Source organism: Zingiber officinale, chromosome 2B (genome assembly GCF_018446385.1).
Source record: "Zingiber officinale cultivar Zhangliang chromosome 2B, Zo_v1.1, whole genome shotgun sequence".
Taxonomy (NCBI): Eukaryota; Viridiplantae; Streptophyta; class Magnoliopsida; order Zingiberales; family Zingiberaceae; genus Zingiber; species Zingiber officinale.
Window position 1 is genome coordinate 19779700 of NC_055989.1, and position 69793 is coordinate 19849492.

Here is a 69793-nt window from a genome sequence, read left to right on the forward strand (position 1 = left end):
GACATTTCATTGTTTGATTCCTTGTATCCTAACCTCTCTTTTTTGAAACTTGCTCTTTGGCTCCTTATGATTATGTTTAAGGTACTGGAGTCAATCATGAATTTCTCAAGGGCCTTACTAAGGTATTCTACCTTTTACTTTAGAAGACATGGATTCTAATTTTTTCTCTAGAAAGCTAATATCATTTTTTGAAAGATTTATTTTTTCCTTTTAACTTTAAACAAATGTCTACTTAAACTTGAAATTATATATACCTTACTTACCAAAAAATCTGAATCGGAAGATTGTCTTCCCCCTTCACTTGAGCTCTTCTCTTCTTCGCTTGGGCTTCTTTCTTCTTCATTTTCGGATGAGGTAGAGGCAAGGTCCTCAATTTCCATTAGAGCAAAATAGGATACAAGGTGTTCTTCTTCTTTCGATGATGATGGATCATCTCATGTTGCTTTTAAGTTTTAGATCTTCTTCCCTTTTTTCTTTGTCTTCTTTTTTTCTTCCTTCTTCTTTAAGAGAGGATATTGATCCCTCATGTGCCCTTGTTCTTGGCAATTATAGCATATGATCTTCCTTGTTCTACTCTTGAACTTCTCCTAGCATGTGATTTGCTAGATTTAAAATTTTTAAATACTTTTTTTCATCTTTCTTATCATATATGCCTCTTGATCACTATCCATTGAAGTATTTAACTCCTTGGAATCAGATGATGGTGGAGATAGTGACTTATTCTTTCCCTTCTCATTGTTAGCCACAAGTGCTACTCCCCTTGATCTATGAGCTTCTACATTTAACCCTTCAACACGAGTTTAGTGAATTTCTATAATTGAAAAGAATTCATCTAAGGCACATACCTCTACATTCTTTAAAATGTAGAAAGAATCTACTATTGACATCCATGTGGAGGCTTTTGGGAAGACATTGATGGCTTTTATCATCACATACCGATTTGAAAGTGTCTTACCTGCACTTGATAGTCCATCGATGAACTCTTTAATTCTAGAATATATCATGGACACCTTTTCTCCCTTTTCAAGCTTGATGTTGTTGAGTTGAGATTGGAGATCTCTTCTTGCCAATTTTGCTTCTGACGCCCCTTCGTGAAACTCAACCAATTTTTTCCACATGTTCTTGGCACTTGAGTAATCTCCAATCCGATTGACTTCTTGTCGAGAAGGCACATTTAGGAGATGATACTTTGCTCTTGAGCTTGCTAAGTGTTTTTCTTTTTGCTTCTTAGTCCATCTTGATTTTTTGATTATTGCATTATTTTCATATCTAGGCATCTCAAAATTATTTTCCATGATTAGCATTATTTCAAAGTTGATTTTAAAAAATATCTCCATTTTCTTCTTCCACCAAGAGAAATCTCCTTCGAACTTCGGTAGTTAAATACTTGGACCGACCATTGTGTTGATAGTGCTCTTCTCGGGGGCTAGTCCAGTGAAGGATTAACCTTGCTCTGATACCACTTGTTATAGATCATGGTCCAATTAAAAGAGGGGTTGAAAAGACCACCACTCAATCTCTTCTCTTCCTACAACTTATTAGTATGTAGCGGAATAATGAAAATAAACAAAGTAAGACAACAAACTCAAACAAATGTGTTTAACGTGGTTCGGAGATAAAGTTCATACTCCATGACTTGTTCTTGAGTGGACGATCTCTCAATCTGTTAGTGGATTAGTCCCCAGCAATCCCCGACTAATGCGTACTCCTTCTCGGTGGAGCAAATCTCGCACAAAGCACTCTTCTTCTTTATAAGATTGAGAATGAGGTTCAGGAAGAGAAGTATTAGACTTGAAGCTTGAGAGTAAACACTTAAGAGTATACAATAGCAATTAGTACCCTTCTTCATGCTCCAAACTTCCTTTAAATAAAGTGGAAAGAGTTGATCCCGAGTCAACTGATTTCCTATGCATTAGTCGACTGGCAACAACATCAGTCGACTAATGCTACCGTTGGACACAGCTAACAATACTCCACATAATCCGGGATTGCCAATGGCTCTCTAACAGTCGATTGACCTTCACAACCGTCGGGCATAGAAACTTTTGTGCCCTCGCGATCTTGCCTCAGTTGACTGGCAACATCATCAATCGACTGGTCTCTGTTGGAACTCCAAGGTTATTTTGGTGTGATCAACAAGTTAAGTTAGGTCATGTGTTTTTCTAACCTTGTGTCTAAGTGTGCAGGAGCTTAGGAGCACAGGTAGTCGAGTGGAAGACGCAGCTAGCGAGAAGGACGGCACGCGGTGCGTCCGAGGGACGAGGCACTGCGGAAGAGTACACCGGCGGATGAGAATGAAGCGTGCGGTGGTTCCGAGGGACGAGAAGCCGGAGCGGAAGACTGCTCGAGGAGCAAGAGACGCAGCTAGCAAGAAGGTCGGCATGGGGTGCGACCGAGGGACGAAGACTGCGGATGAGTACGCTGGCGGACGAGAAGGCATCACGCGGCGATTTCGAGGGACGAGAAGCCGGAGCGGAAGCCTGCTCGAGAAGACTAGAAGTTGGGTTCGGGTGAGCCCTTTTCCGGATGGCAGAGATCACCCAAGCAAGTGGATCCAGAATAGAAGACCCGGACTGAAGCGAGCAGAGCCGGAGCAGAGGACCCGAACTGAAAAAGTCAACCAGAGTTGACTTCGGGGGTCCGGGGCACCTGGAACAGTCCGGGGCGCCCGGACCTGCCTAGGGCGCCCAGAACCCTTCCAAGCGCCCGGACCTGAAAAGTTGACCAGATCACGATTGACGTGATCTTAACGTTGGGGGATAAAGTTTTATCCCCCTAGGGCGCCCGGAACCCTCAGGGCGCCCCGACCAAGGCTATAAATATAGCCTTGGTCCAGAAGCTTTTCAACAATTCAGAACTCAAGCATTCTTTCTACACTTGTGAGCTTTTTCTGTAGTTTAGCTTCTGTTGTGCGCTTCATTGCTGTAAAAGGCTTCTTCGCCTGAAGGAGATACTAGTACTACACTTTTCTTGGATTAACAACCTCCTCGGTTGTAACCAAGTAAATCTCGGTGTGCCTTTTACTTTTCTGAGTTATTTTCTGTTTATCTATTTATGCAAGTGTTAGCTTAAGAGTTCGAGAAGGGTTGGTTTTTGTTTTTGTGTTTACAAGGTTATCCAACCCCCCTTCTAGCCGGCCGCAATGGTCCTACAAGAGGTATCAGAGTCAAGGCACTTCAGGAGGACTAATCGCCAATCGAAGCAAAGATAATGGCTGGACCAAGCATCCACCTGCCGAAATACGAAGGGGATTTCGCTACCTGGAAAAAACTGATGCAGGTATTTTTCACAATAGATTTTGAATTAATTTTAACAATGGAACTTGGCTTTGTAGCTCCAGAGGTCAAGGGAAAATATCAATGGACAAAAAAGGAGCAGGTTGAATGCGTGGTGAACGACAAAGTAGAATACCATCTGTTAAGCGTTCTTCCACCACAAGAAGTCAATCGAATCGGCAACTACAACTCCGCGAAGGAACTTTGGGAGAAGTTCCTCGAGCTGCACGAAGGAACTTCTGAAGCCAAACTCGCTAGACGAGATCTGCTTCGCAATCAGCTCACCAGCCTGCGACTTGGGGAAGACAAGACAGTCGCGCATCTGCACTCGAGAATAAAAGAAATCATTACCGGACTTTCGAATCTCGGAGAAAAGGTAAGTAACCGAGATTCGCTCAGGTACATACTGAATTCTTTTCCTAGAAATTCAAAATGGGCATCACTAGTAGATGCCTTTTACATTTCGAAAGATTTAGAAAAAATTTCATTAGAAGAATTCTTTTCAACATTTGAAGTGCATGAGTCAAGATGTGCAGGAATGAAGGAGCCCAAGAACAATGTCGCCCTCAAAGCTTCGAGAGATGAACCTGAGTCGGAATCTTCTCTCGACGATGAGGAAATGGTAATGATGGTAAGAAGATTCAAGAAACTTTGTAAATCTAGATCTACTAACCATCCATAGGGGAAAAAGAAAAGAACGATCCGTTGCTACCACTGCGTCGAAGAAGAGCACGTCAAGGACAACTACCCCAAGCTGAAGAACAAGGACAAGGAGAAGGGTAAGAAGTCTATCCAAAAGCAAAAGGCCCTAAAGGCGACGTGGGACGATACGTCGTCGGAGTCAGAAGTCGAGGCATTCTCCAGACTTGTTCTAATGGCAAGTCATAAAGACGACGGCTGCGAGTCAAGCTCTTCCGAAATGAGCATCGAGAGCATCGATGAAGGGGGAGCCACGTCGGAAGAAAGTAGCAGTTCAGGGGGAGAAACGGACAACGAGATCGACAAGGTAAGTCATGTACGATCTCTTCCTCCCAACAAAATGTTTAAGTTCGTCAAACTTTTAACAAAAGATTGCTGCAAATTAGAAAATGAAAATAAAAATTTAAAAGTAATTCTAGCTAAGTCCTGCCCCTTAGAAGAATTAGACAAATCAAAATTAGAAAATGAGAAATTGAAATCAGAAAATAAAGATTTGAAAATTCAAGTAGATAATTTGAAAAACCATGCATGCTCATCTAATTTTAGAAAATTTAAAAATTTGAATTGGTATTATAGATATCACCAGTGACAAATTAGGAATATCTCTAGAAAATATGTCCCTAAGAAATTTTTAATCAATCTAGTAGGTTGGAACCTATATTAGGTTCCTAAGTCCTGTTTAAATTAAACTATTGATTAGACTTAGAGCTTTTCAGCGAGAAAATTAAACATTAAAATTCTTTATGAGGCTTTGTCTAAGGAAGTGGTTGTTGCTCCAATAACCAAGAAGGCCTAGTGCCTCGCCACGACTTGGAAGCCAAAATATTGAAATAAAAATATTTAATTAACTTTCTGATAAAAGCATTAAGGTGGAAATTTAATAATGCTTTAAAAAGTCTTTTAAACATTTTTCCTTCAAATTTTTTTAATTAGAACTTCTTTTAGAAAATTTTCTTACTTAAATTTTTTTTAAGTTAGAAAATTCTATTTCAAAAAATATCTTTATACTTAGAAAAAAATTTCGTGCATAAAATTTTTTTGGAAAATTCAAAATTTAAGTTAGAATTTTTTTTGCAAATTTTCTAACTTAGAATTTATTTAGAAATTGTTTTAACCCTTAGATTTTTCGGAACCCCATTTTTTATGTGATCAAAGAGGGAGAAGAAAAAGTACAAATCTAGGGGGAGGTAGACAAAAATTAATTTATTTAGTACAAGTTCTATTTTTTTCACTTAATTGCAAATTTAGTTAGTCTTATTCTATGTCTATTTTACCCTAGCTTAACTTGGGTTGCTCACATCAAAAAGGGGGAGATTGTTGGAACCCCAAAGTTGTTTTGGTGTGATCAACAAGTTAAGTTAGGTCCTGTATTTTTCTAACCTTGTGTCTAAGTGTGCAGGAGCTTAGGAGCACAGGTAGTCGACCGGAAGACGCAGCTAGCGAGAAGGACGACACGCGGTGCGTCCGAGGGGCGAGGCGCTGGGAAGAGTACACTGGCGGACGAGAAGGAAGCGTGCGGTGGTTCTGAGGGACGAGAAGCCGGAGCAGAAGACTGCTCAAGGAGCAAGAGACGCAGCTAGCGAGAAGGTCGGCACGGGGTGCGACCGAGGGATGAAGACTGTGGATGAGTACGCTGGCGGACGAGAAGGAACCATGTGGTGATTCTGAGGGACGAGAAGCCGGAGTGGAAGTCTGCTCGAGAAGACAGGAAGCTGGGTTCAGGTGAGCCCTTTTCCGGATGGCAGAGATCACCCAAGTGAGCAGATCCGGAGTAGAAGACCTGGACTGAGGCGAGTAGAGCCGGAGCAGAGGATCCAGACTGAAAAAGTTAACCAGAGTTGACTTCGGAGTCCAGGGCGCTCGGAATAGTCTGGAGTGCCCAGACTTGCCCGGGGCGCCCGGAACCCTTCCTGGCGCTCAGACTTGAAAAGTTGACCAGATTGCGGTTGACGCGATCTGAACGTTGGGGGATAAAATTTTATCCTCCCGGGGCGCCCGGAACCCTCAGGGCGCCCTGAATAAGGTTATAAATATAGCCTTGGTCCAGAAGCTTTTCAACAATTTAGAACTCAAGCATTCTTTCTACACTTGTGAGCTTTTTCTGTAGTTTAGCTTCTGTTGTGCGCTTCATTGCTGTAAAAGGCTTCTCCGCTTGAAGGAGGTACTAGTACTACGCTTTCCTTGGATTAACAACCTCCACGGTTGTAACCAAGTAAATCTCGGTGTACCTTTTACTTTTCTGAGTTATTTTCTGTTTATTTATTTATGCAAGTGTTAGCTTAAGAGTTCAAGAAGGGTTGATTTTTGTTTTTGTATTTATAGGGCTATCCAACCCTCCTTCTAGCTGACCGCAATGGTCCTATAGTCTCAACTCTCATCCTCTTCAGAGTTGCCCTTGAAGCCCTCTTCCTCAACCTTCGTTCCTCAAATGCACTTGAACTCGCAACTCTTCTCTGTGTTAACGTTCACGTTGCTTTGAAATCTGCTTCCTTCGGCTCCACTCCATTGTTACTTGTCCGACGGTGCCTCGGATATCTTCCACACCATCCTTCACAGATCTCAAGAACCCAAGTCATCGGATGAACTTATCAAGTTTGGTTGCACCAAGTTTCTCATATGTGGTTCACTAAGTCTTGTATGACTCAAACACATATCAAATATAAATGATACCTAACTTAAATTCTTTGACACACACATCAAAATCATGATTATACCTAATCAAACCTAAGTTCATTGCACTCTCATATTGTTCTTTTAGTATTTTGTATTTGGAGATATATGTCAAGCATTAAAATTGACCTATTATGATTAGTTGTCAAAGTGTTTTAGGGGTTGAAGGATGAGGGAATTCGCTAGTGCGGTGGAGGAAGAGGTGACGATGGAGCTCAAGGAGGGGGCCTAATGCCGAGGAAAGCAGCGTTTTGTATATTTTTGGGTGGACAAGAAAATGAATTAAATTTGATCGCAGATGAATTTAAAATATGTTCGTCTATATTCTTTTGTATCATGCATAATCAATCCTTTCTATCATCTGTACTCCAGATAGAGCATAAGTCATCAGGGAGCCAAAAAAAAATCGAAAGGAGAAAATGCTATAGAATATAGTAGAAAATAGATCAAAACATGAGATAGTCAAGATATAAGATAATCGCTCTCCCTTTGAGCATCCTCTTCCCTTACCTTATACTGTTATACAGGGGAGAGAAGTTCAAAGGTGCACCTCATTAATAACATCATCTTAACTGTCATGTCCTTCCATGTTGATAACAATAAAAAAATATATATATAAACGGGTCGATTGGAGAACAAGAAATCAAGAGGGAGGAGTCGATGAGAATATATGGCAAATGATAGTAAATCTTTACAATTTTTTAGAAATAAATTATTTTTAAATATAATTTAACAGAAAATAAATAATTACACGTATTCTTTTAGAACTATATTAATCTTGAGGATAATTTGGGTTTAATTTAAGCAATTATATTACATTTTGAATGATTTTAGTTCGATTACACATCACATATTAGATTATTAAATTCTCTACTATGTTAATTGAATTAAACAGGTTTTGTATCATTGATTTAGTGGTGAGTCTGATGTTGCTGTAGTATAACTAAGTTTTATATCATTGAATTAAATAAGTTTTATAAAAATTTACAAACCAACAATAATAACATTTACTTACATGATATAATAGTAAACACACATTAATATTCATCGATTAACTTGTAAGTGTGCATAAATTGTATTTATTCGATATGCAAATTTAGGAGTTATATCTCCCGGATTAATAGAGTGAAGCCCAAGCAGCAAGAGAGTATGAATTTACAATTTGTATAAATTTGATCTTGTTGTTGCTTCGTCGTTCCCTAGGTGTTGTTGATTCGGAACGAGCATCCACACAATCCTAAACACAATTTCTCTCGAGAACTCATATATCCGATCGAATAGAATTAGCTGAACAGCTCCTGACCAGATCAGTTCTAGCCAATGAATCACCAATTGTCAACACTAACTTCAACTAACGAAACAATGAATTCCCAAAAATCTAAAAAGGGAAAAACGAAACAAAACAACTGGGTACTGTTCAAAACCTAGAGCTCTGCTATAAGTTAAACCTCAGTACGAAGTGACCTTAGAGCGAGGCCCCGCACATTATAATAATTTTAGGTTACATTTGCTACGATGGAATCATCTTATAATATAATCAAGATTATATTATAAAATTAATTATTTTATTTAGTACAATTTTAAAATTATAATATAATGTAATTTAAATTACAAAAAATAATAAAATTTTGTAATATGAATCACAAAGTAAACATCATATAATCCTATTACATTATGAAGTCATCGTTTAACTAAAATTTAAATGTCAAATATACTTTTAGTTCATTTTCGGCATCAACCAATCATTGACGGTCGCTTCCACCGCCGTCGGTTGCCGCCGCCGCCGACCACCGCCTCTGGTAGAGGTACGGTGGTGACCTCCGGTAGAGATCGTAGAATATTTTTATTATTTTATAATAATATAAATTATATTTCTTATAAAAAATATTGGACATCAAATAAAAAAATATAATCATACTTGTAATAAAAAATTATATATATTACATTACTAAACATAATAATATAATAATATAATCAAGATTACATTACATTATAAAATTTAGAAGAAAGTTCACTACACATACTTTTCAAATCATTCACAATGCAATTTTTTTTAATGTAAATTACTTTTCCCCTATCTCCCTTTTTAAATTACGTTTTTACCCTTTCTTTAAAATAAGAAGTTATTTTATTCTAACTCCTTAACTTCTAATTTTTTCTTTAGTTTTATTTTTTAATCAATTTTTTTATCTTTTATAATTTTTATTTTGATGTATAATTTTTAGACTTTTAAAATTTTTACAAATAATAATTCCTAAAATCTACTATTAAAAAAAATTAAAGATTATAAGAGATCGAATCCTCTATCCCTAATATCATCTACCCATGTGTCTCACTCGTTGCTCTAGCCCACCCCAGCGACCTTCGATCGTCATCTCGATCAAAACTATATCCTAGGAGGAAAGTGAACGCAGCGGATCACCATCAATGCGATCGGTGCCAAAATTTGACCGGATCTGAGCAGATTTTCCTTTGCCATCGATCTGAGTCCTTGTTCAGATTCAATCGAATTCCGACGCTAATTGCGTCGGTGGCGACCCCCTGAGTTCACCTTCATCCTAGGATATAGTTATGATTAGGATGGCGACCGTAGACCATTAGTGATGGACTGGAGGCGACGAGTGGGACACGGAGACAGAAAAAATTAAAGACAAAGGATCCAACTTAATTGCTTCTCCCCTTGCCTGCAGTACCCCTTCTTTCAAATGACCTTTATACATTTTTTTTTTAAATTTATTTTTTAAAAAACAATTTTATTTATATTTTTTCATCAAATTTTTATATATATAATTTTTAATTTTTATTTTAGATTTAATCAATTTTGTTTTTATTTTGATTTAATTTTAAATTTTATATTATTTTTATTAATTTCATATATATAATCTACTATTAAAAAATACAAATATATAATAAAAAATATTAAAAAATAAAATTGATAAAAAAATAATCTTTTGTTTTTTTAAAAAAATTTAAGGCTAACGGATAAAAAAATAAAACTGATAAAAGGACATAAGAATAATTTTTAAGGTGGGACCGGAAAGGGAAAAAGTGTCAGAGAGTGGGAAAAGCAGGTCTCTTTTTTTATCCAAACTAACAAAACGGTCCAAACTTTAAAGACTCTAGAAAATTGTTAACGAGACTGAGATATCTAGATATTACATCGCAAAACAAAACCTGAAGCATGAATAGATGGTTGGTCATCTGCTAAACTAACTCACCATGACAATTTTCATCTGTCTCATTATTTGAGAAAAAGGGAAGATTGAAGGGCATATGGGATCCTGCTAAAATCTTTCGATGGAGCTTTGGTCTACTCGTTCAGTTCTTGGGTTGGGTGACACCAACTTCAGCAGGACGAATTACTCGATCATGCAGCGTATAACCCGACTGATCCACAATTGAAATGTATAAATTCAATGAAACTAGAGAGTCGAGTTAAACTATGGAAAACTGTTTGTGGAGCTTTCTATTTTCAAAAGAAGTCTACAGCAGAGGATGAGATTGGTTACCTTCAAGACAGCAGCGACAGTGCCAGGTGGTCTTGTCGAATCTGGTACTTGGAAAATTGATGAATGCCTGTGTGGCTCAAATTGCTCATTGATCGGATCAAATTTTGCAACTCCGAACTTACTAAATACCTGGATGAGAAAGTGTCATGAGCACAATGGACAAACAAATGGAAGATCAGTAGCAGTCTTGAAAAGGCAGGCAACCGAACTTGCCTCAGAAAGCTGTTTATCTGTCAGTTCGACACCCAGGAGTAAAGTTTTAAGAAGTGGCACAACTTCAGTGGAGCATTTGGATGTGTCTAGTTTGGTGAAGCTCTCCTTGACGACGGACGAAGCCCTTGTCAGATTGTCGGCCACGTCCAAGAGGCTCATAACAAAGCTCTTCATTTGAATGGTGAAACCAGAGTCAGAAGTCTATTAGAACTAAAAATACATAAATCAACAAAGGGTGACTGCATGTGAATAATAAAATGAATCAGGACATACCTGAATCGAAAACTTCCTGGAGTTCTCAGCTTCGCGCTTTTTTCTTTCTATGATATTCTCGATTTCAGCATGGCAGCGTAAAACTTTATCCTGCACCTCTTCGAGTTCTTTGACCTTCAACTGATTTAATTTTTCCTTTTCAACTATTAACTTAACTAATTCATCCCTGGAAAGTTCAGGATCTCCATTGAAAAAAAAAAAATGTATCTTGTTCAGTATTCTTCCTCCTCATTGCAACAGCATAAGATGTGGAATCTTGAGATTCCAAACTTTAAACAGTTTGGATGTTTTAAAAAGAAAACTCACCAGGAGATATTTCGATATCACTACTGTTTCCAAATTCTAATGTATCATATAGGTTTGTTTCATCAATCGGCTGAGGATATGCAGCTGATGAGAAACCAAATCTTTGTAATGTAGTTGTGGCAATTGATCTACTCAACCATAAGTTTGAGTGCAAAGGAGCAGACTGCAACAGGGAAAAACATACGAGAAATATATATTTAGAATTTTACTACCAAATTAAGCAATAAACATGAGGCACCAACATGTTCTACACAATAACCATTAACATGCTCGATCCAATAATCAATATCATGATTGTAAGAAAGAACTTTGACTTTGGAACTAGAATAATGCCAAAAAAAAAAAAATAGTAGTTTCATTGTGCTTCTCTTTATATAATATATAAAGATTACCATGAACTAAACATTTGTATATTTCATTGCAAAATTCATCAAACAATACGTATTCATATGAAATAGTTATTATATATTCATAAGCAATAGTTAATTATTCTATCAAAGAATCAGAGTCCCATATCTATTTCTTATTGGCGCAGTTGAACACCAGAAGTCCATTAAACTAATCATGACCGAACAAACTATTCAAAGCAATTTTCGGATCACCAAGTGAGCAGAAGCAGTAAATGATAAGCCACAAAGCATTAGAAGAGAAAATTAAATAAACAGAACAGTAGATCAATAAATTAATCTCAGATGATATTCACAATCTGTCACCCGGCCAGAAATCACAATATGCGTACATCAAGCATTCACCAACACAAAAGCAACGATTTGAAAAGTAAAGCCGGAACCAAGCAACAATCCCTCACCTTGTTCAAGGGAAGAATGGCGGAACCTGCAGCGGGTTCCCTTGAAAGCCGTCGAAGCACGACTCCATCAAGGAGGCGGTAACGGAAGGAGCCCCTCACAGACCGAGAGAAAACCCTTGAAGCCATGGATCATCCGACGAACCGAGATTGATAAAGAGTGCGATCGATCCATTATATAGTAGAAATCAAGAATGCGGGTCGGCTTGGGGAAGAAGAAACTCATAAATCGCTATGCACTTAAGCCCAATAACTATCTGAAATCACATTTTGACTCGGAAATTTGATTATAAAAATTATGTTCATAAAAAAACTTGGGCATGACCCATGATGCAAGATCAAACTTATGCCAATTTAAGTGGTTAGAAATATTTCTAATAGTAAAAAACAAAATTATGATTAAAATATAATATTGTAGATAAATTTTATTTTAGAATCATAAAATTAATTTAATTTTTTTAAAAAAATATTAATGTTTTTTTTAATTCTGATTTTTTTTTAAAATTTTAGTTTTTTAAAAGTTCTTATATATTTTTAATAAATATTTAATAAATTTTAAAATATTTTGCATCAAGTATTAATCGGGCTCATGCAGGGGCAGACATACTGGGAGGCTGAGGGAGGCTTCAGCCTCCTCTAACTTGATTGTCGTCCACTAGTAAAAATTGTGGGACTACTTTTATAGCCCTCCACAGACAACAGGTGCTAGCACCGACCCATGCCTAGCCCACGACATTGACGGCACGGGCCACAGCATACCTCATTCTCTGGCAAAGGCTGTTGGTATCGGAGAAGAAGGTTGTCTTTTTTTTTTCCTATGTGTGTCTTTTTTTGATAATTTTTTTCACATAGACCAGACAACACATCTGGCCAAATGGTCCAAGTCAAATAAGATAAAAAAAATCTTTACTTAGTTACGAATCCCTCTAGCCAAATGATCCAAATGGTCAAATCCTCTCATTTCTTCCCTAATCCTATTCTTCTTCCTCATTTTGTTTAGTTGTGGGTCCCTCTTGCCAAATGATCCAAATGGTCAAATCCTCTCATTTCTTCCCGAATCTCATTCTTCTTCCTCATTTTTTTTTCTTCCTAAAGGCTGAAACCCTAACCATCATCCACTCCAAACCTGTAACCCCCATCTCCAGCCTCCAGTCGACGACAATAGTGGCGGACAGGCAACGACAGCGGCGGCGGATAAGCGGCGGCAACAACACTCCAACATCTAAGGCTGAAACCTTAACCACCGTCCACTCCAAACCTCCAACCTCCATCTCTAGCAAGGCGATGACAGTGACCGCGGATAGGCAGCATTAGCCGGTAGCACTCCAACACCTCCATATGCTCTATTATCCAATTTTAAATTTTCGATTCTTCGGATCAAGCTAGATTTATGTTTAAAATTTTGTTATTTGATTTTTTTTATAAATTTATATAATTACATTTGTAGTTTATTAATTGTGAATTTGATCAAATTACACAATATACATGAATTTATTTTTAGTTATTTATTTGCATAGGATATGAAGAGATTTTTTTAAAACATAAATTCGGCTCCTCTAATGAGTCTAATGTTATTGAACAAGTGAAAAATTAATCTTGTGTAGAATTAAATTTGGATGATATTATTCGTGATCCGGGATTACGAAAATCAATTGAAGAATATGATATTGCTATTCGAGATCAAGCTCGAAGAGAGTATATGCTCCGAGGGCTTTGTCAACCAAATGGTCATGTGTATCCGAAAATATCTTTTGGTAACCAAATGGCCATGTGTATCTGAAAATAATTTTTAATAATTAGGAAAAGAGTTTTCAAGAAACTTGGTATAAAAAATATACATGGCTAGAGTATAGTATATCAAAAGAGAGTCCAGGTCCTCTGGTCCGTAATCTCGGGTCCCTTTCATAATTTACACGTCAAATCACGGTCGAAATCCTGCCAAAATTTGTTACGATCTCCCCTGAGTTCACCTTCCCACATTGGTTATAGTTTTGGGTTGAGCCAAGTGGTCCGAGGTCGTCGGCAGTGGGATGGCCACCCTTGCTCGACACTATATAGTCTGCCCACTGCCGCGACCTCCGACTGCCTGGCTCGACTCAAAACTATAACCTAGGTGGGAAGCTAAGTCTAGGGGAGATCACAAACAATTTTAGCTAAATTCCAACCTCGATCCGACATGCAAATTTGCTACCAACTGCGATTCGACATGCAAATTGCGAAAGGGACTAGGGATTGCAGACTAGAGGATCTGGACTCATCAAAAGATGCGGCATTTTATTTTTGGTGTTGTTTTTTCAAATCGTTAAATAAAGAAAATGTAAATAATGTCTTTATAAAAGATAGATACAATAATTGGAAAAGAGCATTAGAAAGATTTAATCGTCATATGAGGGTTGTGAATACTTGTCACATTGAAGCTAGAATACAATTTGAGTCTTTTCAAGATCGAAGGCATATTATAGAAAATGTTTTATGAGTACATGGTCATACTGTAGAAATTGATTATCGCACCCCTTTAACAGCAATGTTGGATGTGACACACATTCTATTGAAGCAAGGTTGCCTTTTTGAGGATATGATGAGTCAATTTGTCCTTCAAATAGAGATAATTTTTTTGAGTTGCTTAAATGGTATAGTCAACAAAATAAAGAGATCTCCAAAGTTATAAAATAAAATGCTCTTGCAAACAATTAATTGACTTCCCCAAAAATTCAAAAGGATTTAACACATGCTTGTGCCTCAGAGATTACACTTGCTATAATCAATGATATTGGAGATAAATTCTTTTCTTTGATGGTTGATGAGGCTCGGGATAGTTCAGTGAAGGAGCATATGAGAGTTATTTTGAGGTATGTGAATAAAGAAGAATGTGTAATTGAACAATTGCTTGCAGTTGTGCATGTGTCTGATACTAGTTCTCATTCTTTGAAAAGAGTTATTGATGCTTTATTTGTACAGTATGCTTTATCATTATCTAGATTGAGAGGCCAAGGATATGATGGGGCTTTAAATATGCGTAGTGAGTTTAATGGGTTGAAATCTCTAATATTACAAGAAAATCTATTTGTAATGTATGTTCACTGATTCTCTAACTAGCCCCAATTAGTTCTTGTTAATGTTGCCAATGACAACTTTATTGTGAGTGGATTTTTTTGGGTATGTTACCCAGCACCAGACCTGTGATTTGGGGCCTGAGATGAGCACAAAAAATGGTGCCCTCAAAGTTTGACATTCATATATTTTCCAATCAATGTAAATATAACAGCATTTTTAATTCTAGAAATAAAAGATAAAAAAATATATCTTCCAAAACAATATATCATAAGTAAATATTAATAAAGTCAAAATGATCCAAACAAAATATTAAATTCATCTTCCAAACCAATGTATATTACTTGAATATTGCTCGCCTCGCAGTTTTAGAAGTGAAAGTATTGATTAAATTAGCATAATCAACTTTCTCAACCACTTTTTTCTCGATAGATAACATAGCCAAGTCATTTAGTCTTTCTTGCGACATAGTTGATCGGAGATAAGTTTTGATCAATTTCAACTTTAAAAACTCCTTTCAGCAGATGCAACTGTAACTGGTATAGTCAGTAAAATTCAATAAGCAATATAAGCATTTGGATAACAACTATCCATTTTCTTCAAATAATTCAGCACGTCAATCGCTCTTTTTGATTCTCTTGGTAATGAGTGTCTTAACAACTTTAGTTCTAAATATAAATCTGATCCATCAATATCAGAGTATCCATCATGTGTTAATGACTCTTTAAGATTGACACATGAGTGTAAGAGACTATCATCATCAATAGACTTCAATCTCTCCAAACTAAATAAAAATCCAAATGTTTCTTCATATTTTTGAAATTGTTCAAACCGAGTTTGAAGTGAAGAAAGAGCTTGATCAATTATAAATAGGAAGTAATTAACTCGAAAAAATTCTTTAGGAGACTGGGTTACCTCTTCACTATTGATCTCATCAAATTGTCTCTTTCTTCGAATGATGCGTTTTTCTCGAAAAATAGGTTCAATTCTCATTTCACTTGCAATATGTTCATCTTCAATTAATGCTTGATCAAATTCAGATTCTCTAAACTCTTGGAGAGAAGAAATAAGTCCTTTTAATTGTCTAATAGCAATATCAATATTCATATTTTCTACTTGGAGAAACTTACTAACAATGTTAATCTCATATAACAACTTATACCAAATTACCATTCCAGACACGAACTCAAAATTCTCAAGTTCAAATGATGTCAAACCCTCAGCTTCACTCTTTATTTTTGAGTCATCAAAAATGTTTGCCAAATCAATTAAAGCATCTTGTATTTTAGAAGTTTGACCTTTTATGGGCTTCACGCTTTCAACATGGCTTTCCCATCGTATCTATGATAGTGGCTTGATTGTAAGACCTTGCACATGATCTTTGAAGATTTGCCACCGCTTGGTAGAAGAAGAGAATAATGAATATATGCGTTGTATTACACCGAAAAAGGACATTGCTTTAGGGCAACATTTCACCATATCACATAATGTGAGATTAAGACTGTGACATCCACATGGAGTGTAGAAAGCTCTAGGATTAATTTCAAGTAATCTATTCTATACACCCTTATATTTTCCTTTCATATTAGATCCATTGTCATATCCTTGACCTCTTATATTATCAATGTCAAGTTCGAGATTGTTCAAAATATTTTTAAGCTCTGTAAAAAGCCCAAGTCCTGAAGTTTCATTAACTTTCAAAAATCCAATCCAAAATTCTTCAACCGCTATTGCATTTTTTGAATCATCCACATATCTAATTACAAGGGACATCTGCTCCTCGTGACTTGCATCTGGAGTGCAATCAAGTATGACAGTGAAATATTTTGCATGTTTAATTTTTGCAACAATTGAACTGCTTACTTCAGCTGCTAACATCTGTATCAATTCATTTTGGATTTTAGGTCCAAGATAAGTGTAATGAATTTGTCTTTCTTGAACACGCCGAAGGTGCTCTTCCATTATTGGATCAAATTCAGCAATCATTTCAATTAGCTGTAAAAAGATTCCATTATTCTCAACATAAAGCTTCTCATTATCTCCCCGAAGTGCCAAGTTATTCTTTGCAATTCTTTGCACAACTGCAATTATTCTCTTCAATACTTGTTTCCAATGTTCTCTCTCCTTGTTAATTGCTACTTGTATATTTTCATCAATTGTCTTTTTCTTTCGAAGTCTTCTTTCTAATTCAATCCAACTAGTCATGCAATCAATATGATCTTTATTAGTTTCATGAAGACTGGGACATCGACTGATATTCTTCCAATCTTTGTATCCTTCGTCAGCTAGATGACCAAGTTTCATTGTGGTTTTTTTGAGTCTTGAATAACTTGCAACAGAAACAAAAGATCTTGTCCATAGAAATAGAATACACTAGTCATCTTTTGTCACTTTTCTCACCATTTGGCAATTGCCTCTTATAACGTGATGTATTGAAGTGTCTGTCGGTGTTGTCAAGAGGAAACAAAATATCATCATCTTTTCTAGGACCTCTTTCAACTAGAAAATCCCTAATATTTTGCATTTTGTCCCAATTTCCTAGATCATCAACATTTAAAGGAAACAAGATCTCTTGATTTATATCTTCATCACTGTTATTTCTGGGCATAATGACTTCAATTTTATCATTTTCAGATTATTTTTTGTCTTCATTTTGAAATTCATTCAATTCATTATGTTTCTGATCATTCAACTTATTATCAGTGTCATTCTGATTCAGTTGTTCAGCTACTTCTGTTTGCTCTGCTCTTTGGTTGTTAGTAAAATACTTATTAAGACTTCCTACTTGGCTTTGAATTAACGCTTCTTCCTTTTGCTTTTTCTTCCTTTTTCTGCTCCAGACAATTGTTTTCTTATAGGAAACATGTTTGCTAAAAGCCTAAATATTAATCTGCAACAACAGTTCATAGATTAAAATAGTTCCAACATCTAAATGCATGGCAAATTCACCAAATTATAATACGTGTAAATACCATCCTTGAAATGAACAAAACGAAAAAAATTAGGGCTCTGAAAAATTTACTTCCAAGCATAGCACAAGATTCAGCAAGAACACAAAGTCACACAACTCACCGATCTAAGAAGTAGGAGAGGAGATGATCAAGAACAGTGCGAGCGATTAAGTAACTGCAACTCAGATCGCTTGTCAACACTGGAATCTTTGAATTTGATCGGGGCAAACTGCAACAATGGGGGAGGGGAGGCCAAGCCGTCAAGGTGAGCGGAAGAAGGTAAATCAGTAGTCATTGAGTCGTCGATGGGAGCAGGAGTAGTGACGTAGAGCCGTAGAGGTAGAGCTGATGGCGAAATGGCGGAGGTGACATGCAGCACTTCTGCCGTTGCAGATGTGGTATACCATATACGGAGGAGAGGAGAAGCAAGAGCATTTAGGGGGAAAAAAATTAAAAAAATAAAACAGTATATATATATATATTTTTTAAAATTTTATTTGTAGAGTTCAGGCTTCCTAATTGGGTTATAATTTTTAAGCTAATTTTCTTTTTAAAGATTTTACCTCTAGGGTTCAGGCTTCCCAATTGAATTATAGTATTTAGTTAAAATAAAAATTAAAAATAAAATAAATTTAAGGGGGCGTTTGGTTTTTTCCTAGGAATAGGAATCGGAATGTGAATCATTGTATTGTAGAATGGGAATGAGTATGAGCATGAATATCACTCTTAAAACCAATGTTTGGTTAGTTGCATATTTTCTATCGGAATAAATCAAAATTTCCCTTTTTACCTTTAAAGGAAAATAAGAGAAAAAATTAGATGTGAGAGAAAAATATGATGAAAGAGAATGATGAGAGAGAAAGTCTGATGAGAAAGAATGAAGAGAGAGAAAGTGTGATGAGAGAAAATGAGAAAAGAGAGTGTGATAGGAGAGATCATGATGAGAGAAGATGAGAGAGAAAATATGATGTGAGAGAAAGTATGATGGGAGAGAATGAAGAGAGAGAAAATATAATGAGAAAAATGAGGGGAGAGAGTGTGATGAGAGAGATTGAGGAGAGAGAAAGTATGATGAGAGAGAAAGTGTGATGAGGAAAAAAGATAGCAGTGAGTGTGATGGGAGAGATTGAGGAGAGAGAAAGTATGATGAGAGAGAAAGTGTGTTGAGGAAAAAAAAGAGGGAGTGTGATAAGAGAGATTGAGGAAAGAGAAAGTGTGATAAGAAAAAAAAGAGAAAAGATAGTGTGATGGGAGAGATTGAGGAGAGAGAAAGTATGATGAGAGAGAAAGTGTAATGAGAAAAAAGAGGAAAGAGAGTATGATAGGAGAGATTAAGGAGAGAGAAAGTGTGTGATAAAATGATGAGAGAGAAAATATGATGAGAGAGAACAAGGAGAGAGAGAAGTGATATGAAAGAAAAAATAAATAAATAAATTTTGATATTTGGTATTAAAGGAGAAAATTTTAGTTTTAGGTCAAGGATATTTTTGGAATAAGGAAATATTTTGATTGATGAAAATAGGGTAATGACTCATTGAAAGGGAGGTACATGAGAATGAGTTATTACCCAATTTCAAGGATTCATTCCCTTATTTGCATTCCTATTCCTATAATCCAAACATTAACAATAACAATCAATGATTCTCATTCTCATTCCCCACTCATATTCCCCTAAACCCTAAGTATTTATGGAGTACTGTAATGTGTTGAGGGGATATATTAATGTATTAGGGATTTATATAAGGAAATATTGATTTTTTTAATTCAAAATTTCTTTATTTTTTTTAAATTTTAAATTTTGAATTAAAAAATAATTAAAATATTTTTTAAGATTTATTTTCTAGGGTTCAGGCTTCCCAATTGGGTTATAATTTTTAAACTAATTTTCTTTTTTAAAATTTTACCTATAGGGTTCGGGTTTTCCAATTGGATTATAGTATTTAGTTAAAAGAAAAATTAAAAATAAAATAAATTTAAGTATTTACGGAGTATTGTAATATGTTTAGGGGATATATATATGTATTAAGATTTTATATAAAGAAATCAAAATCTTTAAAACAAAATAATTAAAAAAAGAAGTGAAAATTGATATGCTGCGCGACACATATATATATATATATACAGAACTCGTATGATGCGGTGCTTCTGTGCTGTTTTGCTGCGGCAAAACCCATTCGCTTCATCCAAGCTGGCAAAATAATCTGCGCCACTTACACATCAGCATACGAGTTCAAATCAAAAAGCAAAGCAAAACCGCACTTCCCACAAACCACCCTAACGCCACGCCGACTCCTCCCTCTTCGAAGCCCTCTCCCCGTCCGAAGCCCTCCTCTCCTCCTCCCTCTCCGAATCCCTCCTCTCCTCCTCCCTCTCTGAATCCCTCCTCTCCCCGTTGTGCCCCTCTCCGAAGCCCTCCTCTCCTTGTCTGCGCGCACTTTGTCTCGCAGCGTGACCCCTCCTCTCCTCGTCGGTCCTCTCCTCCCACTTCGCAAAAACCCGCGAACGAAGCAGACCCTCAGACGCGGACTTTGTCTCATCGATCATCGGGCGCCAACGTTCCTCTCGCAGCTGATCTCCTCTCTCCGCCGAACCAGGGTAAAATTCGTGTTGTCTCTTGTAAAATCTTCCGAGTTAGTTAGGTTTTTCGCTGTAAAATCCTTCTCTCTTGTAAAATCTTGCTATCTATTCTTTTGTCCTAAACAATGCTCTTGTTTTTTGTTGTATTGTGCTTGAAGATTCCTTATCCCTCTTATGCTAAATGATATGCTGCAAACACTCTTGATAACAGCTGAAGTTTCTTTATTTATGCAATGTGTCGTGATTTGTGATTTATCAAATTTGAAATATAGTATTATCTTTGTTGTCTGTTAGAGTAACATGGTTAGTCTAACATGATGTTTATACATGTGCAGACATTGTTATTCCTCGATTAACAATGTTTGAGGTTTGATTCTAGTGTTTTTGTCAACAATTATTTACTTATGTCAATATCAGGCAGTGCTATTAGGTATTTTAAAAATAATAGAGAAACCAAATAATGATTTCTCTTCTGTCTGGGATTTATTACTGTATATGGTAGCATCAGCGGTGAGTTCGTTCAAGAATGAGCTGATGCAATTTTAGTTTTTTAAAATCTTCGTGAAACTTAGCTTCGTCTGATCAACTAGTTGTTTGATGAATATTACTTACTAGTTAGTTGGAGCACGTCTTGCTAATGTCTAGTTATTTTACTAATCTCCATTTCAATAATAACATTAACACTTACTAGTTAATTGGAGTAGTTGTTTACCTTAGAAATTACATGATTTGTTCAATTAAATTTAGAGTTTAGAAATTGCATGTCTAGTTAAATAGAACAATTATTTACTTTGAAATAAGTTATACTTTTTATTTATTTATCTATTTATCTTTTGTCAAATATAATACAAGAGCGCTCAGAAATGGAAGAGTATAGAGTTGATGATCAGGAATTCATTCCCCAAGTTGCAGATGATCGAAAGCCAAAAATTGGAATGGAATTCCCTTCTCTAGAGGATGCATATTCATTTTATAACCAATATGCACGAGAAGCTAGATTTAGTTCAAGGAATAGCACGAGCAGGAAAAACAAGATGACAAATGAAGTGACGTGGAAACAAATTGTATGTTTTAAAGAAGGACATACAGATCGAATGCGGAACAATAAAAATCCAAATAATGATCAACTAGCAAGGGAAAGGACACGTAGCACAGTAAGAACAGGTTGTAAGTCAAGTATTGCATTTGTCAAGAAATAAATTGGACCGGATTGGGTTGTCTGTAACTTTATAGAAGCTCATAATCATCCGCTTTCGACTCCATCAAAGGTGCATTTGCTACGCTCACATCGTAGTGTTTCTGCAGCCAAAAAAGCATTGACAAAACAATTTTTAGAGGTCAATGTACCAACTTGTCAACAACTGCGTTTATTAGAGATAGAGTATGGAGGCCCAGAACGGGTAGGTTGCACAGAATCTGATATTAGAAAGTTTGAGAGAAATCTAAGAAATGAACAAAAGGGTATTGATGCTGAAACACTGATTGAGTTTTTTACATTTGAGCAAGAGAAGAATTTAGCTTTTTTCTTTGATTAGGAAACTGATTCAGATAACAGGTTTAGCAGGTGCTTTTGGGCTGATCATGTGTCAAGAAGGGCATACAGTGTATTTGGTGATGCAATTGTATTTGATACGACATATAACACCAATAAATATGATATGATTTTGGCACCATTTGTTGGAGTTAATCATCATCATCAAATAATTCTTTTTGGTTGCAGGTTTCTTAGTGATGAGAAAACTGAGTCTTTTGTTTGGTTGCTTACAAAGTTCTTAGAAGCCATGCCTAAAGGTGCACTAAACATTATCATCACTTATCAGGATCCTACTATGACAAAAGTTATTGCACAAGTTTTCCCTCAAACAGTGCATCGATATTGTCTGTGGCACATATTGAACAAATTCTCAGATAAATTAGACCCTTTGACTTTTTGAAACCACTATCACAGTATAAAGGATGTCATTGTAAATTCTACAACACCCGATGATTTTGAGAAGACATGGGAAGAGACTATCAAGGATGCTAACTTAGAGAAAAATGATTAGTTGTCCTTGATATATGAATTGCGACACAGATGGGTCCCAGCATATTTTAGTCATGTATTTTCTGCAGGAATGTCAAGTAGCCAAAGATTTGAAGGTTCACATGTATTTTTCAAGAAATATATCTCAAATAAGAACTCATTAATGGATTTTATCATACGTTTTAATAGAGCATTAAGACACCAAAGACGCAATGAGTTAGTTGCGGACCATATTGATATGAATGAACATCCCAAGGTTAATACAACCTGGCCAATGGAAACTCAAATGGTTAAGCTGTACACAAAAAAGAAATGGCTGGAATTTCAAAGTGAAATGACCGAGAGTCATAGTTATTATGTGCAACAGACATTTACAGGAGTTGTCTCAGCGGTTTACCACGTGATGAAATTTCAAAGTTCTTCTTCCTCAAAATCAAGAGTGCTCACGCATGACAAACAAAGGGATTACATATCATGTAGCTGCATGAAATTTAAGTTTGAGGGCATTCCATGCAGACATATGTTAGCTTTTTTCTGTATCAACCAAGTGTTTCATTTGCCTGATAAGTATATACTAAAATGATGGACACGAGATGCAAAAGTTGGAGCAATATATGCTTTAGGGGAGCAAACTGTCATTGATGATCCAGATTCAGAAAAGTATTTGATGTCGAGACACTCAAGGCTATCCTATAAAACATCAATATTAGTTGATGATGCATCTGTGAGTAATGAGAAGACAACCTTCTTGGATGAACAATATGATTGTATCTACAACAAAATGAAAGAGATGTCCATCAGTACAACGTGTAATGATAGAAGTAAAAAGAAATCCATTGATGAGGGCCTTGGTATTATTGATCATTCTGTAGTAAGAACTAAGGGATATGGAAAGAGATTGAAATCATCAAAGGAAAAAATCAACCTCAAATTCCAGGTTATGTCATGGATGTGGACATCAAGGAGTGTCACATGACAAACGTAACTGTCCCAATTTGCAGCAAGGGTATATGTCAATTCTATTTTTACATTTTATTATATTTTTTCTTGCAAACAAAAATTAATTTTATTATATTTTATATATGACAATGTGTCAATTATCAGATCAATTGAAGATAATAATTATATCAATCTTGACGATACATATGAACCTAATTTGGGATCTATAGCCGGTATGATCAAAGTTTTATTTTGTTAAATTATAGTTTATTTTTTATTGAGAAAATGAAATTAATAAGTTGTCTTTATTTTGCAGGTTCAAACAACATGAGATAGGATATTGTAATTATCTATGGTTGGTATTCATCTATTTCCTTTCTAATAAATAGTCTTGTTCACCAAATTCCTAATCTTTAACAAATTATCTATGCATACTGTCATACCATGCTTAGTACACAAAAAAAGAAATCCACTTGGTTTACAGACTAACTTTTTTTACGTTGTTAACACAAACTTAAGTGTATATCACATGCTTGCAATCAATTAGTTCGTAACGTCTTACAGAAGAGTTCTTGCAATTATTAAGTTAGAACGGGATTGCCAAAATTGACAACCTGTAAAAGATTACAAAGCCACGATATCTTGATCTTGGGTTTAATCATCCATGATCAGAAGCATGGTTGAGTGACAGAGTGAGGTATAGTTGGTTTTCATGGGCTTACAATACTGCTTTGAAGTTTTTATCACTTCATTACCTATTAGAAATTTTAGTACTCAAGTTAAAATGACCATCAGTAAGAGGAGTGCATGCAAGATGTTGAAATGATATTTTTGTCCTCACTTTCTATAGGTTTCTTGTCGAATAGTTAATCTTGTTCTAAGATACAATTCTTTAACTTCAGTTCATGGAATTTATTGTGGCATAGTTTTATCTAACGACATATGCATATTGCTATATTCAGGTCTAGTAATTACTTAGTCTTATTTGGTTTTTCCAGGCATGGGAAACGGACAACTGATTTTGTTGTAATGGGAAACAGACAGCTCATTTTGTTGTAATGTTGGCATGGGACAGCTGATTTTGTTGTAATGCTGGCATGAGACCTGATTTTGTTGTAATGGAAACGGACACCTTATTTGTGTTTCTGTAATGAATGAATCAAACTGGAGAAATGTTTCATTTGTGTTTCTGTAATGAATGAATCAAACTGGAGAAATGTTTCATTTGTTCCTAATAATGCGATATGTATATCATGACAACCACACCAAAATACACTAATGTTGGAAGTTCAAACAGGTGTTATCGGTGACACTGAAATCACTTACAATTGTGCTGCAGTCATGAATGAATAAAATTTGAGTAAATGTTGATTGCTTCCAAATAGTACCATATATCGCGACAACTACTAGACCATGTCCAAGATAAAGCTAATGAAAGGAGAGAGTTATTGAGTGCACTAAAAATATACCATTGTCATTCAGTCTGAGTTCTAACTTTTAGCCTAATTATGCAGGCATACTTTAGCATCTCTTCGCATAAGCAGAATGCATCTCTTCCCATATTTTATAGCATATATGTTTAGTCATCAACGTTTCATTTTTCTTGTGAAGCATGTTGATCTGATGGTATTTCTGGTGAGCACTCTTTCTAAATGTTTAGTTATATTTTTGTCAAAAAAAATTTATTCATGAGGGTTTCAATTCTTATCCTGAAATACAACTATCATTGTATTGCATGATGTGATTCAAATTGAAATTACAACACCAGGAGCAAGGACTGATAGTAGTATACAAGGTGAAATTACAACACTAATATTATTCAGCAATGTTTAACAATATAAACTAACAAACCAAGTTTACATTGAGAATTACAAACATTTAGCCAGTTGCATTACAACACCAATATTACTTAACACTAACTAACCAAATGAACTAATAACCAAATCAGGATTATCGCTAAGAGAATCAAGTCTACCATCACTAATATCCAAATGAATTTTGGTACTTTGACTATTCTTGGATTATGTCTATGAGAAGCATTGTGTTCACTTTCAATTGTGAACGATGAACTAGTATCAGTAGTTACCCACTTTTGCCATCCATGTTGCCCGCATCTATAATACTGTCTTCCAGGATTCTTGGTTGATCTAGAAATACATACAAATGTTCTTTGTCCGCAATCCCTACATGTTACAGGTTGAAATCTGGTATTGTCGATGTTGCTATAACTTGATGATGCCATGAAATAACAACCTAATAATCAAATTTTCATTAATTAGATAATATCTCAATAGCTAACATTTTGAAATGAAAGAGGAGCAAAGAAGCCACAAAACTTTGAAATCATATATTACAACCATTCAAATTCAATGATCCAGGTTGCTATACACATGACGACACATCCATTAAATTTGCAAGGGAGAATAAGTAATATTCATCAAACAACTAGTTGATCAGACGAAGCTAAGTTTCACGAAGATTTTAAAAAACTATATTTGCATCAGCTCAATCTTGAACGAACTCACCGCTGATGCTACCATATACAGTAATAAATCCCAGACGGAAGAGAAATCATTATTTGGTTTCTCTATTATTTTTAAAATACCTAATAGCACTGCCTGATATCGACATAAGTACATAATTGTTGACAAAAACACTAGAATCAGACCTCAAACATTGTTAATCGAAGAATAACAATGTCTGCACATGTATAAACATCATGTTAGACTAACCATGTTACTCTAACATACAACAAAGATAAAACCATATTCCAAATTTGATAAATGCTTCATAACAAGCAGAAACAATTATGTACTCAAACGCTTGCCTGATTGACACAAATAAGCAAAACTCAATCACAAATCACGACACATTGCATAAATAAAGAAACTTCAGCTGTTATCAAGAGTGTTTGCAGCGTATCATTTAGCATAAGAGGGATAAGCTCGAGGGAGAGAGAAATGCCCTAGTGTCGAGGGAGATCAGCTGCGAGAGGAACGCTGGCGCCCGATGATCAATGAGACAGAGTCCACGTCCGAGGGTCTGCTTCGTTCGCGGGTTTTTGCGAAGAGGGAGGAGAGGGCCGACGAGGAGAGGAGGGGTCACGCTGCGAGACAAGGTGCGCGCTGACAAGGAGAGGAGGGCTTCGGAGAGGGAGGAGGAGAGGAGGGCTTCGGAGAGGGGCACGACGGGGAGAGGAGGGATTCGGAGAAGGAGGAGGAGAGGAGGGCTTCGGACGGGGAGAGGGCTTCGAAGAGGGAGGAGTCTGCGCGACATTAGGGTTTGTGGGAAGTGCGGTTTTGCTTTGGTTTTTGATTTGAACTCGTATGCTGATGTGTAAGTGGCGTAGATTATTTTGCCAGCTCGGATGAAGCGAATGGGTTTTGCCGCAGCGAAATCGTACAGAAGCACCGCAGCATACGAGTTCTGTATATATATATATATATATATATATATATTATTTTTAAAATTTTGGTGCCCCTAAAATTTGGGGGCCCTAGCCACTTGCCTCATAATTTATATTAAAGGTCCGGGCCTGATGTTACCATGATTGTGAACATATCTAAAGCACCTTGTAAGAGGAGAGATCAACTTAAACAAATTCAACATGATAAGATAATTGTTGAATTGGAAAGTGAAGAAATCACTAGTGGAAAAGGGGAAAAAAAAAATAAAAAAAAACTAGTTTAGCAAGTCCTGGGGATATTTGTTAGGGATCACACTACCTAACATTATTTCGTTTATGCTCTATGTGGTCTTCAGTGATAGAAGTGTTAGGAAATGTATATGATGACGCTTCTTATTCTACGAATAAAGGTGCTACCACCAGTTTAATTGAGAAGATGGAGAGTTATCAATTTATTTTTATGTTGCATTTAATGAAGTATATATTGGGAATTACAAATGAGTTATCACTTTCCCTACAACAAGAGAAATCAAAATATTGTTCAAGTCATATCTTTGATTAGAAGTGTGAAATGTCGACTACAAGACTTCAGGAAAGATGGATGATAGATCATTTTAGAACAAATTAACATATTTTGTGAATTTAATATAATCCCAATACTTGATATGGAGGACAATATGCTAACCCATAGTCATGGCAGGCGTAGAGGGCAACTGATCCCAATTTTTATCATTATCGTGCGGAGATTTTTTGTTAGGTATTATTTCTAAAAATCTATTTTTTTTGTTAAAGAGATTTTATTGATCATTAATTTTATCATGGTTGCAAATTTGAATGCTAGGTTGTTGATTTAATTATACAAGAGATGAATAATAGTTTTTCAAAAGTTAGTACAGAATTGATTGGTTGCATAGCATGTCTTCATCCAAGAAATTCTCTCTCAATTTGATATTTGTAAACTCATCTGTCTTGCTTATTTTTACCCTAAGGACTTCTTTGGTATAGATTATTTATTTTTGAATCAACAACTTAGGAGTTACATTTATAATTTATGGGATGTTCTTCAATTTTCTTCTATTGACGACTTGGAAATTCTTGCTTAAAAATTGGTTGAAACTAAAAAAATATTTGATTTTTCCATTGATTTATTGTCTGATAGAGTTGATATTAGTTTTACCAGCTGTAACTGCTTTTGTTGAAAGAGTTTTTTTGCAATAAAGACTGTGAAGATTGATTAATGTAATAGAATGGGAGACGAATGGATGAATGACAGTCTAGTTGTATACATTAAAAAGGATATTTTTTCTACAATTGAAAATGAGCAAATATTGAAACATTTTCAATAAATACAGTCTTATAGAATACAATTGTCACCTCTTGTATTGACTCGTTGCAACATGTCCACATCCAAGACTAATGCTTTATAATTATATTTTTTTCATGCATTTTTATCATTTTTACCGTTATTGGTGTAAAACTTTAATTATTAAATATATTTATTTAGCTATGTAAAACAAATTATCTATGCGATTTAGTACCTGGAAAAAAAAATTTTAGTTCCGCCCTTGGGCTCATGCATCCTCTAAGTGAGATGTCATAGGATGTATGTGACGTAGAATGTACGATAGTTAATCAGCTTGTTAATCAGAACCATGTCATGTCCTATTGAAGAATGACCAATTGGTGGCACATGCACTTGAAAAAAAAAATCTCTCTCACCCTTTTACCACTTGATAGTCGACTATAAGTTGATTCCATGAGTTATCTTCATTTACATAAACTGGGGATGGATTGTGAGGACATCTAAAATGAGTGTAAAGATTTTTTGTTATAAAAGAAGAAAAACTAATTGACACCCAGACACAATTTAATGATAAGTTATTTGGTGGATTCACAAAGAATCACAGTTCAAAACTCTGTTGGAGTAAAGGTAGATTTCATAGTAGATTTTTGACTATGGAGATCGGTTGCTAGGTGAATTGTCGCAAGCGCTTCCAAATTTACTCGATAAGCAAATAGGGGAAGGCCGCTCACTCCTAGGATTAGGAGTTAGGATCTATAAGGTCTGGATACTTGAATTAATTCTTAAAAAAAATCAATGGGCACTAATTAAGTATCATCCAATTGTGAAAAGTCTCAAATGTCCTCCAAATTCAATTGATCTTTTTGCTCGTAAAAATATTGATATTTGAGTTCGACAAGTGATATTTGAATTTGATTCAAAACTCAAAAATATAAATAATTATAGCTTGAGTTCGGTTCGAAATGAAATCTTGAACTTGGGTTCGGCTCGAGTTATTCAAATCTTGGTTCAAACAAAATTGAACTATAACATGAAATGACTTAAATTCGAATACAGCCTAAACTATTCAAATTTTAATTTGAGCATATTTATATTAAAACTATGAAATAAATAAATAAATAGAGTTTGACTTACCAGTAGTTCATGGACAGTCCCCTCGGATGGCTCTAGTGGCTAACATATGAGGTGTTACCATCATAAGGTCTGGGGTTCGAATCTTGGCAATGTCAAGGTAAATGTCTCCCTTATGTGCTAGTCATTATTCCAAAGACTAGTAGTCGTCCATGATTTATCTCCTCCGTATTAGCCTTGGAACGGATTGGCGGAAATGCTGGAGACGAACATATTCACCTTTTACCAGACAATAGAATGAAAAATTATAATTTTAGATTCAACTTGAAAATAATTATCGAATATTATAAGTCCAAGTTCGACTAGAATTTGATAATTTTATATACGAATGACATATTTTTAGCCGGACTCGAAAAGTTTGCAAAGAAGTTGATTCATTTCCGCCGTAATCCGTCCCTTAATAAATTTAAATAAATAAATAAAATCATTAAGTGTCAGATTTCATTGAGCAATGTATTTGTTTCAATCGATTAAATTTCATTAGAAATTATTATGTTGCTGAAAGAAAAGTTCACAATCTACTCATTAGTTTAGTCGATTAGGATCCACTTTTAGTTGACTCAATCTACTCGAGAACCTCTCCTTGTCTTATACTCTCATAAATCTATGCAAAGATCCAAGATCGACCTTGAACATCGACTATAATAAGAAATTTATTGTTCCCTCATATTTTCATTTGTCGAAAGTTTGTGTTGCCTAAGAGTTCATCTCGGGTCACATTCTTAGTTCCAAGCCATCCTCATTAACTCAGTCTTTCATATGTACCAAGCCAATTTTAATATAATTATAATTTTATATCATATGGATTTGATTTAAACTTGAATCAAACCATGATAACCAAGCAATGAATTGCAGTAACAGAAGTGCACAGCATCAACCAAAAGAATTCCAGGAGAAAATGATCTTGTAAAAACAATAAATTTTCAAACTCACAATTGCACAAAAGAAAATAACTCAAGACAATAGCGAAGGGAAGGTAAAACTAAGACTTCTCTTCCTTGACGCTATAACTCTGACTAGAGAAGGCCACAAAACATGACCCTGCCATCGATGCAAAACCGACTCTAACCAATGACAATTTCATCAACTCACACCCAGGAAATGCTCATACTCGGAGGCAAAAACATGGCATCCAGGTCTTGAGATAATTCATCACAAGTATATTTCTCCTTTCCATTGGATTGCATTAAGCTATGCAATCATTCAAAAGTGTAATAACCGATACATCGCCTTTCCATAACACCGTTATTCGATCAGTCCCACTTTGACGGACTTGACTGGACTCAAACTGACCCAACCTCGACCTTGACCCATGACACGACTCGCCTGATGAGGACGCTGAACTGGAACCATCTCCAGTTGCTGAGACATGATCCCTGTACCTCCATATAACTTCACCTGCAATGTCAAAAACAAAGACTTGAATATTATCATCAAAATTTGTTCTTGTAGTCAGGCGTGTTCTTGTATCGACTGTCTTCCAAGTAATATCAAGACAGACATTGGGAATCAGCTTCCTACCATTGTTTAGCTGAAGTTGAATCCTCCAGGAGGAACTACGTTCTGATCATTGTTCCCGAAATGGAACCCAGCTTGAGCACCATCAGCTGCCGGCATCACATCATCTTCCTCTTCCAACCAGTACGTTTCAAGAATATTCACAGCTTTCTCATAAATTTCAGTATTATCATGGCTCTGAAGGTTCTCGATCTTCTCCAAGCCCTCCGCATCATCAATCATCTGAGCATATATATTGACATCACCACTAGCACTCTGGTTCTTCTCTGCTTCGCCAACCTTCAAGATGTTCTCAAGCCCTTCCAGGCAAACAGTGACAATTCTTGGATCAGGGCACACAAGTAGGTCACATAAGGGATTGATGCAGCCCTGACTAACCAAGTACCTGCTCAAGCAAACAGAGATTAGATGAACAAAGTAATTGAACATTTGGATAGGCTTAAATAACAAGGTGCGGTCCAACAATGGTAAAAACCTACTTTATTTGCTCATGTGTGCCACCCGAAGTAGCATTAGAGATGGCCCATGCTGCCTCTTTCTTGATATCAAACTCTGCAGTTTGCATTATATTCACCAGAGGACTGATGACACCAGCAGCTATAACAGCCTGAAATCAGATATTTCCAGTTGCTGTAAAATTAAAGGGAAGACCTTTCTAAATATGTACACAATTACACATATAATGAGAACATCCATAGGTGAAAGTTAAAAATAATTATGGAAATGAGATCTTCCAGTCCAACAATTGACTACATAAGCCTCAAATTGTAGAAATTAGTCCCTCTCAGACCAACTAGAGGAATACTTCAATGTTAGATAAGTAATAATAATATATTCTAGGGACACTCCTACATTGGAAAGAAACGATCTTATCAACAATATTTAATCAGGGGTAAAGTGAAATGTTGGAACAGAAGATGTCTTCTAATTGCAAGCAACAAAAACTGGAGCATCATGATTTGCAAAATTAATGAATTTACTATCTGCATGATATGCAAAAAAAAATTGCAATGGGATATTGTTATTCTTGAAATGCAAGAATGAAAGAAAGCTGCATGATTGTTTTCAATTTTTTGACAAAAATCCTACTAAACTTGCATTATATAAATTGCCATTTTCATCCTCATAAAACTCACCTGTATTTGTTCCTTGTTTCCAGCTGTGATGTTTGATATGGTCCAACAAGCTTCCTTCTTGATGCTTTTTTTGTGACTCTGAGTCAAGAGGTTGAGGAGACAAGGAAGCGCTTGATGATTGATAACAAACTGAAAACAAAATCAAATAATTGAAAATTAAAATTAAGATAATATAACAAAAAATTAAGAAAATAGATTTTATAAACATATCGAGGATAAATCTAGTCAAATAGCAAAAGAGGGGCATACTTTCAACAATCCATCAAACATTAAGAAAAACAAATGAAAATAATTATACTTGCAGTAGAAAATCATTATGCAAATATTGTACAAATTCTGTCATTTTACTCCTCAATTGAAGAACTTAAATGTTTAAGTTACTGATGCACTTGCTGTAATGAACAGATGGAAGAAGAACCCATGCATCGGAGCCTTACTTTTTTATGCTATTATTGTTATATGGATTAGCTTATCAAACACGAGTATAAGCATGCAAATTTATTGTGTAAAAGTGAACTTCCGAGTCTTTGTATATATAATCACACATCTAGTATGAGGCACCACACAACATAACAAATATATTATGGATTCCATTATAGGGATCAGCTTTGAAGAATGCATCAGGTTCATTCTGTAGATATTTATATCTTTCAATTAATAACCAAAAATAACTTTCGCTAAACTCAGTCCACAAAAAAGGTTGGATCAGAACAGAGCACTATTCATGATGTACACAAAACATATTTTGATACTTCAACAACATAAGCACAGAATACTAATTTTTAAAAGATAAAACCACATGGGTAAAAAACCTAATAATGGGTATAAAAGTACAATCAAGATGAATCATATTTCTGAAATATGTCAGGTATCCTAGCTCAAGTAGCATCATTAACATGGGGAAAAACAGAAGGAAACAAATAAAGAAGATCAGGATTAAATTCATTTAAAAAAAAATTGCACTTGAACATACCTGTGTCTGCAAATCATCTCCTGTCACAATGTTACCCACAGTGCGAAGGGCTGGAATAAGCACGGAAGGTGATGGATGGCTGACAAACAATCAAATCAATTAAGCATTTAGAAGTAAAAAAGAGGTGCAAATTAACAAGGTCGGGGCATTCATACAGCAGTAGTTCTACGAGACGAGGACAGACACCAGCCTCAAGTACAACTTGTATTTTATCATTGTTACCATCAGACAAGTACGATAATGCCCAGCATGCATCAGTGAGCACTTCCTCGTCGTTTGAATGAATTAATCGCTCCAGAGCTGGAAGGGCAGGCTTAACCTGATAGAAAAGATGCATGGAAGAAATTAATACAAACATGAATGTATAAGAATATGGTCGAGAGACTATTTGAGTTCATAAATAAACCTGACTGAAATCTGGTTGAGGCTTCCCTCTGCAAAAATTAGAAAGAGTCCATGTGGCATTCCTTAACATGGAGAGTTTTGCGTGTTCGTTCAGCTGTTGCAACAGTGGAAATAATGCTCCATTGGCGAGGACAAGATCTCTGCATCTAGGAGAATCACCAGCTACATTCCCCAAGGCCCATACTGCCTAGAAAAGATGCAATGCGTTAACAAAAGTATTCGCAACAAGAGCACAAGACCTTACCAATGAAACACCAATCTGCAAAAATACATACTTGCTCACGAACATCATCACTTGGGGAACTGAGAAGTTTAACGAATATCGGAACTGCCCCATGATCGATCACAACCTTTGTGTTGTCGGAAGTTCCAGAGGCAATATTGGTCAGAGCCCAAGCAGCTTCAAACTAAGAGCAGCAGCAACAACAGCAACAAAATCAGTCATACATGTTAAATTAGCAAAGAAAACGAAAAGTTAGTTTAATATGACAGGGAAGCCCACTGACCTGAAGTTGAGGATAGTCTTCCCTCATAAGGAACTCAACAAATCGAGGAACTACCCCAGATTGTACCACCTCTTCGATTGGAGGACTTCTTTCTGATGAAACAAAAACCAGGTGAAAACAAAATTCAACTATCCAGAATGATCAATTTCTCGAATTGAAGAGGAAAGCGATACATCCGAGAAATCAATGATCAGCAAATACCTATTGATAGTAATTTACGAAAGTTCGTAACTGCTTCCAATTGCATAGAACTGTCATCTGAATAAACATTCGCCACCATCGCCGGAAGACTTTCTAGCTGCAAATTTCCAGATCAAACAAAATAGTAAACTACACGTTCCACATCCAATACCCTAACCCTATCACCATCGATCCAAAACCGAACCGGAAACGATCTAAGAATCCAAATGAGAAAAAAAAAAAATCATGGGAAGAGAGATCACCCTCTTTTCCACCGCAGAGGTGTGGACCGCCTGAGGAAGGGGCTGGGCCAGCATCCCCTCCCGACGCTTCTTCAGTAGGTTCTCCTCTCGACGATTCTTTCTGATCTCCACCATGTTGTCCTCCCTCCGGCGCCGCCCCTCCTCGGCGTCAACGGCGACCTTGTACTTGTTCCGGCGGACCTCCGCCCGCTCGCTCGGCCTCAGCGACATCTTGCTCTGCTGCTTGTCCCTTTGTCAACAGAAAGTAAGAGATCGGGCAAGGACGACAAACCGGAGGCGCTCCGGAAAATTGAAGAGAGAAGATATCGTCGAAATGGGGATCGCTTTATAGCGGAGTAAATGGGGAAATGGAAGCGCAGCGGACCAGTGAGGACGCCGAACAGGAGGTCCAGCGAAACCCTAGACGAGGGATTAAAAAAAATATTAAAAAAAATCCATTCCAGCTGGGGACCCACTCATCAAAAGTTGGTATCACCTTGGGTGTCTTTCCGAACGAGTCCGTACGAGAAACAAGCTATGACAAGCGCGAGTGGTTAGACGCGAGGCGCAATTTTACTAAAGGTGATCCGCACGACGTGGCGATCTACTATTCCTCGAAATGGCGGATCGAGGTGGCTTCGCCACGTGTACTGCGCTCGCTGGTAAATAGAGTCCGGAGGTGCAGAGAAACGTTGTTTAAATTCGAATTAATTAGAAGGCTCCAATGTCGCATAGAATTACGAGAATTCCACTTCGAATAGCTGGTGGATCTCAGCCGTCGGATGAAATGATTAAACGATCGAGGAGAATATTTTGAGTTCAGCATTATAAAGGTCATCCGACCGTCCGTTCAAAACCTAATGAAGATGGCGCCTTCTGATGAATTACCGAATGAACATTGAATTTCGAAAGAGCTTAGAGTGCACTCTAGGACGAGGAACATTGAGTGATTAGTTGGTTTGAACGCTTATTGGACGTGTGCTCGAAGGTGAAGAACATCAAACGACATAGAGTAAGCGTGAAGAACTCGGTACATCTGATGGACGACCTAGACAGAAGGACTTGAGAGATCATGTGAGTGAAAAATCAAATTTTGTTGAGAAACTTTGATTTTCAAAGACTTCACAAAACAATATCCTTGATACTCCAACGGGAGTGATATCTGTAAACCCCTTGGTTAGTAAGATACAAGAATGTATGATCATACTCAAATGAGTTAATATGAAATATTGAACTTATTTGTATGTGTGTTTATTTAGAGATCAAGCAACACAAAGATTAATAAGAGGATGACAAGATCTATGTCTCATTGATCAATCTAGATATCAAGGATAAAGGGATTGGATCATATAAGATAATATCCATGGAAAAGTTAAGTCGGATCTCGACATTCTCTTCACTTGAGTAGCAATGATGTCTTGCTAGATGTCACTCATTGTTTATGTATCTAAAATATTGATTTGGATACATTGTCAAGGTTACGAGAACTTATTAGACCACACACACAAATAACAAGTTAATTTGGAGATGAATTCATATGATGGATCATTGGATTAAATCTAATCCGAATTAGACCCATTGAGTTAGACTCAATTAGATCAAATTATTGGATTTAGTCCAATTCGAATTAGATTCATGCAGTTAATTCGGATTGATGAGGATCAATGAGTTGTACTCATTGGATGAACCCGAATTCACCAAGGAAGAGGAAAGATCAAGATTTAATTGGATTAATGGAGGACTTAATTGGATTAATGGAGAATTAATGTCAATTAAGACTAATTGGGTGAATGAATACAAAAGGGGGTTTTGTATTCATTTGGTGGATGACTTGTGTTCTTCCTCCATCTTCTTCCTCCTTGGCCGAATTTCCTCTTGGCTTAATCTCTATGTGTGGCTAGCACCACAGTGGTGGTTCTTCTCCATTTCTTAAGTTCATGAGATGGACGAGAAGCTTGTTCGTGTGGATACTGAAAGAGTACAAACGCTTGATCGTACTGAGATCCAAGTTGTTGGGAGTTCATGTGCGCGCGACAAAGGTATAACTCCCTTTTAACAAAATTTAGTATATTTTTCTCCTTGGCATGGATCTTCTGGAGAGGATTTACTTTGTTTTTCGTTGTACTTTTCACGTGTTTAACACGCCAGATCCTTATAGTGGCATCAGAGCCACTTGTGAAGCCATATACTAAGTTGTAGTTAGATTTTTATATATGATATAGAATTGCATGAGATATTTACTATTATTTGCATGATTATGAGTTAGATTTTGACCAACGGTCTTGGCCTAGAAACTATTGTGAACAGCAAGGTCTCGGGCAACACTATTGTGAATAACAAGATTTCAACCAAAGGTTTTAGCGAGATCGTCATAGTGTTGTGGCTCATAAGTCTTTGTTGATATCATAATAGATTTTCTGTCATAAAGATATTGTGAATGTTATATGACATGGTACATAGTTATGACCCTTAACCTCGATGTGATTGGATGTGTGTATTGTAATTCATAATATGACCTACGTGTCGTGCCTCTCCTTTTTTATTCTTATTGTAAATTTAGACTACCCTCGAATGTAACTCTATATTTCTTTAGATTTTGTAATATACAAATTAGAGAAAGAACCAGTCTACTGGATGATGGTAAAAGGGGAAAAGGACAACAACACATGACGACTAATGAAACACTTGGAGAAGATGTTTTAACCTAGGTTGACCTTCCAATCTTCTCATTGGCTTGAGAAGATCGTAGTTGATGGGGTCATAATCATGTCACATTTAATTAACGTATATGTTGATGTTGTTGGAGTATATACTAAAACCCTAGCTTTTGTAAACATTTATTTTTGAAATAAAAGAATCACATTGGTCAATATCTACATTTATTTGTTAAATGTAATTGTTCAATTAATTTATATAAGTAGATAACATGGTGTGTGGTGTCACACACAGAAGATCATGCTATCGGTTCTTTATAAATTATAAACAGTTGCTCACGACTAAGATGGAAAAGAACAAACCATCGGAATAGTCGTAGTGTAATTAAGTATTAGTTTATCTTGATTAATAAATTACACTGGTACACTCTAAGTGTATTGAGTAGGACCATTTAGGTAAGTTCTTTTTGTACTGAATTAATAAAAAAACTAGACCTTAGTTATTATGGAAGTGTGTGCTCTTAATCCTAATATAATAACAAGCACATATATTTAATATTTATTTCTTTGGCTTATCAAAGGGTGAGGTTTAGCTCGATAAATCAATATGCCCGATAAGTTAGGAAATGATATTACTTATAGTGTGTATTGTTGATTATAGAAGGAATATGTGTCCTAGTTATCTAGGTTAAGAATGTCCCCAAGAGGAGCTCATAAGGATTGTCATGTTAAACCCTGCAGGTGGACTTAGTCCGACATGACAATAAAGTTGAGTGGTACTACTCTTGGAGCTAGATATTAATTAAGTGAGTTGTCAGTAACTTACTTAATTAGTGGACATTCGTTATCTTAAACACAGGGAGACTAACACACTCATGATAAGAAGGAACCCATAATGTAATTTGGGATTAGTGCTGTAGTGCGATAATAACTCTCTAGTGGAATGAGTTATTATCGATGAACTTGAGTTGTGTGTTCGGGGCGAACACGGGATACTTAAGCTCATCGGAAGGCCAAAATCAATTTCTCCTCTAGGTCCCTGTCGTAGCCTCATTAAAGCCTCAAGTTCATCCAAATATAAGCCCATCTTGGTGTCCAAGAAGGGGGTCGTTCCATTGCTTGGTGACCAAGCAATGGTCGGCCACATCCTCTTCTATAGGAGTCGGCCCTATTGCTTGGTGACCAAGCTAGTAGGGGTCGGCCACAATAATTCAAACAAGGAGGGGTGTTTTGAATTTTTAAAATATTCTCTTTGTAGAAAACTACAAGTTTTAAAAGAGAGATTTTAAATTTTAAAATTTTCCTTATTTGAATTAGGCCACATTTTTTAAAAGAAAGTTTAAAAGATTTTAAAACTTTCCTTTTTTAACCATCCTAATGGTTTAAGAAAAAAAGGAAGATAAGTTTTTAAAATTTAAATTTTCTATCAACATGTTAAAAAAGGAAAGTTTATAAGAGAAGTTTTAAATTTTAAAACATAGTTTTAATTTTTAGAACTTTCCTTTTTTAACTCTTACTTTAGGAAAGATAGCTTGTAAAATTTTATAAGTGTTTTTCTTCTTGTAAAATTTTATTAAAAATAATATTCCTTTCCTCTTATGGCGGTCGGCCACCCTTGCTTGGTGCCCAAGTAAGGTGGCCGGCCAAATTGAAAAAAAATAAAATCATCAATTAATTTTCGGTGATTGATTCAATCAAGAGGAAAGAAAAGGAAAAATTAAAAGGGAAAAGGAAAATTAGAGGAAGATTTTAATTTTTGTAAAAGTTCTTCCCTTATTTGCCTTGGGCAACTAATATAAAAGAAGGGGTGAGGAGGCTTCATGAGACACAACTCTTATTCTATTGCTTCGAGGATCTCTTGGTGGTCGGCCCTCTCTCTTCTCCCTCTCCCTTTGCTCTCTTCTCCTTGGTGGTGGTGGTGGCCGGATTTTAGAGGAAGAGGAAGAAAGCTTTTGGGTGGTGTTCATCTTGGAAGATCGTCGCCCACACGACGTCCAAGGCGAGGCAAAGAATACGGCAGAAAATCTCGAGGTCATTAGCATACAAAGAGAAGGTATAATTAGCAATTGTTTTCCGCATCCTCCTAGTTATTTCTCTTTGTAAGAATTCCAAATACAAGAGGCATTAGATCTAGTTTTTCGAATTAGTTTTTCAAGTTTGTGTTTTCTTTGTTTTCGAATTTGTGATTCGATTGTTCTTTTTGGTTAACCTAGAGTTATTTAAGGAAATTAAATATTAGCTTTCCTTAAAAGGCTTTGTCTAGGCGGTGGTGGTTGCTCCCATATCCAAGAAGGCCATGTGCCTCGCCATGCAGTCCTGGAAGCTAATTTTGGAAATTAATATTTAATGAAATTAATAACATAGGTAGATTTGAATCAATAATGTTAAGTTCCGCTTGCGATTCAAATCTAAACCATTAAGAATAGATAAGTTAAATTTGGAATCAATGATGTTAAGTTCCATCTGTGATTCCTAATTTAACTTCTAAAGAACATAATAGGTTATTTAAGGAAAGGTTCGACACTTGTACAAAAAATTTTTGTACAGTGGAACCGGTACGTTTTCCTAGGACTAACCAACAGATGTATGCCATGATATGCCATGAATGTATGTAATGTATGTGTAGCTATCGTAATTAGGTCCCTTTCATATGCCTACCAAAGTTTGGTACTCACTACTACCTCGATCATTTGTAGTCAGGTTTTTCCAAAGTAAAGTGATTCATTTTATCTTGGTAGAGTGCAACAGGACAATTATGATGTCCAACTATTAGACTTTAGGTGTGACTTAACTAAGTTATGTACCTCAATTGGATTGAGAACTTAGAGGCATACCTCATACGATGTAATTCAATTATACTAATCTTGGGCAATTAGCCAAAACTAACTCAAGATATGTTATACTGTGGATTTTATAAGATATGCAAGTGAACAAATAGTCTTGTTCACCATATGAGTCAAGAGTTATATAGGATGCAATTGGTACACGTTGCCTACCTAAGTTATATTAAATCTTGGGTGATTAGCTAAAGCTAACTCAAGATGAGGTATAATATGGATCTTGTCCCATATGAATATCATCACGATTGGATTTGGAGGTAGTAGTGTGGGAAAAACCACATTCATGACTTGCTCCTACCTAAGCTTTCAAATTTAGTGGAAGAATCATTTAATTAAAGTCCTAATTAAATGATCTAAATATAATACTTATTTCTTTATCTTATTGTTGTAGATTACCATATTGCCTAGTATGTTGAATACACTCTCACTGTGATCTGTCCTTGATAAGGACAAGCTCAATGGAGATAACTTCCTAGACTGGTACCGAAACTTGAGAATAGTTCTCAAGCAAAAGAGAAAACTATACATTCTAGAGTAGCCCATTCCTGAACCACCCTCCACTACTTCCACTAGATCCGATAAGGGTGCTTATAAGAAGCATCAAGATGATGCATTAGATGTATCATGTTTTATGCTTACCACCATGAACTATAAGCTTCAGAAGCAACATGAGAACATGGATACTTATGATATAATTGAACATCTTCGACAACTATATCAAGGACAAGCAAGGCATGAGAGATTTGAGATCTCTAAGGCTCTGTTTCAATGCAAGATGCAAGAAGGCAGTCCGGTAGGACCATATGTACTCAAAATGATTGGGTATGTGGAGAACCTACAAAGATTGAGATTTTCACTAGGCTAAAAATTAACTATTGACCTTATTCTACAGTCATTGCCCAAGAGCTATAGTCAATTTGTCATGAACTATAACATAAATGAAATTAACAAACCATTTCCTGAAATGTCGAGAACTACTGAACTCAACCTTACGAAGGCAAAGCCAAGTACTATTTTGATGGTGTAAAATGGCAAAGGCAAATGGAAGTCCAAAAGTAAGGGTAAAACTCAGGCCAAAGGCAAGGGCAAGACTCATGCATTGAACCCAAAGGTGGAATTGTTAAGGAAGGAACCTACTTCCATTGTGGTAAGACTAGACACTGGAAGAGAAACTGTAAATTGTACCTAGAGAAACTAAAAAAGAAGATAAGTGAGACTTCTGCCTCAGGTATATATATTATAGAAGTTAATATATTTATTTCTTCTTTATGAGTATTAGATACCGGGTGTGCATCTCACATTTGTACTAATATACAGGGGTTGAGAAATTGTAGAACATTGACAAAGGGCAAAGTGGACCTACAAGTAGGCAATGGCGCAAAAGTTGCTGCTATAGCTGTAGGAACATATTCCTTATCTTTACCCATTAGGTTTATTTTAGAACTTGAAGAGTGTTGTTATGTGTCTGCCTTGACTAAGAACATCATCTCTATTTTTTGTTAGAACAAGAAAAGTTTTTCATTTGTATTAAAGGACAAATGTTTTTTTATTTATTTCAATGAAATGTTCTATTATAGTGCACATCTTGTGAATAAACTCTATGTTCTAGACTTTGACAACCCAATCTATAACATAAATACCAAATGATTCAAGTCTAATGATTTGAACCAAACATATCTCTGGCATTGTCGCTTAGGTCACATAAATGAGAGTTGCATATCCCAACTCCAAAAGGATGGACTTTTGGATTTGATTTTGAATCATATGAGGTATGTGAATCTTATCTTCAAGGCAAGATGACAAAGACTCTATTTAGTAGACACAGTGAAAGAGCTAATAACTGGTTAGGACTAATACATACTGATGTATGCGACCCTTTCAGAATGGCAGCTAGAGGAGGTTATCATTATTTCATTACTTTTACTGATGATTTTAGTAGGTACAACTATGTGTATCTGATGAGATACTGTTAGTACCCCAAGATAGTTTTGATGTGATCAACCAAGTCAGGTTAGGTTCTATTGGTATTTAACTCCTGTGTCTAAGTGTGTAGGAACTTAGGAGTACAAGAAGTTGAGCAAAAGACACAACTAGCAAGAAGGATGACACGGAAGAGAGCTAATGAGCTTGGAGTGTTTGAGGGATGAGGTGTTGAGAAAGAGTACGTGGACGAATGAGAAGGAGACACACGGTGTTTCCGAGGGACGAGAAGCCGAAGTGGAAGATTGCTCGAAGGCTGGATGTTGGATTCGGGTGAGCCCTATTCCGGATGGTCGAGATCACCTAAGCGAGCGGAGCCAGAGCGAAAGACCCGGAACCCTTCCAGGCACCCAAACCAGGACTTTTATCCAAACTCAATGTGCCGCGAGCCATCGCAATGGGGATAGAATTTTATCCCCTTCTAAGTGCTTAGAACCCTTCCAGGCACCCCGAATAGGACTATAAATATAACACTGATCCCAATAGTCTAGAACAATTAATATACGAGTTTATTTAAGTGTTCTACTACTTTATGTGCTTCTAACGCTTGTAAGAGGCTTCTCCACCTATGACGAAAGGAGAATTTGAGTAGTGCTTCAGAGTTTTGGATTAATAACCTTTCCGGCTGTAATCAAGTAAAAAATTGATAGCCTCTTATTTTTTTAGTTTATTAATTCTGATTATACAAGTATATTATTATTTTAAAAGATTGAGAAAGGTTTGTTTGCCATTATTGTGCAGGCAATTTACCCCCTCTTGCCGGCCGCACCGATCCTAACAACTGATATCAAGGCTAGGCTCGCTTTAGAAGGACTAATCACCATCCGAAACAAAAGAAATGGTTGGATCCAGCATCCACCCATCGAAATTTGAGGGAGACTTCACAACTTGGAAGAAGCGCGTGGAGGTATTCTTCAAAACCGACTTCAAAATTCTATTAAGTATAAAATACGGTTTTATAGCACCTACGGATCAGCATGAAGCCGGGAAAGAAGAATACACATGGACGAAGAAAGAGCAGGCCAACTTCATGGCTAATGGAAAAGTAGAGTTCCATCTACTCAGCGTTCTTCCACCTCAGGAGGTTAGTTGGATCGGAAGCTATGACTCCGCCAAAGATCTCTGGGAGAAATTCCTAGAGCTTCACGAAGGTACCTCTAAATCAAAACTAGCAAAGTGAGACATCCTTCGAAGCCAACTGACAAACCTCCGGATGAACAAGCGAGAGAAGGTAGCCCAAATCCATACAAGAATCAAAGACCTGATCACCCAACTCAACAACCTCGGAGAAAAGGTAACAAATCGTGACTCCTTAAGGTACACACTTAACTCCTTTTCGAGAACTCAAGAATGGTCAGCCTTAGTAGATGCTTACTACATCTCTAAGGACTTTGAGGTATATACTCTTGAAAGCTTATTTTCAACTTTTGAACTTCACGAGTCACACTGTATAGATTCCCAAGAAATAGAGAAATCAAATAACATTGCTCTAAAAGCCAAGAAGGATGAATTAGACGTCGACAACTCCTTCGACGATGATGAAACAACATACATGTTAAGGAAATTCAAGAATTTTTTTAAAACTAATAAGTTTAATCAAGTGCAGACAAAGAAAAGAAGAGCAAGGAAGTTAAGATGATATAACTGCAATGAAAAGGAGCGCATTAAAGATGACTGCCCAAAGCTGAAGAAGGAAAACAAGAAGGGACTAACCACAACAAAGCATAATACCCTGAAAACAACGTGGGATGAGTCCTCATCAGAGTCAGATCTGGAGGAGTACGCTGGACTTGCACTGATGGTAAACCACCAGGAGGAGAGCATAGATAAAGGGGGAGGCTCCTCAGAGGAAAGTAGTAGCGAGGTGGAAGAAACAAACTTTAAAATAGATCTGGTATGTTTACTACCCCCTAACCAGTTATATTTAGGTATCAAATCCAAGACGAGGTCCCTATGTAAACTAAAAATGAAAAATATTAATTTGAAAAAGGAAGTTATGGAATTAAGAACAATACTAGCAAAAACATGCTCCTTAGAAATGTATAATAAATTAAAAGATGAAAATATAAAATTGAAGGACCAAATTGAAAAATTAAGAAACTTTGCATATGATAATCAAAATACCTAGAAAAATTATAAAACCATAAATTGGTATCTTAAATATCATAAGGATCAAATTAAAAAAAAATATCACAGAAGTATGTTCCTAGAAAGTTTTTGATAAATTCGGTAGGAAGAAATCTGTTTTGAGTTCCAAAATTATATTTAAATTAAAATTAACTTTTGATGCATGACCTGTTAGACCTAGGACTTTCAGAAAAAAAAAATATTTAAATTCTTTAAGAGGCTTTGTCTAGAAGTGGTTGATGCTCCAATAACCAAGAAAGCCTAGTGCCTCACTATAGCCTGGAAGCTAATTACTGAATTGAATGTTTAATTGACTTACTGTGAAACATTTAACTAATGCTTTAAATTGCTTATCAAAATTTTTGTTAGAAAATTTTCTATGAATTAGTTATCAAAATGCAAGTTTGTTTTGTGTGATTTTTTTTTAAAATTCAAATTTTTACCCTTGTTAAATCTTTTTAACATTTAAAGTTTTTTTTTTAACTTGTTAATCAAACCAGAGTTTTTGAAGCTTAACCTTTCTTTTTTTCCCTTAGATTCTATATTTACCTTTTCCAAAATCATTTTTAAAAGTACCCCATTTTTAATGTGATCAAAAGGGGAAGTAGTGAAGATTAAGTCTAGGGAGAGGGTAGTTAGTACATTTTTTTTTTACTTGCAAATTTTTTTCTCTTTCAAAAATTATAACTGTTATTTTTTAGGTTTACCCTAACTTAACTTGGGTTTGCTCACATTAAAAAGGGGAAGATTGTTGTACCCTAAGATAGTTTTGATGTGATTAACTAAATTATGTTAGGTCCTATTGGTATTTAAACCCATGTCTAAGCGAACTTAGAAGTACAGGAAGTTGAGTGAAAGATGCAACTAGCAAGAAGGACAACACGGAAGAGAGCCGACGAGCCCAGTGTGTCTGAGGGACGAGGTGCTGCGGAAGAGTACACAGGCGGACGAGAAGGAGACGCGTGATGTGTCTAAGGGACGAGAAATCGGAGCTCAAGATTGCTCAAAGGTCAGAAGTTGGGTTCTGTTGAGCCCTATTCTGGATGGCCGAGGTCACCCAAGTGAGTGGAGCTGGAGTGGAAGACCCGGACCAAAGAGAGTCGCGTAACCGGAGCAGAAGACCGGGACCGAAAGTCAATAGGATGTTGACTTTCTTGGTCCGGGCACCTAGACTCTAGGCGCCTGGACCAGGACTTTTATCCAAACTCAACATGGTGAGAGTTGTCGCGATGGGGATAGAATTTTATCCCCCTCCAGGTGTTTGGAACCCTTCCAAGCACCCCGAACAGGGCTATAAATATAGCCCTGATCCAGTAGTCTAGAACAACTAGTATACGAGTTTCTTTAAATGTTCTACTACTTTGTGTGCTTCCGACACTTGTAAAAGACTTCTCCACCTACGACAAAAGGAGAATTTGAGTAGTGCTTCAGAGTCTTGGATTAATAACCTTTCCGGTTGTAACAAGTAAAAAATCGATAGCCTCTTATTTGAGTAAATATGGTTCAACTCTTCCATAAGTGATGTGACTCATCCGCGCTTCCATTGCGACAAATATTTCCATATTTATCTTATGTATGGTCCAACCAAACATTTATCTCTTGATCTAAGAATCCTATTCTTTAACTTGTTTTACGTCTTTTAGAGACTCGTTAGTACGTGTGACTCAATAGGTTCCTGGTTTATCTTGGCAGTCCATAATTAACTACTTAATTATAAAACAATCATGAGTGACACCTAGTAGTACATCATGATCCCCAATTAGTCGAAAAATCATAGTTGATCTAAGAATTAATTCTAAACCCTTCAGTAGCTACAGTGAGTCGTGCCTCGTTCCTTTCACTCATCTTATACCCACTTGGTTTAGGATATGGTCTATGTGTCTTGTCCCCACTAGGTTGACTGTGTCACACCTAGCCCAAGTAATACTTTCTCGTTCTACAGATTCATATTACTCGTACATGTGTACAAGAGTCTCATACTCTTAACATGTGATGCTTTGGCCAAAGACTTTGAATAATAATTATAACGAGTGACCATAGGGTATAAGTCTCCTCGCAAGGAGCGGTGAATCTTCTGCGGGCTATCCAAACACCTTCGAACACTTCAACTTATACTCAATCATCCCGGGTCCACACCTCAATGAGATGCTTGCTTAAGATGTCAAAGTATAAATCTCCATGACCAAGAAGACTTGTATATCTCAAGTCGAAGGAAAATTGTACTTATGTTGCAGTAAGAACTTCACAGACATATCTATATATATGTAGAGAACCATATAAAATCTTACAGCGATTCACTCCAATGAACTAGTTACCATAACCAGCATCCACGTTTAACTCTTAACATCCCAATATCTCCAGCCAGTGAGAAAACTGCTACTTGGCCGAACCAAGGAGTATAACCCGTGCTAGTCTTACAGAATTGATGGTGTCCGAATACATCAATTTGATGACTAGGAAAATTTTTTATATATTCATAATTGCATATGTAGAGATAATCACTAGCACTACAAGAAAATGTTCATTCAACAACACTCAAACGACAACGGTTTTATGCTAAACTGTTGTCTTTTTACCTTTTAACAACGGTTTTAATAAAAACTGTTGTCTTTTAGTAGTTTTTTTTCTTACGACAACGGTTTTTAAAAACCGTTGTCTATTTATGTTTTTTTGGGTCTACGACAACGGTTTTTAAATGCTATGACAACAGTTTTTGAAAATTGTTGTCTATGTGCGTTTTTTTTAGGATTATGACAACGATTTTTGAAAACCGTTGTCTATTAAGTGTTGTTGAATACCCTTATTTTTTTTTCCTTCGCCGTTTTTTCCCTTCGTCATTTTTTACCGCCGCATTTTTTCTTTCCCTCTCCTCGAAATTTTTTGCCGCCGCATTCCCCCCTTTACCTTCTCGATCCCTAAGCATTTTCGTCCAACCTATGATCTCTTCACCTACTTCACGTTTTTTTTCCTCCTTCCTCTCCAAGCCCTAAACCTGTTGCCCCTTCTCCTTTTTTTTCCTCGTGCTCGTCGTCCCCCTCATCATCGAGATGGACCGAGAGCAGCAGATCAACGATCTGGAGATGCAGCAGTCCGCCCTCCTCGGTGCCCCCCCGGCGACCCTGCCTTCCTAAAAGGGCACGCCTGAGACAGAAGCGATCCAACCCCATGCTTTGTTTGGCTTTAAGGTAGTCGGATTTTGTTTGATGAGCCACAAATACTTCAGTTTTCTTTCATGTTGATTTGAATCATGTTTTGGATTTCATGGAGGGTGATCCCATTTGGTTGTTTTCAGTGACTCCTTCTGACGAACGTAGATTTAGGGTAAAAGATAGATGAATTTTGATGCTATCCTCCGATTGCCTAAACAATAGATCTTGATTGCTGATCTGTTAATAATTAGCATTTGGGCGTCCTGTATTGTGCGGTAGTGAGTATACTGTTAGATGAATTCTTTGCTCATCAAGAATAGAAGTGTTATTCTTAACAGATATGCAATATGCTAGTTTATCTTGCCCTTTTTGTGATTAACTTGCTCTTTTGTACCATCATTCTTCTTCCATTACAGTTTTTATGACTTAAAAAACTGTCTTTGTTTTCAGATAGTGATGGATGCTGGATCTTTTTTTCGGTCCATCTCGATGATGAGGGGGACGACGAGCACGTAAACAAAATAGACCTGTATCCTTTTCTTCGCTCGATTCTTTCATTTTGATGCTTCACGTAAGTTTGAGCTAACGCTTGAGTCAATATAGGTTAAGAACAGGTGGACCGACAAGACTATTGTGGATCTCTTTGCGGAGGAGTTCAAAGGTGCCATTATGACTATTATGTATTTCACAAAAAAATGTTTTTTTTGTCTTCTTGTTCTTATACATGCGGTGGCTTTCTGATGATGACAAGCAGAATGAGTTTCCTTCTCTTTTTTGACTATTAGTTAGGGTTCGTGACTAAATTTTGTGAAGCCCTATCAGTGTTGTTGATGAGGAAGCGTTTGTTCTTCTATTGCTATAAATTATGATTTTTCATGGTGAGGTGTGAACCTTGCTTACTTTGGATAGGTAAATGCTGTGAAGTGTGGAAGGATCCAAGTGGAGGATAAGGGTCAACACGTTATATATTGTGCAGTCGTCTCAAAAGATTAGCCACTTTCTTCACAGGTATGCTTGTTTGGTATTGTTCTGGTTGCATTATGCTCTTTCTTTGAAAAGAGGAAGATTTTGTTACTTCTTTGTACTGTCTGTTTTCTTCATTTATATTGATCTAGAGCTAAGCTGACATATACTTTGTCAGAATCATAACGTGCACATTCTTGCTGACAACTCTTACTCCCCCCCAAGCATTTTAAGCGGGAGGGCAAAGAGACAAGTTGTTGCTTTTCGGAACAGTGTCACTCTCACCTCTGTAGTGTATTTTGTAGTATCTTGGGTTTTTTAGGATCGTTTCATTATGCTTCTATAATTTATAAATATGCTATAGCGAGTTGTGAATTTTATAGAACCTCGAAGGCTACGGTAAAAATCGTGCCCCCCTCCTCCTGCTATTGGTTGCTGCATCAATAGGAAGCTATGGATTCAGTGAGGGTGCAATCAACCTGAAGCAGCGTCCTGTGTTGGTTGCTGCATCAATAGGAAGCTATGGAGCATATCTAGCAGATGGTTCTGAGTACAGGTGCATCTTGTTAATGCTGCTCGGGACTATAGTATGATATGGAGGTCTTCATTAGATGATCATGTGATTGTTCTGTTTGTAGTGGAAACTATGGCCAAGAAATTACTGTGGAAACCGTCAAAGATTTTCACAGGAGAAGGCTTGAGGTTCTTTCTGAAGCTGGAGCTGATATAATTGCTTTTGAAACAATTCCAAATAAACTTGAAGCTCAAGTATCTTTTGATGTATTTGTAGAGCTAAGCAATGGTTCCTGCTCTTCCTTCGTTGCACATTTAGGTACTTGGGGTACTCAATACCAAAGAGTAAAATGGCACAAATAGTTGAGGCTTTGGATAAGATTTAGCTAAAACAGAAATTCAGAACAGAGTTTGTTACAAGAATCTACTGCAAATATTAAGAAGCTTGATTTTAGTGGAACCCTAGACTTGAGATTCTTATTTTGCTCAAGATGTTCCTTTTAGTGGATCCTAATTATGACTTCTTTTACAGGCATATGTTGAACTTCTTTTGGAGTGTGACACAAAAATTCCATCTTGGTTTTCTTTCACTTCGAAGGATGGGATCAATGTTGTTAGTGGAGATTCTATGGCTGAATGTGTTTCTCTGGTTGATTCATGCAACAAAGTCGTTGCTATTGGAATCAACTGCACTGCACCTAGATTCATCCACAATTTAATTCTCTCTATTAAGAAGGTAATACCTATTGTACAGTCATTCTTTTTCTCTTTTTGTTTGGAATGAAGCTTAATGCTCAATTCAGAAGGAATCCATCATTGATACAAAATTTGACAACTTATTGATCTTAGTTAGTATTTCAGTCTTGTGACTTCATATTCTGTATTCCTTGTGACTTCATATTCTTGTGACTTCATATTTTAGTATTTATTTCTTGATTGACCATAAGTTATGATGTAGGTTATTGAGGATATGTCTATATAAGTCAATGTACCTGCTCTAGCAATGGAAGAGGTAAAAATATCTTTTGGAGTTGTCTTTTAGTTTATGGTAAAAACAGTTTCGAGTCACTGAAATACAATGGTTTTGCAGGTTGCTCCATTGGCCGTCTCAGATGCGGCTATGCTTGCCCCTGAGGAGATTTTTCATGGAAAAGGAAACATCAAAGAAGAGGCAGAGTTAACAAAAGAAGAGAGGAAAAGGAGACGGGCCAACAAGAAAAGAAGATTTCGAAGATTGAAAGGTATCCTTTATTCGCTTATATTTATGGTTCTGCTTATTTTCATGCTTGTCTACAATCTGTCCACACTGGTCCAACAACCTCGTGGCGAACTTGTGACAGACATCATCCACCACTTAGAATTACATAGTTCTTGTTCACATGATTGTATAATTTATTCTTTTTTAGGTGTCCTCAAGAGTATTGGGAAGAATGCCGACAAGCTAAAAAAATGAAGAGACTTTAACAAATTAAGGAGCACTAGGAGCTGCAATCCCTCCTCTTCACCGACATCTAAGTAGAAAATCTTGTGTTATATTGTTCTACCTTTGTTTTAATAGTGTTATCATTTTTTGGTTGCTTATGAAATTTTGTTGGTTGCTTACGAAATTTCTTCAGAATGTTATAAATATTATTTTTGAATGTTAGAAAATTGTATATTAAATTTTATTTTGAAATTTAGTATTTTGAATGATTTATAATATTGGAAAATTGTGTATTAATTTTTTTTTTATTTTTTTTCTAAAAAAGACAACGGGTTTTCACCGTTGTCGTAGATAGTTTAAAACTGTTGTTGAAGACCCTGTTATTAAAGGTAGACGCTCAAAGACAACGGTGAAAAACTGTTGTCTTTGAAGGAAAAGACAACAGTTTTTCACCGTTGTAAAAAAATGTTGTCTTTGCCTTCAAAGACAACGGTTAAAAACTGTTGTCTTTTGCCACCCCTTTTAACAACACGGCCTTTAACAACAGTTCAAAATGGCCTACGACAACGGTGAAAAACCGTTGTTGTTTGACTTTTTTCTTGTAGTGTAGTTACGATCTAATCACAAATTCTCTCATGCTATAAATTATATTACAGATATTCAGTAAATGAATTTAAGATAATCAAACATATAATATGCACTCAAATAGTGAATCTATACTTATCAAATAAATAAAAAAAACATAAGGCGATTGCTTTAGAACATTCCTCAAATTCTAACAACATGCTCTAGAGACGGTCACTTTCACACTTAGCCGCATTCCATCTAAGGTCGTCATAAAGACACCATATACGATATGAACTGGGAAGAGTCCCAAAATGTCTTTCATGAAAATTTAGGGATGTGAAGCTTACGTTCCATCTTGGGAAGAGTCCTAAGATGTCTCAAATAAGTTAGGACCCAAATCAGACAAGTGATATTTTATTAGTTATCCCAAAGAAACAAAAGGATATTAATTTTATAATCCCACACAAGGCAAAGTGTTTGTTGTTAGAGATGGTGTCTTTCTAGAGGGAGTTTATTTCTAGAAAAACTAGTGGGAGTAAAGTTGATCTTGAAGAATTTCAAGATACACAATCTAGCACCGAAGCCTTGATGGAAATTGAACAGGTACCACAAGATGTTGTGGATCATGATTTTATTACACCGCAAGAAGTTATAGAGCAACAACCTATTCAAGTAGCACAAGCTTTACACAGATCTGATAGGACCCGTAGTCAACCTGAGAGATATTCTTTTCTCTTATTTGACCATGGTGATATAGTGCTTGTTGGTCTTAAAGAGCCTATATATTATCAAGAAGTTGTACAAGGGCCAGATTATGAGAAATGGCTAGAGACCATGAGATGCGAAATGGTATCCATGTACACTAACCAAGTATGGACTTTGGTTGATCCACCTAAAGGGATCAAACTCATTGGGTGCAAATGGGTCTTTAAAAGCAAGACTGACATGGATGATCGTCTGCATACTTATAAAGGGTGATTGTGTTAGTTAGAGCCCTAGAGCCAATCATATGATGATTGTTGTATGGACTCGATGTATCATATTCCTATATATTTATAAAGATATTTCTTTATGGTTATTATACTTACTTGTATTTGTGTCAAATAACTAAGTATAATAGCGTGCTTGAGTAGAAGGTTCTTATCTATATCAATCGATTGGTTGAATTGATAGTGAGATGATATAGAGAACGCTACTCTTAATCATTCCTAGTCAAGTATTAACATTCAGGGACAATGTTAATGCGATGAGACTAGCATGTAGGTCAACTCGATGACTTGATCTCACAAGTCATGGATATAGAGATATCAAGTTGACACATGAGTATGCATTAGAGAATGTATACTGAATGACCCACCATGAGAAAGTATCATGGATCGTTATATGAGTGTCATATACTTTCTCATGTGACTATTAGTATGACTATGAGTCATTGGACCTGAAGTCACCATGGTTCCCTACATAAGGAGTTGCATATTTTGGCTTCGTCAAACGTCACCTGTAACTGGGTGGACTATAAAGGCGATTACTGGGTATGTAACAAATCATGCGGAGGGATGTGAGTGATGTAGATGAGATCTATCCCTCCTATATGACGGGAGTGACATCATGATTCTTGATAGAGTGAGACCACTAAGTGAATGACCATGCCCAAATGTGTCAATATGAGATATTGAGCTCATTTGATTAGAGTGAGTCTACTTGGAGTTCGAGATATAAATTGATTAGAGGATGACACGGTCTATGCCTCAGTTGATCAATTTAGATGTCTAGGATAGAAGGGCATTATCATATATTGTGAGAGTCACAATTAGTAGTCACAAAGGTGATGTTGGATCTCAACATTCTTGTAACTTGGGTAGTAATGATGTGTTGCTAGATATCGCTTATTACTTATGCTTCTAAATGGGTTTAGGAGCATTGCCAATGTTACAAGAACCTATAGGGTCACACACAAAGGGCAATTAGATGGAGAATAGGTTCATATGATGAACCAAGAGGATTAGGTTCATGTGATGAACCAAATTGGATTAAGAGTAATCCAAATTAGACTAATTGAGTTGGACTCAATTTGATTCATGTGTCCAATGAGTCTAATTTAGATTATGACTCATTGAATCAATTTAATTTAATGAATAGAGATTCACTAAATTAAATTGACTTGAATCAATGGTTAGATTTGATCAACCATGGGAGATAAATGGGTTAAGTTTGACTTGACTTGAGAGGGAAGATGAAGGGTCAAGTTTGACTTGACATAGGGTCGGCCAATGATGGTGTTCCACATCATCAAGGCCGCATTATTGTGTGTCACCTCACGAGGGAGACCAAGAGTCATGACTCTTGGTATTACATGGAGGTATAAGAACCTCTAAATGTGGCCGGCCACTTTAGTGATGTGAGTTACATTTTGTGTACTCATTCAAGAGGTCATCTTCTTCCTCCTCTCATTCTCTTGTTCTCTCCCTCTCCTCCATTGCCGAGCCACCCGAGAGTGCTAGCACACTCTAAGTGGTTCTTCTCCACCTTTTGTCCTGTGGATACTTGTAGAGGAGTGTTCACTTGACACTCTTCGAGATCCGACACCTTTTGGACGAGCGGGATAAGCGAAGGGCTTCGCTACAAAGGTATAATCTCTACCATGTAGATCTAGTGTAGATCTAGGACAAAACTATGTATATGTAAATTTTTATCTTCGCACGGATTCGTGGCAAGAACTTCGGGGTTTCTGCAATGTAAAAAGCGATTTTTGCGGCTCGAATTGCTAACAGTGGTATCAGAGCCACGTGCGAAGCATGTACTTGTTTGTATTTTGTTTTTATGAAAAGATATCAGATCTGTAAGTTTCTGTAAGTTTACTATTTTTATGGATTTTGTGAGTAATTTTCTCGTAGAGGTAAAGCAACAAGTGCTTGGATACTTGTAGGCTTCAACTACCGAGAAAAATCTTCCGAAACGGCCAGATCTCGGCCAAATTATTTTGGGACAGCGGCTTAAGGTGCTATTAGATCAAGATGGGACACTCACGATATTTATTTCGCGAGTATGGGCGCTGCTCCTAACCCCGTAAGGGGCATTGTCCTGCAATCGCGCCCGAAAATCGCTAATCAGGACCGCTGGGAAGTTGTAACTCATAAAATTCATAAAAATAGTAGTAAAATTATAGAAATTTATGTAGAATACATAATTTAGAATTATGTATGATATTGTGATGATCATGGCCCAAAACCCCCAATTTGATTGGACAAAAATTGTGTTGTAATTCATAATATGGCATGCGCGTCATTTTTGTGTTGTGCGTGTTGTATGTGATTTGCGACCTGCACGTCGTGCCTCCTTTATTTATATTCCTGTTGTAAAATAGTTTTAGACTCGAATGTAACTCGAGTTTCAATTTTGTAATGTACAATTGAAGATGGAGTTACAAGAAGGAAGCCGACAACACAAGGCGGTCAAAGGAGATGCTTGAAGAAGCTGTTGACCCTAGATTGACAGTCCGATCTTCTCATTGGCTTGAGAAGATCGTAGTAGGGCCATGACCTCATCACAATATATGTATATATCTTGATATATTTGCTTGTGTGTATGTGATGCATGCTAGTGTAGGGTAATTAGTGTCTTGATGCGTATATGATACACATTAACGATTAGATTAGATCTTAATCAAGTCAACTCGAAATGTCTACCATGTTTTGATACCCATCACTACCTCGATTATTTGTTGTTGTTGAATCTGCCAAAGCAGAGCAACGCATATTATCTTGGTAGAGTGTGGAGGGACAATCTTGGTCCCGCCTATCAAAGCTTGGGTGAGTACAAACTCAATTAGATTGAGTATAACTAGTTAACTCTATTTGATCGGGTATAACTATAGGCATTTTCCAACGGTTGGAAGATAGGATAAAAATCACATTTATACTAAATCTTGGGTGATTTAGCCAAAGCTAACTCAAGCTTTAGTATAAATGAGGATCTTGATCCTATAAACAAGAGTTGCATAGAGATGTAATTGATAATTCGTTATCTACCGATTATACTAAGTCTTGGGCGATTTAGCCAAAGCTAACTCAAGCCGTAGTATGATGTGGATCTTGTCCCACGAGAATTATAGCTAATTGGTATGAATCTAGTAGTGTGGTTTGACTACATCCATGACTTGATTCTACAAAAGTTCTATAATTAAGTGGGAGCATCATTTAGTTAAAGGTCTAATTAAATGATAGATGGAATATGATATTTACTTTCTGCATTATTTCTGTTGTAGATTGTCATGTCGACAGACACGAACACCTTCTCCTTGCGTTCTGTCCTTGACAAGGACAAACTCAATGGAGCTAATTTCCTGGACTGGTACAAGAATCTGAGAATTGTTCTCACACAAGAAAGAAAACTGTACGTCCTGGAGCAGCCCATTCCCGAGGCACCTCCTGCCACTACCACGCGAGTTGACCGAGATGCTTATAAGAAGCATCAAGATGATGCATTAGATGTGTCATGCCTCATGCTCGCGACCATGAACTCTGAGCTTCAGAAGCAACACGAGTTGATGTCTGCTTATGATATGGTTGAACATCTTCGTCAACTATATCAAGGACAAGCGAGGCACGAGAGATTCGAGATCTCCAAGGCACTGTTTCAGTGCAAGATGCAAGATGGGACTCCCGTAGGTCCATATGTGATTAAGATGATTGGGTACATAGAGAACCTACAGAGGTTGGGATTCCCACTTGGCCAAGAGCTGGCCACTGACTTGATCTTGCAATCCTTGCCAGAGAGCTACAATCAATTTGTCATGAATTACAACATGAACGAAATTGAAAAGCCACTGCCTGAGCTGCTTAGCATGTTGCGAACTACTGAGCTCAACCTTAAGAAGGTAAAGCTCAACTCCATTTTGATGGTGCAAAAGCATAAAGGCAAGGGCAAGCCTAAAGGTAAGGGAAAGTCCCAAGCCAAGGGCAAAGGCAAGGTAATGAAACCTAAATGAGGGGTTGCCAAGGATGATACCTGCTTCCACTGCGGTCAGACCGGGCACTGGAAGAGGAACTGCAAAGTATATCTGGAAGATCTTAAGAAGAAGAGAAGTGAGACTTCTACTTCAGGTATATATGTTATAGAAGTCAATCTATCTATTTCTGCATCATGGGTATTGGATACCGGATGTGCTTCTCACATTTATACTAATGTGCAGGCACTGAGAAATAGTAGGGCATTGACGAAGGGCGAGGTGGACCTACGAGTAGACAATGAAGCACGGGTTGCTACTGTTACTATAGGAACTTACTATCTATCTCTGTCCTCTGGGCTTGTACTAGAATTAGATGAATGTTGTTATGTGCCTACTCTTACAAAGAACATCATTTCAGTCTCTTGTTTGGACAAGAAAGGCTTTTCTTTTGTAATAAAGAACAAATATTATTCTGTTTACTTAAATGATATGTTCTATTGTAGTGCACCTCTAATAAACGGACTCTATATTCTAGACTTAGAGAACCCCATCTATAACATAAGTACCAAAATGTTCAAGTCAAATGATATGAACCGAACCTATCTCTGGCATTGTCGCTTAGGTCATATAAATGAGAATCGCTTATCCCAGCTCCATAAAGATGGTTTGCTGGACTCATTTGATTTTGAATCATATGAGACATGCGAGTCATGCCTACTGGGCAAGATGACCAAGACTCCCTTTAGTGGACACAGCAAAAGAGCGACTAACTTGTTAGGACTTATACATAGTGATGTATGTGACCCTTTCAATGTCACTGCCAGAGGTGGTTATAGGTACTTCATTACATTTACTGATGACTCCAGTACATATGGTTATATGTATCTGATGATACATAAGTCACAATCCTTTGAAAAGTTCAAAGAATTCAAGAATGAAGTACAAAACCAGCTAGGCAAGAGTATTAAGATACTTCGATTAAATCGAGGTGGTGAATACCTTAGCCATGAGTTTCGTCACTATCTAGCTGAGTGTGGGATCCTATCCCAACTCACTCCTCCTGGAACACCACAGTGGAATGGTGTATCCGAAAGGAGGAATCGTACCCTACTAGATATGGTACGGTCTATGATGAGTCACACAGATCTTCCTATGTCTTTTTGAGGATATGCTCTAGACACAGCAGCCTTCACACTTAACCCTGTTCCATCCAAAGTTGTGATAAAGACATCATATAGGATATGGACTGGGAGAGATGCTCAGATGTCTTTTATGAGGATTTGGGGTTGTGAGGCTTACGTTCAACGTCAAGTCTCGGACAAACTGGGACTCGAATCCGATAAGTGTTATTTTATTGGATATCCGAAGGAAACGAAGGGATATTACTTCTACATTCCCAGTCAACACAAAGTGTTTGTGGCTAAGACTAGGGTAATTTTAGAAACGGACTTTGTTTCTAGAAAAACTAGTGGGAGTACGTTCAATCTTAAAGAAGTTCAAGATATGGAGCATAGCACTGAGGCCTTGATGGAAGTTGAACTGGAACCACAAAATATTGTGGATGATGAGATTGTTCCAAAAAGAGTTGAGGAACAACAACCAGTTCAAGTAGACCTACCTCTTCGCAGGTCTGATAGGGTACGTCGTCAGCCTGAGAGATACTCATTTCTCTTGTCTGACCATGATGACGTTATGCTCGTTGAGAATGAGCCTATCTCCTATCAAAAAGCTGTGATGAGACCAGATTCTGAGTCATGACTAGAGGCCATGAGATTCGAGATGGAATCCATGTACACCAATCAAGTATGGACTTTGGTTGATCCACTTGAAGGCGTCAAACCCATTAGGTGTAAGTGAGTCTTTAAGAGAAAGACTGACATGAATGGACTTATTACCTATAAGGGTCGTTTGGTAGCTAAAGGTTTTAAGCAAATTCATGGTATTGACTATGATGAAACCTTTTCTCCAGTAGCGATGTTTAAGTCCATTCGGATCATGCTTGCTATTGCAGCATACCACGATTATGAGATCTGGCAGATGGATGTCAAAACTGCGTTTCTGAATGGAAACTTGCTCGAGGATGTGTACATGACACAACCTGAGAGTTTTGTAGATCCACAGCATACTGGCAGAGTATGCAAGCTACATAAGTCCATATATGGACTAAAGCAAGCTTCTCGAAGCTGGAATCTTTGATTCGATGATCCGATCAAATAATTTGGTTTCATCAAGAATGAAGATGAACCCTGTGTCTACAAGAAGGTTGTTGGGAACACAGTTGTCTTCCTTGTATTGTATGTGGATGATATACTACTCATTGGAAATGACATCCCTTTGTTATAGCCTGTAAAGACTTGGCTAGGGAATTGTTTCTCAATGAAGGACTTAGGTGAAGCAGCCTGTATTTTAGGCATAAAGATCTATAGAGATAGATCTAAGAGATTGTTTGGCCTAAGTCAAAGTACATATATTGACACGGTATTACTACGGTTTGCCATGCAGAATTTCAAGAAAGGATTTCTGCCGATGTTACATGGTGTGAGTCTTTCGAAGACTCAAAGTCCCTCTTCTAGAGAGGAGAGAGATCGCATAGATAAGATCCCTTATGCCTCAGCCATAGGATCTATCATGTACACCATGCTATGTACTCGTTCTGATGTTTCGTATGCTTTGAGCATGATGAGCAGATACCGGTCAGATCTAGGTGAGCATTACTGGATAGTGGTCAAGAATATTCTTAAGTACTTAAGAAGGACTAAAGAATATTTCTTGATATTTGGAGGCGATGGCGAGCTAGCTATCAAGGGTTACAGTGATGCCAGCTTCCAAACTGACAGGATGATTATAGATTGCATTTTGGGTTCATGTTTTGTTTGAATGGTGGTGCTGTGAGCTGGAAGAGTTCGAAGCAGGACACAGTTGCTGATTCTATAATAGAGGCCGAGTATATTGCTGCATCAGAAGCAGCAAAGGAGGCAATTTGGATCCATAAGTTCATTACTGAGCTTGGGGTGGTTCCTAGCATAGCCAATCCTATAAAGCTCTATTGTGACAACAATGGAGCAATTGCACAGGCTAAGGAATCTCGCTCACACCAGCGGACCAAACATATACTACGGTGCTACCATCTCATTCGAGAGATCATCGATAGAGGAGATGTGAAGATTTGCAGAGTACCCACAGAGGCTAACGTCACTGATCCCTTGACCAAAGCTTTAGCACAGAGAAAGCATAATGGTCACACTAGGTCATTGGGACTTAGAGCCTACACTGATTGACACTAGTGCTAGTGGGAGATTATTAGTTAGAGCCCTAGAGTCAATCATATGATGATTGTTGTATGGACTCGATGTATCATATTCCTATATATTTATAAAGATATTTCTTTATGGTTATTATACTTATTTGTATTGGTATCAAATAACTAAGTATAATAGCGTCCTTGAGTAGAGGTTCTTATATATATCAATCGATTGGTTGAATTGATAGTGAGATAATATAGAGAACACTACTCTTAATCATTCCTAGTCAAGTATTAACATTCAAGGACAATGTTAATGCGATGAGACTAGCATGTAGGTCAACTCGATAACTTGATCTCACAAGTCATGGATATAGAGATATCAAGTTGACACATGGGTATGCATTGGAGAATATATACTGAATGACCCGCCATGAGAAAGTATCATGGATCGTTATATGAGTGTCATATACTTTCTCATGTGACTATTAGTATGACTATAAGTCCTTGGACCTGAAGTCACCATGGTTCCCTACATAAGGAGTTGCATACTTTGGCTTCGTCAAACGTCACCCGTAACTGGGTGGACTATAAAGACGATTACTGGATATGTAACAAATCATGCGGAGGGATGTGAGTGATGCAGATGGAATCTATCCCTCCTATATGACGGGAGTGACATCATGATTCTTGATAGAGTGAGACCACTAAGTGCATGGCCATGCCCAAATGAGTTAATATGAGATATTGAGCTCATTTGATTAGAGTGAGTCTACTTGGAGTTCGAGATATAAATTGATTAGAGGATGACACAGTCTATGCCTCAGTTGATCAATTTAGATGTGTAGGATAGAAGGACATTATCATATATTGTGAGAGTCACAATTAGTAGTCACAAAGGTGATGTTGGATCTCAACATTCTTGTAACTTGGGTAGTAATGATGTGTTGCAAGATATCGCTCATTACTTATGTTTCTAAATGAGTTTAAAAGCATTGCCAACGTTACAAGAACCTATAGGGTCACACACAAAGGACAATTAGATGGAGAATAGGTTCATATGATGAACCAAGAGGATTAGGTTCATGTGATAAACCAAATTGGATTAAGAGTAATCCAAATTAAACTAATTGAGTTGAACTCAATTTGATTCATATGTCCAATGAGTCTAATTTAGATTATGACTCATTGAATCAATTTAATTTAATGGACAGAGATTCACTAAATCAAATTGGCTTGAATCAATGGTTAGATTTGATCAACCATGGGAGATAAATGGGTTAAGTTTGACTTGACTTGAGAGGGAAGATGAAGGGTCAAGTTTGACTTGACCAATTGCCACCTTATTGTGACTTGGCATAGGGTCGGCCAATAATGGTGTTCCACATCATCAAGGCCACATCATTGTGTGTCACCTCATGAGGGAGACCAAGAGTCATGATTCTTGGTATTACATGGAGGTATAAGAACCTCTAAATATGGCCGGCCACTTTAGTGATGTGAGTTACATTTTGTATACTCATTCAAGAGGTCATTTTCTTCCTCCTCTCATTCTCTTGTTCTCTCCCTCTCCTCCATTGCCGAGCCACCCAAGAGTGCTAGCACACTCTAAGTGGTTCTTCTCCACCTTTTGTCCATGTGGATACTTGTAGAGGAGTGTTCACTTGACACTCTTCAAGATCCGACACCTTTTGGACGAGCGGGATAAGCGAAGGGCTTCGCTACAAAGGTATAATCTCTACCATGTAGATCTAGTGTAGATCTAGGACAAAACTATGTATATGTAAATTTTTATCTTCGCACGGATCCGTGGCAAGAACTTCGGGGTTTCCGCAACACAAAAAGCGATTTTTGCGGCTCGAATTGCTAACAGATTGATAGGTAAAGGATTTAAGTAAATTCATGGTATAGACTATGATGAAACCTTTTTACCAGTTGCGATGCTTATGTCTATTCAGATTTTACTTACTATTGCAGCTTACTATGATTATGAGATCTAGCAGATGGATGTCAAAACTGCATTTCTTAATGGAAATCTACTCGAGGATGTGTACATGACATAACATGAGGGTTTTGTCGATCTAGAGCATACTGGAAAGGTATGTAAGTTGTAGCGATCTATTTATGGATTAAAGCAAGCTTCTAGAAGCTGGAATATTTGATTTGATAATGTAATCAAAATATTTGGTTTTATAAAGAATGAAGATGAACCTTATGTCTACAAGAGGGTTAGTGGGAGCACAATATGTTGGTGCAGGTTGCACTAACAGTCTAACTCAGGTTTTGATGAATGATAAAGTAAGTTAAGTTAGGTTTATTATGATCTAACGAGTTAACTAAGTGTGCAGGAGAAGTCCAGATGGTCGACGGGCTGACCGGATATCTGGTGAGAAATCCAGCTAAGTCGACAGGTTGATCGGATAGTTGGTACAAAGTCTAGATAGGTCGACGGGTTGACTAGATATCTGGCACGAAGTCCAGCTAGGTCAACGGGCAGAACGGATAGCTGACAGAAAGTCCAGATAGGTCAATGGGCTAATCGGATGTCTGAAAAAATGGTAAGTTAAGGTAAGTCAATGAAGGGGAGTGTGACTTGGTGAGGACGCGTTCCCCGTTTGAGGGAACAGTAGACATCAATCCAACTTAAATCCATTTCAGAAATCTAAGTTGAGATCTTAACTAGATCTGGTCTTGAGGAGACATAATCTAATTAATACTCTACTTATATTGTGGTAACTTTATTTTGCTGGGTAGCATAATTTTTTTTCCTCGGACTAACTTTTTCTTACAGGAAAATAGTTTGCTGGAAAAAGGAGGTTCGGGCGCTCGGAAGGGATCTGGGCACCCGGAGTGGTCCGAGCGCCCGAAACTGATCCGGGCGCCCAGAATGCCCAAGGCTTATCTGCTCGCTAGCTTGGAGCACGCTGATTGGTTGGCCGACGTCACGGTCTAGGCGCCCGGAAGGGATTCAACCTCCCGGAACTACTTATATAAGTAGTCTTCCACCAGGAGTACAGTACACAAGTTTCTTCTGCAATTGCTTTCCTGCGCGCTGCTCCAAAGACATTCCTGCGACTCCACGACGTGACTCTGACGGTCGAGTGACGCTGCTCCGACGACCGAGCAACACAACTCTGGCGACGCGACTCCAATAACTGAAAGCACAGTCTTCAGATCTCTGAGAAGTTGTTGGTATACTTGCACTTAAATTATAGATCCATTGTATTCCTCTTATAAAGATTTGTGAATTGCTAGTGGATTGGCCAATAAAAGCACTCGACGAGAGCATGCCTTGGAGTAGGAGTCGACGAAGGCTCCGAACCAAGTAAAAATTGATTTATTAGTGTTGTTTTAATTTATCTCTTCCACTGCGCACTTTAATTCTATCTTGATTTTCGACGATCGCTATTCCCCCCCCCCCCCCCCCCCTCTAGTGCTCTTTCCGATCCAACATAATAATCTTTCTCATATTGTATGTAGATGACATACTTCTTATTAGACTTGATATTCCTACTCTTCAGTTAGTGAAGATGTAGTTTGGGAATTGTTTCTCAATGAAGGACTTAGGTGAAACAATCTACATCTTAGGCATCAAGATCTATAGAGATAAGTCTACGAGATTGCTTGGTCTAAGTCATAGTACATATATTGACTAGGTACTTAATTATTTTGTCATGCAGAATTTCAAGAAGGGATTCTTGCCAATGTCACATGGTGTGAGTCTTTCAAAGACTTAATGCCCCTTTTCGAACGAAAAAAGGGACCGCATGGATCGAATTCCTTATGCATTTGCTATAAGGTCTATCATGTACGTCATGCTTTGTACTCACCCAGATGTCTCGTATACATTAAGTATGATGAGCAGATACCAGTCAGATCTAGGTGAAGGTCACTGGATAGCTGTCAAGAATATTCTTAAGTACTTGAGAAGAACTCAAGATTATTTCTTGATCTTTGGAGGCGATGGAGAGTTTGCTATAAAGGGTTATACCGATGCTAGCTTCCAAATTGACAAGGATGATTTCATATCGTAGTCGGGGTATGCATTTTGCTTAAATTGTGATGTTGTGAGTTAGAAGAGTTCAAAGCAAGACATAGTCGCTGATTCTACAACAGAGGCTGAGTACATTGCTTCTTCAATTGCAGCAAAAGAGGCTGTTTGGATCAGAAAGTTTATTACAGAGCTTGGTGTTATTCCTAGTATAGCGAACCTAATAGACCTTTATTGTCATAACAATGGGGCTATTGCACAGGCTAAGGAACCTCGTTTTTATCAGCCATCAAAACGCTACTACATCGATTCCATCTCATTCGAGAGATCATCGATAGAGGAGATGTGAAGATATGTAGAGTATCGACCGATGCTAACATTACGAATCCCTTGACCAAGGCTTTGGCATAGAGGAAGCATGATGATCATACTAAGTCACTGGGTATTTGATATTTCAGTGATTGACACTAATGCTAGTAGGAGATTGTTAGTATTAACCCTAGTATCAATTATGAGATGATTGATAGGGCATTATTGTATCATATTTTATTAATAAAAGATAAAGTTAGTTATTATATTATTTCAGTTCAATGTCGAATGAATAAGTATAATAATGTCCTAAGATAGTAGGTTCTAGTCTACAGCATATCAATTGGTTGAATTGATAGTAGGAGTCTGTAGTATATATAGACACTACTCTTAACTATTCCTAGTCAAGCATTAATATACAAGGACAATATTAATACGTTAAGACTAGCATGTGTAGGTCCATTTGGAGGCCGGCAAGAGGGGAGGGGTAAATTGACCTACAAGAATTAAACCAAAAACCTTTCTCGGATATTCAACTAATTTAAAAGAACTTGTAATTAAAAAAGTAGAGACTAAATAAACAGAAATCAGACACAGAGGATTTACTTGGTTTGCAATCAGGGGATTGCTAATCCAAGGAAAGTAAGCACACTATCTGACGATCTCCTTTGGGTGGAGTAGCCTCTTTACAGCGTTGAGAGCACAGACAGAAAAGTAGAAATGAAAGAACTAATTACAAATTGTTGTTCTGAATGAATTGATTAGCTTCTGGACCGAGGTTATATTTATAGCCTTGGTCGGGGCGCCCCGAAGGGGTTCCGGGCGCCTGGGGGGATAAACTTTATCCTCCAACGATCAGATCGAGTCAAATCTCGATCCTGGTCAAAAGTCTGGTCCGGGCGCCCGGAAGGGTTCTGGGCGCCCTGGAGGGCTCCGGGCGCCCCGGAGCCCAAAGTCAACAGATGTTGACTTTTTCGTCTCCGGTTCAGCTCGTCTCGGTCCAGGTCTTGTTCGCTCCGGCTCCGTTAACTTGGGTGATCTCGGCCATCCGGAATAGGGCTCACCCGAACCCAAGTTCCGGCCTTTTCCTCGAGCAGCCCGAAAAATCAATTCATTTCCCATTCAAAAGTGGCCGGCCACTTCAAATTGTGTAACTCCCAAAAATTGCATTAAGTGCAATTAATGTGAAGCTATTAAAGAAAATGGCTTTGTAACTTCCATGAGGTGACATCCATGATGATGTGGAGTAACATCATTAGTCCACATCAATGCCAACTCACCAATGAGGTGGCATAAAGTCAAGTCAAACTTAACTTTTAATCTTCCTCTCAAGTCAAGTCAAACTTGACCAAATCTCTTCCATGGTTGATCTAATCTAACCATTTGATTCAAGCCAACTTAATATAATGAATCTAATTCATTAAATTAAGTTGATTTAATGAGTCATAATCTAAATTAGACTCATTGAATACATGAATCCACTTGAGTCCAACTCAAGTTAGCCCAATTAGGATTACTCTTAATCCAATTTGATTCATCAAATGAATCTAATCCTCTTGGTTCATCATATGAACCTAATCTCCATCTAATTGTCCTAAGTGTGTGACCCTATAGGTTCTTGTAACGTTGGCAATGCCCTAAACTCATTTAGGAGCATAAGTAATGAGCGGTATCTAGCAACACATCATTACTACCCAAGTTACAAGAATGTTGAGATCCAACATCACCTTGTGACTACTAATTGTGACTCCTCACAATATATGACAAGTGTCCTTCTATCCTAAACATCTAGATTGGTCAATGTGAGGCATAGACCGTGTCATGCTCTGACCAATCTAAATCTTGAACTCCAAGTAGACTCACTAAATCAAATGAGCTCAATATCCTATATTGACTCATTTGGGCATGGCCATGCACTTCGTGGTCTCAGTCTATCAAGAATACCGATGTCTCTCCCGTCATATAGGAGGGATAGATCCATCTACATCACTCACATCCCTCTGCATAATTTGTTATATACCCAGTAATCGCCTTTATAGTCCACCCAGTTACGGGTGACGTTTGACGAAACCAAAGTACATAACTCCTTATGTAGGGATCTATGGTGACTTCAGGTCTAAGGACTAGTAGTCATACTAATAGCCACATGAGAAAGTATATGACACTTATATAACGATCCATGATACTTTCTCATGGCGGGTCATTCAGTATACATTCTCTAATGTATACCCATGTGTCAACTTGATATCTCTATATCCATGACTTGTGAGATCAAGTCATCGAGTTGACCTACATGCTAGTCTTATTGCATTAACATTGTCCCTGAATGTTAATACTCGACTAGGAATGATTAAGAGTAGTGTTCCCTATATCATCTCACTATCGGTTCAACTAACCGATTGATATAGGTGAGAACCGTCTACTCAAGGACATTATTATACTTAGTTTATTTGGCACCAATACAAGTAAGTATAATAACCAAAATCCAAATGCCTTTATTTATATAGAATATGATACAATAAGTCCAAAATACAATCATCAAATGATTGGCTCTAGGGCTCTAGCTAACATTTTCGTCTCCGGTTCAGCTCGTCTCAGTCCGGGTCTTGTTCGCTCCGGCTCCGCTAGCTTGGGTGATCTCGGCCATCCGGAATAGGGCTCACCCGAACCCAAGTTCCGGCCTTTTCCTCGAGCAGCCTTCCTTCTCGGTTTCTCGTCCCTCAAACGCCGCGCACGTTCTTCTCGTCCACCAGTGTACTCTTCCGCGGTCACCTCGTCCCTCGGACGCACCGAGCCCGTCGACTCTCTCTCGTGTCGTCCTTCTCGCTAGCCGCGTCTTCCGCTCGACTTCCTGTGTTCGTAAGCTCCTGCACACTTAGACACAAGGGTTAGACAACGCAGGACCTAACTTAACTTGTTTGATCACATCAAAACACCTTGGGGTTCCAACAATCTCCCCCTTTTTGATGTGAGTAACCCAAGTTAAGTTAGGGAAAATATATGCAATAAAAACAATTTATTTGCAATTAAGTCCAAAGATATTTCAATTTAAAAATTATATTCCTCCCCCTAGACTTAACATCTGTTTCCCCCTTTGATCACATAAAAAATAGGGGTCCTTAAACAAGTCTAAGGTAAAAAAAATTTCTATGGTAAGTTTTTTAAAAACAATTTCTAATTTTTTTTTAATTTAAACAATTTCTAAGTCAGTTTTATAAAACCTTTTGAAGGCAATTATAAAAAAATTCTTAGTAAAAAAAATTTTAAGGCAATTTCTTATAAAAAAAACTTAAGGTAATAAGAAATTCTAAGTCAAATTTAAAAAAAAAATTCAAAGGTAAGTTTCATAAAAAAATTTCTAAGGTAAAAATTTCTAAATCAATTTTAAATATTTTCTAACACAAATTGAATAATTCTTTTAAAGCATTAAGTAAATTAAATTAATGATTTTTCAGTTAGTCAATTAAATTTTTCATTTCGATACTTGGCTTCCAGGTCGTGGCGAGACACTAGGCCTTCTTGGTTATTGGAGCAACAACCACTTCCTTAGACAAAGCCTCATAAAAAAATTAGTTGTTTAATTTCCTTGCTGAAAATGCTAAGTCTAATTTTAATTTTAAATTAAATAGGTTTTTGGAACCTAGTAGAGGTTCCTACCTACAGGATTAACCAAGTATTTCCTAGGTACATAAACTTTTGATATATTTCTAATTTGACTTTGATGAAATCTATAATACCAATTTAAACCTCTATAATTTCTAAAAGTAGAAATATTTGAACCATTAGATTTTTTTCAATCTTTTTATTTCTTCTTTTAGTTTTTCATTTTCAATTTTCAATTTTTCAAAATCCTCTATAAGACATGATTTTGCCAAAATTATTTTTGTTTCTAGAATTTCATTTTCTAATTTGGTATTTTTATTTTCTAATTTATACATGGATTTTGTCATTGCCTTAATACCAAAGTAAAGTTCATCAGGGGGTAAGAGGCATACCTCACTTACCATATCAGACTTGAAGCCTGAATCTCCCCCTGCTTCGCTACTTTCATCTGAGGTCGCTCCCCCTTCATCGATGCTGGGTTCTGATGTACTTTGTCCTTCGTAGCTTGCCATCAGTGCTATCCCGGCATATTCTTGAATCTCGGACTCAGATGATGAAGTGTCGTCCCAAGTGGCTTTTAGGTTCTTATGTTTCTTGGGTGTCTTCATTTTGTCCTTCTTTAGTTCTGGGCAATCCTCTCTTAAGTGTCCTTCCTTTTGACACTGGTAGCAACGCACTTTTCTTCTATTTCTTGGATTCTTTTTATTCTGCATTTCTTTAAATTTATTAGATCTAAAAAACTTTTTTAAAGTTTCTTACCATATATGCTTCTTGGTCTTCTTCGGAGTCTGACTCGGGTTCATCCTTCTTGGTTGCGTTCAGCGCCATTATCTGACTTGAGTCTTTTGTTGTAGCTGCACACCTGGTTTCATGTAACTCAAGAGTAGAAAACAACTCTTCTAAAGTACTTACCTCCAGGTCTTTTGAAATATAGTAGGCGTCGACGATTGATGTCCACTCCGGAGTTCGAGGAAATGCGTTGAGTGCGTAGCGTATGGTGTCCCGGTTTGTTACCGTTTCACCAAGGTTCTCGAGACCAGTAATTAATTCTTTTATCTTCGCATGTAGATCGACTACCTTCTCACCTTTTTCCAGACGGATGTTCATCAGTTTGTTCTGGAGGATGTCTCTTCTAGCGAGCTTCGCTTCGGACGTGCCTTCGTGGAGTTCCAGGAACTTCTCCCAAAGTTCTTTGGCCGACGAGTAGCTTCCGATGCGGTTGACTTCCTGAGGCGGCAGTATGCTCAGTAGGTGATATTTCGCATGACTGTTCGCTACAGACTCATTCTGCTCCTTCTTTGTCCAATGGCTCTCCTCTTTTTCTTCTCCATCTTGATTCATCGGAGCTACAAAACCATACTTCATAATAAACCGAATTTCAAAATCAGTTCTTAGAAATACCTCCATATGATGCTTCCAGTCTGTGAAGTCCCCCTCGAATTTTGGTGGAACAATGGTTGGTCCAGTCATCTTGTTGCTTCGATCGGCGGTTAGTCCTCCTGAAGCGTTATTGCTCTGATACCACTTGTAAGTCCCTTTGGAGGCCGGCAAGAGGGGAGGGGTGAATTGACCTATAAGAATTAAACCAAAAACCTTTCTCGGATATTCAACTAATTTAAAAGAACTTGTAATTAAAAAAGCTAAGACTAAATAAACAGAAATCAGACACAAAGGATTTACTTGGTTTGCAATCAGGGGGTTGTTAATCCAAGGAAAGTAAGCGCACTAACTGACGATCTCCTTTGGGCAGAGTAGCCTCTTTACAGCGTTGAGAGCACAGACAGAAAAGTAGAAATGAAAGAACTAATTACAAATTGTTGTTCTGAATGAATTGATTGTCTTCTGGACCAAGGCTATATAAACTTTATCCTCCAACGATTAGATCGAGTCAAATCTCGATCCTGGTCAAAAGTCTGGTCCGGGCGCCCGGAAGGGTTCCGGGCGCCCCGAACTGCTTCGGGCGCCCCGGAGCTAAAAGTCAACAGATGTTGACTTTTTCGTCTCCGGTTCAGCTTGTCTCGGTCCAGGTCTTGTTCGCTCCGGCTCCGCTAGCTTGGGTGATCTCGGCCATCCAGAACAGGGCTCACCCGAACCCAAGTTCCGGTCTTTTCCTCGAGCAGCCTTCCTTCCCGGTTTCTCGTCCCTCGAATGTCGCGCACATTCTTCTCGTCCACCGGTGTACTCTTCCGCGGTCACCTCGTCCCTCGGATGCACCGAGCCCGTCGGCTCTCTCTCGTGTCGTCCTTCTCGCTAGCCGCGTCTTCCGCTTGACTTCTTGTGTTCCTAAGCTCCTGCACACTTAGACACAAGGGTTAGACAACACAGGACCTAACTTAACTTGTTTGATCACATCAAAACACCTTGGGGTTCCAACAGCATGTAGGTCAACGGATGACTTAATCTCACAAGTCATGGATATGAGATATTATGTTGACACATGCACATATATTAGAAAATATATACTAAATAACCCGTCATGAGAATGTTTCATGGATTGTTATATGAGTGTCATAAACATTCTCATGTGACTATTGGTATACCTGAAGTCACTACAATTCCCTACATAAGGAGTTGTGTATTTTGGTATCGTCAAATGTCACTTGTAACAGGGTGAACTATAAAGTCGATCACTGAGTATGCAATGAGTTATGCGGAGGGATGTGAGTGATGTCGATGGAATCTATCCCTTCCATATGACGGAAATGATATCTGTTAATTAGTAGGATATAAGAATGCATGATCATACTCAAATGAGTCAATATGAGATATTGAACTTATCTATATGAGTGTGTCTACTTAGAGATTAAGAAACACAAAGATTAAAAAGAGGATGATACTGTCTATGCCTCATTAATTAATCTAGATATCAAGGATAAAGGGATTGAGTTATACAAGATAATAATCACGGAAAGGTTAAGTCAGATCTCGACATTCTCGTCACTTGGGTAGCAATGATACCTTGCTAGATGCCACCCATTATTTATGTATCTAAAATGTTGATTTGGATACATTGCCAACGTTACTAGAACTTATTGTGTCATACACAAAGAACAAGTTGATTTGCAGATGGGTTCATATGATGGATTATTGGATTAAGCCTAATCCGAATTAGACTCATTGAGTTAGACTCAATTGGATCCAATTGTTGGATTTAGTCCAATTCAAATTAGACTCATGCAGTCAATTCGGATTGATGAGGATCAATAAGTTGGACTTATTGGATGAATCCTAATTCACCAAGGAAGAGGAAAGATCAAGATTTAATTGGATTAATGAAGGACTTAATTGGATTAATGGAGAACTAATGTCAATTAAGACAATTAATATCAATTAAGACTAATTGGGTGAATGAATACAAAATGGTGTTTTGTATTTATTTGGTGGATGACTTGTG

At 37.3% G+C, this 69793-nt stretch overlaps 3 protein-coding genes across 3 annotated transcripts; all 3 read right to left on the reverse strand.

Annotated features, from left to right (window-relative positions):
- Nucleotides 1–10297: 10297 nt before the first annotated feature.
- On the reverse strand, nucleotides 10298–11892 carry LOC122048191 (grpE protein homolog 1, mitochondrial-like). Its single transcript, XM_042609785.1, has 4 exons — nucleotides 11754–11892; nucleotides 10946–11108; nucleotides 10640–10821; nucleotides 10298–10534 (listed from the first exon to the last, which is right to left on the reverse strand). Exons 1-4 carry the CDS (start codon nucleotides 11877–11879, stop codon nucleotides 10298–10300), a joined length of 708 nt encoding a protein of 235 aa, XP_042465719.1. The 5' UTR covers nucleotides 11880–11892.
- A 4466-nt stretch (nucleotides 11893–16358) lies between these two features.
- LOC122048192 (zinc finger MYM-type protein 1-like) lies at nucleotides 16359–17409 on the reverse strand. The gene is made up of 2 exons (XM_042609786.1): nucleotides 17216–17409; nucleotides 16359–17130 (listed from the first exon to the last, which is right to left on the reverse strand). The coding sequence occupies exons 1-2, from the start codon at nucleotides 17407–17409 to the stop codon at nucleotides 16359–16361; spliced, it is 966 nt and encodes a 321-aa protein (XP_042465720.1).
- A 12608-nt stretch (nucleotides 17410–30017) lies between these two features.
- On the reverse strand, nucleotides 30018–34522 carry LOC122045450 (importin subunit alpha-1b-like). Its single transcript, XM_042605676.1, has 11 exons — nucleotides 34113–34522; nucleotides 33871–33967; nucleotides 33670–33761; nucleotides 33439–33570; nucleotides 33165–33350; nucleotides 32914–33077; nucleotides 32759–32837; nucleotides 31786–31914; nucleotides 31129–31256; nucleotides 30653–31034; nucleotides 30018–30529 (listed from the first exon to the last, which is right to left on the reverse strand). Exons 1-10 carry the CDS (start codon nucleotides 34320–34322, stop codon nucleotides 30659–30661), a joined length of 1593 nt encoding a protein of 530 aa, XP_042461610.1. The 5' UTR covers nucleotides 34323–34522; the 3' UTR covers nucleotides 30018–30529; nucleotides 30653–30658.
- Between the last annotated feature and the right edge of the window lie 35271 nt (nucleotides 34523–69793).

Coding starts and splice junctions, on each gene's coding strand:
- LOC122048191 (XM_042609785.1), bottom strand. CDS start 11,879: ATGGCTTCAAGGGTTTTCTCTCGGTCTGTGAGGGGCTCCTTCCGTTAC. Junction 11,109..11,753: donor CCATTCTTCCCTTGAACAAG/GTGAGGGATTGT, acceptor TCCCTGTTGCAG/TCTGCTCCTTTGCACTCAAA. Junction 10,822..10,945: donor TGATATCGAAATATCTCCTG/GTGAGTTTTCTT, acceptor TTTTCAATGGAG/ATCCTGAACTTTCCAGGGAT.
- LOC122048192 (XM_042609786.1), bottom strand. CDS start 17,409: ATGCCCAGAAATAACAGTGATGAAGATATAAATCAAGAGATCTTGTTT. Junction 17,131..17,215: donor AATACATCACGTTATAAGAG/GCAATTGCCAAA, acceptor TTCTGTTGCAAG/TTATTCAAGACTCAAAAAAA.
- LOC122045450 (XM_042605676.1), bottom strand. CDS start 34,322: ATGTCGCTGAGGCCGAGCGAGCGGGCGGAGGTCCGCCGGAACAAGTAC. Junction 33,968..34,112: donor CCTCTGCGGTGGAAAAGAGG/GTGATCTCTCTT, acceptor GGAAATTTGCAG/CTAGAAAGTCTTCCGGCGAT. Junction 33,351..33,438: donor GTGATGATGTTCGTGAGCAA/GTATGTATTTTT, acceptor CATCTTTTCTAG/GCAGTATGGGCCTTGGGGAA.